The 72,089-nt window shown below is 39.1% G+C and overlaps 1 protein-coding gene across 1 annotated transcript; it reads right to left on the bottom strand.

The window, feature by feature from the left end:
* Positions 1-31,353: 31,353 nt before the first annotated feature.
* On the bottom strand, positions 31,354-39,763 carry CCN3 (cellular communication network factor 3). The gene is made up of 5 exons (XM_065895423.1): positions 39,631-39,763; positions 39,276-39,501; positions 37,933-38,187; positions 36,341-36,555; positions 31,354-32,858 (listed from the first exon to the last, which is right to left on the bottom strand). Exons 1-5 carry the CDS (start codon positions 39,715-39,717, stop codon positions 32,562-32,564), a joined length of 1,080 nt encoding a protein of 359 aa, XP_065751495.1. The 5' UTR covers positions 39,718-39,763; the 3' UTR covers positions 31,354-32,561.
* Between the last annotated feature and the right edge of the window lie 32,326 nt (positions 39,764-72,089).

Genomic DNA, 72,089 nt, shown 5'->3' with positions numbered 1-72,089 from the left:
AGCTAAGCAGTTTCGTTTTGGACCGGAGCTCCTGGCAGGTGATGTAGGTTTGGGTTTCTCGGCTCCGTTTATTAATAAAGGCAGGGGAGTGAGTGCGTGTGATCACCCCGAAGATGGAGGGTTGGACCCTAGTGAACACCTCAGCTGGGGATGGTGGGTCAAAGTGGAGACATCTAAAAGAAGCAGCCATAGAGGTAGTAGGAAAACCGGGGGAGTGATACTCTGCTAATGGACTACAGAGACTCAGGGAGGAAGTGGTGTACACAGCCAAATGCTGTTGAAAAGGCTGATACACAGAGGTTGATAAATATTTGTCTATTGAATTTAGCATTAGGACGGTCATAGTTGATCTTGGCAATGGCAGTGTTAGGGGTGGTGGGGGAAGAACCTGGCTGTAAACTGAAGAAGGCGATGGAGGTGAAACAGTGGAAACAGTGAGTATTGAATACCCTTTGTAAACTAGTTTGGTTATAAAGGGGATGAGAAGTAAAGGGTGATAGTGAAAGGACTGTATATGGTAAAGGGAGTAGTAATTTTTAAACATGAAAAAGGCTTAGAAATACTTGTGTGTCGACACAAAAGAGCTGATACAAATGGGGAGCGCAGCTGCTGAAGAGAGATGGATGATTGGTACAGAGAGCAGCGCAAGATGGGTGACCAGATTGTCGTGTGCCACGTTTCACCCTCAGTCTATTGTCCCTCTTGTGTTTTGGTCACCTTGCTTTGTGCTTTTCTCTCAGCCTCTGGTTCTTGTCCTCTTTGGTTCTCATGACATGTTTACTGGTATCTTCAGGCAATTTCTCTGGTTGTGGTGGTGTCTGGGAGTGGCTTACAAGGACCAGGAAGGCAGACACCACTCTTACATTTCTGTACACGGGACTGTGACTTATAAACCAAGAACAAACAGGATCTACAGAAAGTTAATTTTTATACCTTTTAATAAAAGAATACTAAGAACGTTCTAATTTTTGCAGAGACAAAGTCAATAAAAGCAGTTAGAGATGTGGTCCTTGGCTCCTGATAACCTGGCAAGTGTAGCAGTACATGTGCCCCTTGGCTGCCATTATTACTTTAATTAAATTGCAAATTGAACTGTAAATTTTGTGCCCCATTTTTCTAAGTGGCCAGGATTCTCTAAAGGAAGAAAGCAGAGAAGCTCATGATCTGGTGAAGGATTGAGAGCTGATTCACCAACCTCCATCTTGATTTTTTATAGCTGGCATTCACATAGCTCAGGAGCTCTGTTTTGGTTGATTTTATGCTAAAAAGTTTCAACTGCTACAAGTGCCAAAACTCTCAGGGCTTCTCAGAAAAAATGGCTGATTCCAAGTCTGGGGCAGGGAAAATGCAACAGGAGCCCAGAACATCTTCTCCAGGAAACAAGGGAATGCTCAAAGAAGGATGGAGACTTGTCAAAGGGACTGAGCAGCCAGTTTGAATTGCCTCTTGCTGGGAAAATGGGAATGATAGTAATAGGTGGAAATGTATACATTTGTATAAATAAGTGGTAATGTATACATTTGTGTAAAATAAAAAACTAGATTTCATATAGACATAAATTAATATATGAATAGATTGAAAGTTTGGTGAGGAATGGGATTATTTACATAGTTTCAAACCACCTTGCCCTCAAATATTTATTGATTTCAATGGGAAAAGAGTTACTTAGCAGTAGAGAAAACTAGAAGACACCATCTAAAATAAGTGACAAAGTGACTATGATCAGCAATGATATTACTGGGACAGTCGATGAAAGTTAAATGAAGCCTGAAGATTGATGGAAGGTATGGATCGGTGCTAACTTCCAGATTTTGATGGTTGCTTTGTGGCTTTGCAGGAGATGTCCTTGTTTGTAGGACATGACACTTGGGAGGTTGGAGAATCATGCTTCTAACTGAATCTTAGATGGTTCATCGAAGAGTTCTTTGCACTGTATTTTTCTGTAAATTTGTGATTATTCCAAAATAAAGACTATATATATATATATATATATATATAATTTTTTAGGGCAGTTTACAGTTCACAGAAAGATTGAGGAGATGGTACAGAGATTTCCCACTTACCTCCTGCGCCCACATATGCACGGTTTTCCCCGTTATCAATATCCCCCACCGTAGTGGTACATTTGTTATAATAGATGAACCTACGTTGACAGACACATCATTATCACCCGAGGTTCACGGTTTACATTATGGTTCACTCTTGGTGTTGTACATTCTATGGGTTTGGACAAATGTATAATGACGTGTATTCATCATTATGATATCATATAGAGTATTTTCACTACCTTAAAATTTCTCTGTCCTCTGCCTATTCATCCCTTTCCGCATTCCAACCCTTGACAACTACTAATCTTTTTACTGCCTCCGTAGTTTTGCCTTTTCCAGAATGTCATGTAGTTATAATCATATAGTATGTACCCTTTTCAGATTGCCTTCTTTCACTCAGTAATATATATTTAAGTTACCCCTATGTCTTTTTATGGCTTGATAGCCCATTTCTTTTTAGCGGCATAATATTTCATCATCTGGATGTACCACACTTTATCCATTCACCTACAGAAGGACATCTTGGTTGCTTCCAAGTCTTGGCAATTATAAATAAAACTGCTATAAACATCCATGTGCAGGTTTTTGCGTGGACATACGTTTTCGACTTCTTTGGGTAAATACCAAGGAGCACGATTGCTGGATTGTATGACAAGAGTATGTTTACTTTTGTAAGAAATCACCAAACTGTCTTCCAAAGTGATTGTACCATTTTGCATTCCTACCAACAATGAATGGGAATTCCTGTTGCTCCATGTGCTTGTCAGCATTTGGCGCTGTCTGTGTTCTGGATTTTGGCCACTCAAATGGCTGTGTAGTGATATCTCATTGTTGCTAAAATAATAGATTTTTAAAAAGAACATTCCTCTCTGTCACCAACAGAGATTCTTCAGGAAGTCTACAAGAGCTTCTAAGAACTGTCTACTTTAATAAGTTCCTGGAAAAGTTTAATGCAAACAAGAGTGCAGTACTTTGAAAAATGGTGGAATAAATAATGCAAACAAAAAGGAAGCCATCAGTCAGAGATAGATGTGCAGATCAAACCCATTTACACACAGAATGAATTAGGAGGCATGAAAATCCTAGCCTTTTCTTAGATTCGTCATATGAATTAAGAGGTGAAAATCCTAGCCTTTTGCTTAGATTCGTCATATTCAACGGACCTCCAGGCAAGGCTACTAACATAATGTGGGTTCACCTTATGACATGAATATGCTCATTTTTTTCTAGATGAGGAAACTTAACCCCAGATGGCTTAAATAAGCTTCCCAAGAATGCATTTTCCAGATTTCTGGCCCCTCTGACACCTAAACCCAGGCTCCTTTCTCCATGTCAGATTCATCTCTTCCCCATACCCCTACTCCTATAATGACCCGAGAAAAAGGTCTCAAAGTCAGTTTTTTTCATGTCTTTTTTCCATTTTTTTCCCCTGTCAGTGGCTCACTGGACTCAGCAGCTCCCCAGGGCACACTTGTTTGGAGCTAGAGGTGTGGGTGATGGCAACACCAGGGTGTGCTTGGATTAACTCTTTGGATGTACTGCCCAGGTCAGTTTAACAGGCTCTTTGGATAACACAGCGGTATTTGGCCTCAGGTGCTTCCAAGCAAAGGGAGGAAATGGCATGAACTTCAAAGTGAGCTCTTGCATAGTGCGTGTGCCACGTGTACTGATCGTTTATTAGTACTTTAATAGTTGTCAATTAATCTCAGACATACATGGAGGCCAAGACTAGTTGGAGATGCGGGGACAGCCTGCTTTCACCCTTGTTTCCTGGAAAGTTAGAACATTTCCCAGTCTTAGTGCTCAGAAGTTTAGGGTCAACCTGGAGTATATGCTTATTTTCAAAGCTTTAAACAGACCTGAGCTTGTTCTTGGGTCTTTTCCTTGATCAAATTAGTGTTATTTTATTTATGTCTCGTATATTTTATAAATGTTTATAAAACATTTGTGTATTTTATAAATGTTTATAAAACATTTATATATTTTATAAATGTTTTCAATTCATTTTTCTACTCTATAATCTTTTTTAAAAAGCAACTTAACTGGGGTATAATTTACATACAATAAATGCACCTTTAAAATGCAGTTTGATGAGATTTTAGAAATGTAAACATCCATGTAGCCATAACGTCAGTTAAGATACGGGATATTTCTACTAGCCCAGAAAGTTCTCTTATATTCTTTTGCAGTCATTTCCTCCCTATCCAGGGGCACTCAATGATAAAATTTCTATTACCATTACTTTTGCCTGTTTTCAAGAGTTGATGTAAATAGAATCATACGTTATATACTCTTAGGTCTAGTTTCTTTTGCTTAGCATAATTTTACTGAGATCCATCCATAGTTTTGCATCTGTCAGTAGTTCATTATTATTCTTTTCCTGTCTTTAATATAACAATTTTTAAAATTGAAGTATAGTTGATTTACAATGTTGTGTTAGCTTCTGCTCTATAGCAAAGTGTTTCAGTTAACATATATATACATTCTTTTTTAATATTCTTTTCCATTATGGTTTATCACAGGATATTGAATATAGTTCCTTGTGCTATACAGTAGGACCTTGTTGTATATCCATTCTATATATGAGTTTGCATCTGTTAACCCCAAACTCCCACTCGATCCCTCCCCCATCTCTCCTCCTCCTTAGCAACCACAAGTTTATTCTCTATGTCTGTGAGTCTAATATAACTTAAAGTTTACATAATTTATTAAAATTTTTAAAATTTTGAAATAATTCAGACTTACTGAAAATTGGCCAAAACATTACATCCAGCTTCTCCTTATGTTAACATCTAGGAAATATATGTATTTCTACTAATCCATGTATACACATATCTCTATATTTATTACTGTATCTATCAATCTGTATTTACATAAATATAGGTAGAAATACAGAGTCTAATATACACACAGATTAGAAGAAGCATGAGGTCATATTGGTGTCTCTGACTGCAATCCAGCAGTCTCACAGGGTTCATTCTAACATCTCCCCTTTGTTAATTTGCAACTTCTTTCTCTGACAGTGAGAAACCTGGTTCTCATAATCTACAGTTTATTTACTAAATTGTTCAATCCTAGTCTATGTGTAAAGTCACTTCAGAATAGTTATCCATACCCCTGTAAGAAACAACATTTCCAACTAGAGTACAGAGTTTGCATACAGTTTTTATCTTTAACCGTACTGTATATAGTCAAAACATTTTCTTTTTCTACAGGTGTGTCAAGAAGTGATTCCTCCCAGCCCCAAACACTTTTTTACAAAGATATTTAGGCCAGCTTATTTCTTCCCCATCCCCTCCAGTTGGGTTGTGTCATTAATTTGTAATAAATTTAGATTCATTCGTTATAGTCTACATTTAATCTTTCTCCCTGCTGTCCTGGTTGAGTGTTTACATTTTGCGAATGGTAAAATTCACCCTTTGTTGGTCGAGTCCTATGAGTTTTAAAAAGTGCAGAGTTGTGTGTCCACCACCACAGTAACCTCATCCTAGCAGTTACATCATCCTAGTAATTCATTATTTTTTAGCAGTATTCCATTGAAAAAATAAACCATAATTTATTTATTCATTTACTTGTTGCTAGATATTAGGATTCTTTCCAGGCTTGGCTCTTATAGATATGGCTGCAGTGGAATTCTTATGCAAGCCTTTTTGTGGACACAGGTTTTTATTAATCTTGGTTAGATACCTAGAAGTGGAGTTGCCAGATCATAAGGAAAGAGAATGTTTATTTTTTTAAAAGACCTACTAAAATCTTTTCCAATGTGGTTGTACAATTTTATGCTAACTAGGGACGATGAATGGGCATTCCAGTTCCTCCACATTATCATCATTTTGTGCTATACATTTTTAATTTTAGCCATTCTAAAATTAAAGGACTATCTCATGTGGTTTTAAGTTGCATTTCCTGCTGGCTAGTGATGTTGAACATGCTTTCATGGCTATTAGCCCATACCCTTAACCACACCTGCAAAGTCACTTGTCATATTCATATATTGTTGTGGAGTTAGGGCATGGATGTGTTTGAGAGCCCATTATCATATATGGTATGGATGTACCAGAGTGTGTTAACCATGCACTTGTTGAAGGATATCTTGGTTGTTTCCAGTTTCCATTATGTACAAAGCATCTGTAAACATTTGTGTGCAGGTTTCTATACGAGCATGTTTTCATTACTCTGGGATAAATGAATAGGAGTGCAATTACTGGGTTGTATGGTTGTTACCTATTTAATTGTTAAGAAAAATTTCCACCTTATTTTACAGAGTTACCGTACCATATCACATTTCTACCAGCAACGTACAAGTGATCATTTCTCCACATCTTTTCAGCATTTGGTGTTGTCACTACTTTTTATGAGTGATTCTGATAGGTGTGTAGCAATATCCCATTATGGTTTTAATTTAAATTTCTCTTATGGTTAATGTTGTTGAGCATCTTTTCATGTGCTTAATTTTCCAACTGTATGCTCTCTTTAGTGAAAAGTCTTTTCATATCTTTTGCCTAATTTCTAATTGAATTGTTGGCTTTTTAATGTTGAGTTTTTAGAATTCTTTATATATTCCAGATAATAGTTCTTTGTCAGATTTGTGGTTTGTTAAAATTTTACTCACTCTATAGCTTGTCTTTTTATCCTCTTGTCAGGATCTTTTGTTTTTTGCGATACGCAGGCCTCTCACTGTTGTGGCCTCTCCCGTTGCGGAGCACAGGCTCCGGACGCGCAGGCTCAGCGGCCATGGCTCACAGGCCCAGCCGCTCTGGGGCATGTGGGATCTTCCTGGACCAGGGCATGAACCCGTGTCCCCTGCACCGGCAGGCGGACTCTCAACCACTGCACCACCAGGGAAGCCCTTGTCAGGATCTTTTGCAGAGCAAACTGTAATTTTGAAAAGGTCCAATTTATTGGTTTTTCCTTTTGTGGGTCATGCTTTTACTGTCACGTTTAAGAACTCTGTCTAGCCTTAGATCTTGAAGATGTTCTCCTATAGTTTTCTAAAAATTTTATAGTTTTATATTTACATCTTAGTTTGTGGTCTAATTTTTTTGTAAGGTGTGAAATTTGGGTTGGGGTTTATTTTTTGTCCACTGATGTCCACTTGGTTCAGTGCCATTGTTAAAAAGGCTATCTTTCCCCCATTAAATTGCTTTTGTACCTTTGTGAAAAATCACTTTTATATGTCTGTTCCTCTGCCAGTACTACACAGTCTAGATAATGTTCTGGTTTTTCAAAAACTGTTCTAGCTACTCTATTTCCTTTGCCTCCCTATATAACTTTTAGAGTACTGTTGACTATATCTACAAAAAAATCTTGCTAGGATTTTGATAGCAAATACATTAAGCCTTTGTATCAGTTTGGGGAGAACTGATACCTTCACTATGCCGAGTCTTTCAATCCATGAACATGATATGTCTCTTCATTTATTTTATAACATAGATTCTATACATGTTTTGTTAGATTCACACCTTAGTATTTATTTTTTTCTCCTAGAGATTGTAAATAGCATTGCATTTTTAGTTTTGGTTTCCATGTATTCATTGCTAGCACATAGAAATGAAATTGATTTTTGTATGTTTGTGTTATATCCTAGAACTTTACTGAACTCATTAATTCTAGGAGATTTTTGGAGATTCCTTGAAATTGGTGTTAATTTTTCTTTGAATGTTTTATAGAATTTCCCAGTGAGGTCATCTGGGCCTGAGCTTTTCTTTGAATGTAGATTTTTTTTCTTTAATTAATAATTTAATGTCTTTATTTGTTGTAAGTCTGTTAATGGTTTCTATTTATTCTTGAGTCAGTTGTTTGTATTCCCTTATATCTATTCTGTATTTCATTATTTATACTCTACTCTTCATTGGTTTTTTTTCTGCTCGATTTGAATTTTGTTTGCAGTTCTTTCTCCGGTGTCTTAAGGTAAAATTTAGGGTTTTGATATGAGTTGTTGTTGTTTTCTTTTAAGGTAGGCATTTACAGCGGGACATTTTCCTCTAGGCATTGTTTTAGTGCATCCCACAATTTTTGCTATGTTGTGTCTTCATTTTCGTTCATCTTGAAGTATTTTTCTGATTTCCCTTGTGGTTTCTTTTTTGACCCACTGGATATTTAAAAATGTGTTGTTTAGGGCTTGCCTGGTGGCGCAGTGGTTAAGAATCTGCCTGCCAATGCAGGGGACACGGGTTTGAGCCCTGGTCCGGGAAGATCCCACATGTTGCAGACTAACTAAGCCTGTGAGCCACAATTACTGAAGACCACACGCCTACAGCCTGTGCTCCGCAACAAGAGAAGCCACCAAAATGAGAAGCCTGCACATTGCAACGAAGACCCAACACAGCCAAAAATAAATAAAATAAAATATTTTAAAAAGCATGTGTTATTTAATTTTCATCTATTTGTTAATATCCAAAAATTTCTGTTATTGATCTCTCATTTTCTCTCTGCTGTAGTCTGAGAATTAAAAAAAATTTCTTTATATAAGCTCTTCCTAAATTGGCTTTCTTCTCTCTTAAGCCTAGCTAACTCTAGGGACTCAAACCAGTTTCCAAGTTCCTTCTTTGCTGCTTTATTTTCATATTTATTCTTCTGTTATGTTGCCTCTTTAAAATGTAAGAAGTTAGTTATCAAAAACTTAGGTTATAAAATACTAACAGTAAGTAGTATATACCACCTCCTACTTTCCCGTGCCTGTGTACACTCCAGTACAACAAACAGTTACTCCTAGTAACTGTTGGTTGAAGATTTTCTATCTTCTATATTTTCTGTCAAAGTGGTTTACGCATAGTTGGAGATTTGGAAATAGTGTTTGTTTAATGAAGAATTTGCTGGAGGTAGAGGGAAAGTGGGGAGTTGAGTTTTCTTAGCAAATATTCCAAATATGACCATTTGTGGAAGGATTTCTGAGTGGTATGAAGAATAGAAATAAGGAGTAGGAAGTTTACATGTTAATTTTCTTTGAAAAATCATGCAGAGCTAAACAAATGTGAGGCATAAAGAGCTTTTTGTTTTCAAAACTAGCTTTGCCCTGAAGTTAATCACTTCAAATTGTATAAAGTATACGTAACTGTGATGCCCCCTAGTGGCCATTTTCTGCCAGCTCAAAGAACAGAATGGAGGTGGTATTCAACCAATAGGCTGGATATTCTAAGATGCAGATACTACAGTATTTTTTAAGTCAAAGTTATCCACTCAGAAATCCAAAAAGGTTTCCCTTTCTCCAGAAAACATTCTAATCACTCATAAAAGAACATAACATTGGCTGAAGAAATAAAAGCAATTCCCTTTAAAAAAAACATTTATACATACTAAAACGTGTCTTTTTCCCTCCAAAATATTGATATTTGCTGCTTGACAGTCAGAAAGTTGACTTACTCATGATCCTTGGCCCCAAAGAGCTCAGAATATTATGAGGATACAGACATACAGACAAAAATTATTCCTCAGTGAGATAAATTCAATAATATGGGTTTACACAAAATCCAAAAGGAGAAGAGAAGGTAAGTCAAAGATAGTGTAGAGATGAAGTGACCTTTGATTTATGCTTTGGAGGGTAGATACACATATTTTGGGTGGGTAGGAGGAGAAGGACATTCCAGGCAGACGAAGAATAGGGTACAAAATCATAGAGGGGGAAGGACATGGCCTAATTAGGTACTTTCTGATAGTGGCTTGGTCATAGGCTACATGTGGGGCTTGGCATAAAAAAATTGAAAGGAGACAAGTACAGGAGTCAAACAGTGTGAAGACATGGGCATCATATAAGGAATTTGGGTTTGTGTGTTGGAAAGGAGGGATCACAGGTAGACTTTAATCTGGAGAGTGATTAGATTTTAAGTGAGAGATCTCTGGTAATAGTGTGGAGGAGAGACTGGAGGGGGCATTCACGGTTCAAGTCTATTGTAAGAATTCAGGAGGTGCCTATCCAGGTACCAGTGGAGACGGAGATTGGGAGAAAAATTCCAGAGAGACTTTCTGATACACTTGAACACAATTGGTGACCAAGTGAATGTAGCAAGTGGGGAGAATAGGAGGGTAAAAAATATTACTTGTCTGCCTGGATAGAATACTATTAACCAAGAGAAAAAAATATAAGAGGAGGAGCAGACTGGGGCAGGGGTTGAGTTTATTTGGGGGTACGTTCAGCATGAGATATATACAACACATTGAGAGAGATTTTACTAGGCATTTGGAAGTATGAGTCTGGAGCTCAAGAGAGAGAATTCTAGAATAATGCTACATATTCAGGGAATTCCCCACCCTTTGAGTGTGGTTGATTTAGAGATTCACATCTAATGAATAGAAAAGAATGGAAGTGATAGAGATGACTTGAGGACTAGGTTATAAAAGGCACTGTGGAGACTTCCCTGGCAGTCCAGTGGTTAAGACTCAGTGCTTCCACTGCAGGGGGTGCAGGTTTGATCCCTGGTTGGGGAACTAAGATCCTGTATCCCCGTGGGGTGGCCAAAAATAAATAAATATATAATACATGTAAATCTTAAAAAAAATAAAGAAATAAAAGGCGCTGTGGATTCCTGCTTGCTTTCTCTTCTGGTTCACTTGTTCTCGGGGGAAGCCAGTTGCCATGTGACGAGGACATTCACCTAGAAAGAGATCCACATGGGAAAGAAGTAAATCCTCTGCCATCAGACAGCAAGGAACTGAAGCCTTCTGCCAACAGCCCACTAGTGAGACTGAAGAGGATCTTTCAGCCCCAATCAAACTTTGACATGATTGCAGCCCTGTTCAACATCTTGACTGCAACCTCGTGAAAGACCCTGAGACAGAACCCCCAGCTAAGCTGCCCCTGGATTCCTGATCCACAGAAACTGTGTAGTAATAAATATGTATTGTTTTAAGCTACGAGGTTTGGGGAAAATGTGTTATGCGCAATAGATAACCAACACAAAAGGCCACACACAGGTACTGATCTCGGGTGGCCTCAGCCTTGCAGTGGCTTAAAACAGGCTTTCAGTTCCTGGCCAGTGACTGAGGTCAGGTCGTGGCAGTGAGAGCACCAAATCCTAGCCACTAGACCACTGGTCAGTGACAAGGCCCTGGCTCTTCGGCTTTGCAGAAAAAGAATTCCCACAAAGATGGAAAGTAGTGAAGCAAGTAAAGGGTTTATTAGGAGGAAAGCAAATACAGTACATTTGGATAGACCCATGGGAGGCTCAGAGTGAGTGAGTCGTGCCCTCGTGGAAGTTTGCATCACTTTTATGGGGCATTTCTTCTGGGTTTCCTTTGGCCAATCATTTTGACTTGCCTGGTTCAGAGTCCGTATTTGGTATATCTCAGGATCCTCCCATGTGTACGTGTGCATCTCTTAGCCAAGATGGATTGTACCAAAGAGGCCTATGGGTAGCTATGGGATGGTACCTCCTCCTTTTTTGATCTCCAAAGAGCTTTTCTGTGCATGTGTAGTCGGGGAGGTCTCCTGACTTCGAGAATGAAAAATACGTGCTCTCTTATCTTCTATTTGAGCAGGGCCCAGCCTCCTCTCTCGATTTTCCTGCTATTTTCATCTTGGAATGTCGGTCCGCAGAGAACAAATTCCAACTGTTTGCCTCGGGGGGCCCACCTATCTCCTGCCTCAGTACAAGGAGGATGGCTTCCCTGGCTCGGCAGCTGCTTCTCTGCTATAACTCGGCTGCTATGGAGGAGAGAATGGATTTCAGTAGAAAGCAAGTTATCTTCTCCACCCTATGGTAATTAGTTTGGATTTTGTTAAAAATACCATGGGAAGCTGATGCGTGGACAGAGGAATGGATTATTCAATTGCTTTGTTACGAAAACAGAGAGAAAAGTTAGAGAGGAAATGGGAAGATCATTAGAAAGCTTTTGAAGTAGTTCAGGCAGGAGCTGTTTTTGTTGGGAACCAGGGTGAAGGCAATGGGGAGACAGATTTGGGAACACTCAAACTGGATTTTGGAAATAGTAACAATAAGAGAACAAAAGAGAGGATTAAAACTTTTCACCATTCTCAGAAAGTGTCCTAGGCAAAGAGAAGAGGCCAAAGGATGAAGCCAAATAAGACAAAGACTTTTGGAAGACAGTGTGTGAAATGGTTTAAGGCAAACGGGAAAGACCTTGGCCCAGAGTGATTCTCAAATCTCCCCACAGACCTCCGTGGTTGTTTTGATCTGAGTGGTCTGCTGGGTGTGCTTAAAGCAATCAGTTGCAGCGGATGTAATGCAAATTTGTGTCCCCAGAGCCAAACCAAAGGCTGGAACCTAAGTGAGGATGAAAGCTGCTGTTTGATCCAGGTTTCAACATGACACGTATTGTCTCATTTAATTCTCACTGCAACCCATGAGAGAGGTCCATCATGAGTCTTCTTTCAGAGAAGTAAACTGAGGCTCAGAGAGAACAAGGAACTTGACGAAGACACAAAGCTTGTAAGTGTCAGAGTAGGATTTGAACCCATGTGTGTCTAACACCAAAGTTCTCCCTCTTAACCCCTAAGCTCTGTTACCGTATACAGCAGGTGCTCAATTAATGTTGAACAAACGAATGAATGAGTCAAGGGATTACAATTTTGGCCCCTCTCTCTCTGCCTCTGCTTAGAACTCAGCACCTCTGACACTTCCCAGCTGGCCAGCTTTGGGAACTTCTGAAGACAGCTCCCTTGGATGTTATGTTGGCCATCTTAGGAGGGAGGTTGACAATGACAATGGAAAACCTACCCCAAGCAATTTTATGGACAAGTATAGACTTAGGAAAATGAAACAGACACAAAGAATATAGAGGATTTGCACATGGTGTCAGTAGCTAACGGCCTGGATGTGAGGATATATGAACCTCTACTTCATAGGATTCTCAAAATCCTTAAGGGGGGGGATTTGGGGAGACAGTGAGGGATTCAGCAGATGTAGAGGTCACTTAATTTTGACTTATAGATGTAAAAGTCACTTAATTTGTATTTGCAGACAAGAAGGATCTGGTGACTTTGAGTTCCAGCAGTGCTGGATCCAGGGAGTAATTTGTGCAGAACTGATAAGCCATTGATCTGAAGAAATCTGAGTAGATGTCAATACAGAAGCTTAGAGCTGGAAGGACTCTTAGAGGTCATATACTTTAGCCCTCGGCCGTAAATGCGAACACATCTTGGTAGAAATGTCAGTCATTTTCCTCACACTGGCCTCAGAATAATGAAAACTTATATTCTATGTTTACTTAAAAATTCAGCTTTCCTACAGAATGGAAACGTTCTATGAACATTTCTCACACATTTATCTGATACTAACTGGAACTCGAGGTCAAAGACTCAGTCTATAGATAGTGGCCTAATATTTCGGAAGCATAACAATAATATAATAATAATAGTTATGATAACAATTTCATAATTTGATTATGAAATAATCACATGTTGATGTTATTATCATAACATCAAATACTGCTTTCAGTAAGGTCTTTCAAATCTAAAAGATCACCTACTGGGAATCTAATGAAGTAACGTATGTGTAACTACATTATAAATCATGGTGGACTTCACAAGTTAATGATATTTTTCAGTGATTCTTAGATATATTGTTGGTGATTTCTTTATTAATAGCAGAATACTTTATTGTCCCCCAAAAAGATCGCCTAATTTATTATTATCATTATGAAGCAACAGAATTAGGCGATCTTTCAAATTCAAAAGACCTTACTGAAAACAGTATTTCTTGTGTTTCCACACACTGTCTCATTCAGTCCTCATGGACAGATGGTGAGGTAGGTATTATGATCTGCATTTTGTGTGTGAAGGTACAGAGACCCAAAGACATTAAGGAACTTGTTCAAAGTAGCACAGACGATAAATGGAAGAGCTGGAACCAGAACCTATGGTCTACTGAGCTTGTGCCAACATTCATTCCACGTTCACTTAATATTACTTCAATTTCAGATTTTCCTCAGGGAATCAGCGCTTTCCCACACGTCATTCATGGAGTCCACCACAGCCTCAATGCCCTCTCTAATCCAGCCAGTGTTGGTGCTGTCCACAGGTCCTGTTGTATTATCCAACTCCATCGACTATATGTCCATCTCCTCCTCTTCCTTCTTCCCCCCTCCTCACACTCATTAGGATAAGAAAGTTTAAGTAATGAGAGAAGTTCTACAAGATGCCATCATACCATCTATCCATCTACCTGAATCTGTGCTTATTTTCTCTGCCTTGCCTCCTGTTATTATGGAAAAAATACCTATATGCATATCTAAAACCAATTTTTCTGTTTGTGCCTTAGAACCCATGGCTCCAGCAATTCTCTTCTCTCCACCCCTTGACTAAGAAAAATTTTTTTTCCCTTTTTGCCTAGATCATTTCCATCACTACACAAAAATTCTATAACACCCACCATATTAAAAACTAAAGAAAAAGCCTCTTTACCCTATATCATTCTCTTTATTTCCTTTTATTGCAAATGCCTTGAAATGTTCTCTGGAGTCACTCTCACTAATTCATATCCACCCCACTCTCTGTTGAACCCAAGCCATTCAGGCAATCACCCATCACACCCATGAAACTGCTCTTGTCAATATTTCCGTGACTAGGATGATAGCACATCTCTGTTTGTACAGATAGTCCAGGCCTCTGCCTGTTCTCCAGGAGTGCTTTTTCGCTCTCAAAGTGTCTTGGTTTGGATGATAAATTATATGTTCACATTGGTTATGATCTCCACATTGATAAATCCAACGAAATCCAGCTAAATGAGCTCTCAGTGCTCATCGTACTGGAGCTACTAGTATTTAACACATCTTATCACATCTTTCTTTCTTCACTTGTCTTCTGGGATCTCACATTCTGGTTCTCCTATCATCTTTCTAGCAGCTTCTCAGTTTTTTCATGTTCCTCCTCATGTCCCCAAGTAGTGAGGGTTGCAGTGCCCGAGGGCTTAATCAACTGAATTCTCTTCTTCTCTACCCCAGCTGTATTCATTCCTTTGTTAATCTCTGGTCTCATGACTTTAAATACCATTCATTTACTAATTATACCTACATTTAAAGCTTTATCCTAAAATTTTCCCTTGAAGTACAGACTCATATATCCAAACTATCTGTCTAATAGCATCCCAATCATAACATATTCAAAAGTGAACACTTGACATCTCCCACATCAAAATTTTTCTCTTATTCCAGTCCTCTCCATCATAAGTACCAACTACAGTTTGTAGGAAGCAAACACCTTAATGTTGTCTTTGACCTTCAGTTGCTCTTACCTCCAGCATGTCATCAGATCCTGTTTGTTCTAACAACAAGTTTTATACTTCTCACCATCCCCACCCTTTCCACAGGTATCTCTCACCTGGATGATTGCAGTAGCCTCATCATAGACCTTCCTACTTCCATCTTTGCTTCCATAGGCTATATTCTCAATAGAGTAGTCAAAGCAATCCTTTTCACAAATAAGTTACATTATATGTCACTCTTCTGTTCAAAGTCCTTTAATATCATATCCCACTCAATATAAAATCCACATTCCATGCAGTGACCACAGGCCTGCCAGTCAACCTGCTCCATTTACCTTTCTGATGTTCTCACCTCCTTTTCTTCCCATTGTTCGCTGTGCCCCAGGTGCACGGGCACCCTTGTGATCTCTCCTGCCCCAGGGTCTTTCTTTTTTTTTTTTTAATCAATTTTTACTGGAGTATAGTTGCTTTATGTGCCCCAGGGTTTTAACACTTGCTGTTTCCACTACTTGGATTACTTTCACTGTCCCCCCCTCCTTCACCCTCTCTTTGAAGTTTTCCTTACCATCCTTTCTCCAAAGGCAATTCCCTTCCTTCTTGTATTGGTTTCTTAGGGCTGCTGGAACAAAGGACTACAAGCTGTGTGGCTGAAAACAATAGAAGTTTACTCTATCACAGTTCTGGAGCCTAGATGTCTGACATCAAGTTGTCTTCAGGGTCATGCTCCCTCTGAAAGTCTGGGTAGAATCCTTTCTTGCTTCTTCTTAGCTCTGGTTGTGGCCAGCAATCCTTAGCATTCTTTAGTTTGCAGCTGCCTCATTCCAACCTCTTCCTCTGTTGCATTTGGGGGCCTCCCGGTGTGTCTCTGCCTTCACGTGGCATTTCCCCTTCTTACAAGGACATCAGTCATGTTGGATTAGGACTCACCCTAATGACTTCACCTTAACTTGGTTATATCTACAAAGACCCTATTTCCAAATAAGATCACATTCACAAGGACCAGGTTAGGACTTCAACATATCTTTCTGGGGAACACAGTTCAACCTGTAACATTTCCTTGACTCAATATTTCCTGTCCTGTTCCCACTTTGAAATTTTCACATAGCGCTTATTATTGTTTGGCTCATAGGACACTTGATTTATATGCTATATTACTGACTGTAAATATAAGCTCTATATGGCAGGGAGTTTTAACTGTCTTGTACCTTGTTGTTACGCTGGTATTTAGAAGAGCGCCTGGAACATAGTACACACACAATACATAGTTGTTATATAAATTTTATTGACTGAATGTCGATTCTTCCAGGTCTCTGGAAATTCGGGAGAATGAAGGGGCATTTGCCTGTGTAGCTTGAAAGAGCGTACAGATTCTATTTTCTTTTGCAGAGGTTGGCAAGCTATTGCCTGTGGGACACATCTGGTCTGCTGCTTCCTTTTGTAAATAAAATTTTATTGCAATACAGATATGCTCATTTGTTTATCTATTGTCTAATGCTGCTTTCGTGCTATAATGGCAGAGTTGAGAAGTTGCAACAGAGACCATATGGCTCACAAATCTTAAAATGTTTGCTGTTTGCTCCTTTACAGAAAAAGTAGGCGTTCCAACCCTTGTTCTTCTCTTTTTTCATAATTTTAACTGTGGGTATTGCTGATCTTTAACAGAGGATCAGATTGAAAGGTTGATAAACATTCTCAAGTGAAAGTAAAATGAAGCAGGAGGTGGTTTTCTGCAGCTCAGTTCATTTAGACCACTGGGTGTCGCTCTTCCCTAAACTGTAAAAGTAAATGTTGACTCAGACATCGGCCAACTTGGGGCTGTGACATACCAGACAAATATTGACAGTTGCTAAGGCAACTGGGATAAAGTATTGGTCAAAGGATAATATAGGCGCCAATTGTGCCTGCCATGTTTCTCACATAGGGGAGAGACAGAACATGAATGAAAAATATTTTTCACGAACTCTCTTCAACCCTGGCTTAAGAACAACTCACAGATGATGTTTATCTTAATTCCTCTTTCAGTTTCTCTGGAAATTAACACTTTGAGGGTCCTTAAGTCAGCTAAAATATGTCACAAGAGGGAAATCTCTTTGGTTATCAATTCTTTTTTCCAGTTATCCCTGGAGTTTACTGTTCCAAATTGTGTTCTAATGGCCAGCCATAAGGCCACACGTATTTTTGCTGGCTTGCCTATCTTGTCACCGAAGTGGTTTGTGCAACATCTCTTCTCAGAGATTTCTTATTAGTCAACGTTGGAATCATTGCCCTGCCATTTTCTTTGCCTCCTGAAACATGGTGAGAGAGAGTATTTAATCTGTGGTTAACCTTGAGCTGTTTCCACTGATTAAACTTAAGCTTTTGCCATTATGCTAGTACAAGGCTTCTTCACAGTGGTGTCATTGGCAACTTGGGCTGGATAATTCCTTGTTGCGAGGGCTGTGTTGCACATTGTAGGATGTTTAGAAGTAACCCTGGTCTCTATCCATTAGATGCCAGTAGCGGCTCTCCAGCTGTCAGGATCAAAAATGTCCTCAGATATTACCAGTTGGGGAGCAAAATCATCCCAGCTAAAAACATTGTGCTGGTAACTCCAACCACATTTTCCTTAGATTATCCTTAAAGCATCCTCAAGGAGAGCTGAAGTTTCAAAACGCAGTGCAAGAAATGGTAGAAATCTTAGATCATCCAAACTGCAAAGGAGAACCTCAGTTTTTCACAAAGTTAAAAAATATAGAAATTAAAACATTGATGATAAGCCCAGAGAGATCAATCAACAAGAAAAGAACTTCTTTCATTCAGTGAGATACAAGATAAGGTCTCAAAAAACAAAGCTCTCCCAGAAGAAATTTTGAGGTCCCTTTCTTTCTGGAATATATAGAAGTCCTGCTATTGTGAACTCTTGGACAGTGAGAAGTCATTCGGGATGGGCTTTGATTATACCCCTGCTCTGCTGTCCTCAAAGCCTTTCCAGTGACTGAGTTTGGCTCTCTGAGTTTGGAGCAGCTGGGACTGATTATGGCATGGCATCTAGGAAACTTGTACATCTGACATTTGTCTTCTAGAAAACCATCAGCCTATCCACAACTCCTAGGAGCTGCCTGGTCTTTCAGTCACTCCTTGAATGCTGGGTAATCCCATTTCCCACTGGACAGGAGGGGCTGGGTGAGGTCATTATGACGATTCATAAGGAACATGTTGGGCTGTAACTCCCCAAAGAGCTTAAATATTGATTTTATGCATGTCATGCTAAAGATTGAACAGTTGTAATCCTGCTTTGTATATTACTTCTTGAAGATTTTAAACAAGATGGCTTTGCCACCAACATAGCTGACATATTTTAATTAATCTTTGTGAAAAGAGTTTGACATGTTTAGATGAGCTCATCCAAATAGAATACTATCCTTCTCTGATATAGGATACGTTGGAATGAAGCATGATTTATGAAGAATAGAAATCTCGCTCACATTTTTCTTCAGTTTTTCTTGGGTAGGTCTGTCATCTGCATAATGAGTTATGATTTATAAAGTCTATAAAAGTGTGTCTTATAGCATATTTTGCTATGCCTTGCAATACGGAGAAATAGGAAACTCCCGGTCTATGATGATGGGGTGATGTACACTTAGTGAAGATTGTCTTCTCCAAGTTCCCTAATGGATACTGCTTAAGAACTATCTAGAGAAGACTGAAAGCCACAAAACCTGTGGGATGCTTTACTATTCCCTTGGAAAAGTTAGGCAATTAAAGGCTTACATCATTTGTGGGAAACATGACTGATGGTTCAAATGAACTTATTACACGTTATTTCATTTGAATTTATAGACTGCATATTTTTCTCCCAAATGCCAGACTCATTAATGCAAATGTGAGAGTGCTAGCACTCTAAGGGAACTTCACAAGTAAAATGGGCAACAACCCAGTACCTCAGTGGGTAGTTACAAGTATTGAACGAGATAATGCGTGTAAGGTTATTTGGAAAGGAAATCAATCTAATTAGACCTGGAGCTACTCCATTAAGATGCTGGAGTATAAATTGGATCTAAGAAAGAGTCAAAGTCTCCTCCCTTCACAATTCTAGGGTCATTGTTCCCACAAAGGGTGAGGTTAAATCCATGCTGAAAGGAGACATACCAATTTTCATGATATCACAATACACCTGCTTTTTTTTTTTTTTGGTTTTGATTTGTTTTGTTTTTGAGGCAAAATCAGTCCTTGCCCACAAGGTACTCTCCTTTTTCAGGTAAATTCATGAGGACATCAGTGGAACCCCTTGATGACGGAAAATGAAACTCAGAACATTCGTTTTTTGCCTCATTCACAGGACTCTGATCCCGCCCTGTCATCATAAGTCAAAAAGGAAAAAGTAGAGAAGAGCCTTCGTTAGCCTCAGGCTAATACCTCAGGCACTTGAGTTTGTCAAAGTTAAATAGAGATGGAGGAACTTTACTGGGAAGGGGTAGAATTAGCTGAGAGATCAGATTGGACGTTGGAGTAGAGGATTTGAGAGAGAGCTGTGAAAAAATAAAAAAGAGAATGCTAAGGAAATATAGAGAATTCATCTGGAGCACACTTCTTTCAGGAATATCCTTTGCTACTGAGGCACAAAGGAATGCATAAGTTGGACAAAGTTCATCTTTCCTCCTATTACCCTGTACTGTTGTTTTGAGATCTACCCTACTTATCCCTTTATATGCTCCCATAATAGTCCAGTAGATATTTGGCATGAGGAAGAGAGGTAAGGTGGCTCTCAGGAAAGAGAAGGTATTAGTCTCCCACTCACCTTGTGGACTCTTGTGGTGATATAATTGGGAGAACAGATTTCTCCTGTCTTATCCCTTACCCCACTGTAGATGACCAAATAAAGCTATTACAATTATTGGGATGATGGCAGCAGGTCAGAGACCCAGAGTCTGGAAATAGCAGCAGAACTGTTCCTACCAGGCTGGAGAGAAAATAAAATTGGATTATGTACCCTTCATAAGCTAGCAATAAATATCTCCTGTGGTCGAAAAGAAGGATCTTGCAGTGTGAGTTTCATAAGTGCTCAGAAAATGTTAGATGAATTATTTCTCACATAATGATGTACCATGTCTTCGTGGAACTAAATTTGGAGAGTCCAGACATCAAAATTGTGGGGTGTTTTGCATATCATCTTCATGAGAATGCCCTTATGTACTCCACTTACTTAGTAAATATTGTCTTGTTAAGTTAAATCAGGATTGAGAGAGGCATTGATCATGGAACGCTTCACCTTCTTATCACCACAAAGAATACATACAACAGGGGTTACATTCAAAAGCTTTTGAAAAACGAAAAGACAACCTATGGAATAGGAGAAAATAATTGCAAATGATGTGACTGACAAGAGCTTAATTTCCAAAATGTACAAACAGCTCATACAGCTCAATATGAAGAAAAACAAACAATCCAAACAAAGAATGGGCAGAAGACCTAAATAGACATTTCTTCAAAGAAGACATACAGATAGCCAATAGGCACATGAAAAGATGCTCAATATCACTAATTATTAGAGAAATGCAAAGCAAAACTACATTGAGGTATCACCTCACACCAGTCAGAATGGCCATCATCAAGAAGTCTACAAACAATAAATGCTGGAGAGGGTGTGGAGCAAAGGGAACACTCCTACACTGTTGGTGGGGATATACATGGATTCAGCCACTATGGAGAGTGGTAAGAAGGTTCCTTAAAAAACTAAAAATAGAGTTACCATGTGATCCAGCAATCCTGCTCTTGGGCATATATCCAAAAAGGATGAAAACTCTAATTTGAAAAGATACATGCACCCCAATGTTCATAGCAGCGCAATTTACAATAGCCAAGGCACGGAAGCAAGCTAAGTGTCCATAGACAGATGAATGGATAAAGAAGATGTGGTGTATATCTATAATGGAGTTAGCCATAAAAAAGAATGAAGTAATGCCATTTGCAACAACATGGATGGACTTAGAGATTATCATACTAAGTGAAGTAATTCAAACAAAGACAAATATCACGTATCACTTATATGTGGAATCTTAAAAAATGATAAAAATGAACTTATTAACAAAACAGACTCACAGACATAGAAAATAAACTTATGGTTACCAAAGGGGAAGGTGTGGGGGAAGGATAAATTAGGAGTTGGGGTTAACAGATACACACTACTATATATAAAATAGAAAAACAACAACGTCCTACTGTGTAGCACAGAGAACTGTATTCAATATCTTGTAATAACCTATAATGAAAAAGAATCTATATCTGTGTCTATATGTCTGACTCACTCTGCTGTACACCAGAAACTAACATAACAGTGTAAATCAACTATACTTCAATGAAAAATATCCGACATCGTCTTCTGCAAAACACAGAAACGTATCCAAATCCAAGATAACAGTCTTATCTGCCAGTGGTCATTTATTCTTTTAGCTAAATGACTCATATTGCTTCATCATTTTTGCATATGGTCAAAGTTTTAAAAACTTAGCTATAATATGTCCTCCTCAGTTTGCAGCACACTGAAGCTTTATAGGAAAGTGTCTACACGGTGACAAACACTGGCTTTTCCTGCTCGTTGCTCCGTCAGTCATCCAGAGGGTTGGAACTAGAATGCCCAATGGGCTTTGTCAAATGTCAAGCATCTGGATGAGGAAAAACTTGAATTTATGTTCAAATGTCTTAAAGTGTAGACAGCTAATGACCCCTATTAGTAATTTATTTCAAATGGGGATTTGGAATTTACCTACTACTTTTACACACATTTCCCCCCCTAGAGTTGAAGAGAGTACTCCACTCCTTAAGCCATTGTGGGCTTAATCCTGCACGAAACTGGGGGTCTGGTGACAAAGAAATACCTATAATGTACAATGGTATTAGAGTGATTTGTTATTCAGGCAAGGACAAAGAAAATAAACAACGTCAATTAAAATTGGGCTGGTTTTAAGTCTAACAGTTGAATTTTAAGTCTAACTATACAATTCCTATAATTTTGATGGACAGCTTGGGAGATAGAGAGCCCATCTAGCTGGCCAGGCTCACAAAGGTGAAAGGGGAAAGTTTAGAGAGAGTATGGCTGGAGAACGTACATCATAAATTGGGCCAGGTTAAGGCTAGGAACAAGAATCAATAGAAACAATGCAGACTGAGGCAGAGAATTAATAGGAGGGTTGCTGAGAACCAGGGAAGGGAGCGTGGAGCAATTGCTGTGGACAGGGGTGAACTCTGGACAAATTCCTGAGATGATAATTAATGGACCTTTCCAGACTTTTAGCATAAATTTTGCAAAGGTAAAACTTTTACTGAAAGGGTCAGGGAATGACAGTCATAAAGTGCAAGTTCTCATTTGTTTGTTTATCTGCTCATCAATTAATACCTTTATCTAACCATCTAATATCCCTCCATCTAATGATCCTTCCATTCTTTCATCATTTTATCCTTTTATTTTTATATGGCATTTACTGAGTACCCATTTTGTGAGAAATTGTTGTTTAACACTTTGTAAAGGAGTGAAGAGAGTCGAACACAGCCCATAAGGTATTATCTATGACCTGTAATAATGGATGTGATAATTTCAGGTTGATGGATAAAGGATCTTTCTTAGTTGTGCTCATATAGAGATTTCTCCTATGTTTCCTTTCCACCTACTAAACTTGATAAGGGCAGTTCAACTGTTTAACATAGAAAAGAGGGCATCAGTGGGCACACAGAGCAAATGTTACAACTCAGTGTTATCCTTGTGGACCAATGGATTGGGGAGTGCTTGCACTTTCCAAAAATCTTTGAAGAAAAGAAAGCAAGAAATTGACAAGTTGGAGAGAGAGAGTCAAGAAGAAGGCAAACTGAAATCTTGGAAACAAAGTAACACCTTTAATACTACTTCAGGTGGTTCCTCCTAAGCTGTGATGTATCAACTACCTTTTAAAACTGAATCACGTAACTAGACGGTTAATCTGAATTAGCCAAGAACATGTAAACAGGGTTTTATTATGTAGAAGTCACAAATCCTGAATAATTTAAAATTTGACCAAATGCCTATGAAAGGTCTAGATAACCAATAAAAGGACATTTGCTCTGGGCTTAATGGCCATATAAAAAATGTTACATATACCTAGCTAACCAGGGTGGGGATGAGGGGTCTTGACTGTTACTGTTTTTTCAGAGACTGTAGAGTTCAGGGAACACCGGAGTCAAACAATGCCATTTCTCCCCTCAGAAAACAACAAGGTACCTTCTCTGGACATTTTCAAAGCTATTCATCAAAGACGAGAAAGACACAGAACTAAAAGAGTAGTAGAAAAATCAGTGGCAGAAAAAAATTTGGGGCAATTTACAAGATTTGAGGGTCTTGTAAATCCACATTTAAGTTATATAGGATTGAAGGGATGTGTACATCAATACAAAGTGTTGGGAGAAAAGTATGCCCACTAAAAGGCAGGGCTTTGTGTTTTTAAGGAAGGTCATAGAAAATAATACTTGAACTTTACTTTTGTTCCAAGGTTGAACAATCTATACTGCATTAACCATTCCACTGTGGTATGAAGTTCAACACTTTTGTTTAAGAATCTGTGTTCAACATTGTAAGAATTTATCTGTATGACCAACCTAATAAGACAAAAGGTGTGTGGTCAGGCCTTAGACAGTCTCAAGCTTTGATCAAATAAAAGTATTAATTAATTAATACATTTTTCTTGGATAAATAATATAGGTTAATTTTTTTTAATGTTAGTAGGCTCTATACATTGAATAGTCATTAACTAGTTAGTAACTTGGGTCATAAACAAATTGTTTAAACGAAACGACCCATTTCAAAAAATGTTCTGACCAGTTCAATGAATCTGTCTACAAAGCTTTGCATTTATAGATACACCTTGGTATCTTATTCCGACCCGACAAATCAAGTGGTCCCATAAAAAAGTCAAATTCTTTGATTGGTAGGATATAGTTTTAATAGCTGGTTTCCTGTTTGATTGTTTTTTAATCTCTCTACCACATTGAGGGATGTATAGATACAGTTTTAATTAATATCTTCATTGCTTATTTCATCACCACAGTGCCTAGAGAGACCAGAATAAATCTAAAGGCTATGATGGTTATTTTCCAATCCAGAAAAACATAATTGCTTCTATTGCAATGAGTTCAACCTTTAGAATGCTCATTATAATAAAAGAGAAAAGGAGGAGGAAGGGCACTGAAGCTCTTGGGAAATGATGGTAAGTGATGCTACAAGGCGTCTTGTCTCTACAGCCAGGTGCCCCTGAGTTTGAATCTTTACCAGTCTCATCTGTAAAATAGGGTAACATTGCTCATCTTTTAGGGTTGTTGTGAGGAAAAATAAGGTTATAAAGATGAAATTTATGAGTGCATGGCACATAGTACGTACTCCATAATTATCAAGATGGATGGGACCACAGGAGCTGCTGAATTCAACATCCTCATTTTGTGGGCATAGAAGTCCAGAAGCCAAGCAATCAGCACATGCTTGGTTTTCTGACTCCAAGTTCAGTGTTTTCCAATATGTTCTGCTACTATATTTTTGTCTTGGTTGAAGAGGCATGGTGGGGACTGGATAAATCTTAGTAGATAGCATCTTGTAGTGGTATCTTGAATGATAGACAAGATTTCAAAAGGTGAAGCTAATGGGAGGAGGACATTCCAGGTACATAATATAGCAACAAGAAGGGTATGGACACAATAGAACTTGAGCCATTCTGCCCAAGAGAAAAAGAGCACGCCATGATCCCTCTGAATAAACCAATGAACATAGGCTTGGGGGCTAAATCATTCTCTTAGTGAATGAGGACTCACAGGGAGACCTCTGAAACACCTACCTCTCTATGTACTTCTGAAATCTTCCAGGTATTTGTTTAGTAGGCACAAAAGACTCCTCTTTTTCGTGGTCACTGCAAAGGGACCTCTGTAAGTAGCTAATCTTCAGATGAGCTATTGACATCTAAGGTGGTTTCAGATGAGGAACTGGCTTACATAAGAACAGAGGTCTGAACTCTTTCTGACTCAGGTATAGGGAGTTTATTTTCTCTGGACCTTCTTTGGGACGTAGGGGGTCCCCAAAAGTGGGGCTGAGCTAGGGAGCCCTGTCGCATGAGAATAGTTAAAATAGTGAGCAGAAGAGGAAAGGCTAAAAAGGGTAAATAGTTTAGTCTGAGGAATCGAGGTCTAAGGAAAAACTCGAACAACCCACCAGACTATAAGCTTCATGAGGGTAAGGACTATACTTGTCTTGTTCATTGTTTTGTTCCCAGTGACTGCACATGACTTGGAATATGGTAGGTGATCAGTACATACTTGTTGAATTCCTTAATTAATGAATGCACAAAAGAAGCAACACTTGCCTTAATCTCAGTGACTGGTGAGAACCTCAAGACCATGTTCCTAACAGCTCTTGGTCTCAGAGTTGTTACCCAAAGCCAACGATTTTGCTTGGCAAAGAACTGCATGTACTCGCAACGCCTCCTGTTAGGGACATTCCTTAGGTGATCACCAGTGTCCGGAGCACAAATCCTTCAGGGTTGAGTAGCAGCTTATTCAACCATTTGACTTTCTTGAGGATCAACTACTTGCTTCTCCAACATAAGTACTCATAACCCAGGATACAGACACTAAGGCAGAGGGATTAAATGCACAAATTCTAGATGCAGAATGTGAGGATTTGGATCCAGGCTTTACTACATAATAGATTTATGATCCTGTGCAAGCTGTTTGTCTTCCTACAGCTTTGTTTTCCTCATCTGTAATTTTGAGATATAATAGTACCAACCACACAGGTTTTTTTATATGGACTGAAGTGAATGGGGCAAACTCTGTAAAACACTTTGCAGGTTGCCTGGTACCTAATAAGCTTGATAAATGTTAGTTCTTTCTCTTTTCCACCATCTTCTCCTTCTTTGTCTTCTTCCTAAATGTTAAATATTCTAAAAGAAACATTTAATAACATTTTTGTACTTCTGAAAGTTAGACTTTTGTACTTATAATTGATGGTGTGTCCAGGTCAACTGGAAGAATTTTTTATTTCTTTTTGATATATAAATTAATAGTACCTCTTATGATTGATGGCTCCTAAAATGAGATAGAATTTGGAATGGTACTTATTACTGCTAATCTGACTATGTGAAGTATGCAAGGAAATATGAGAGGCTTCAGTGTAAACACCATTCTGGAGCATCAATTTTGCTTGAAGATTTAGGTGGGAAAAGTTGAATAAGCTAGCCAATTAGAAATTTTAAATGTTATTTTTGTATTTAAACAAACATGGATGGATTAAAAAGAAGTCAAGGTTTACCTGAATTTTTAAGAGAAAAATGTGGCATGCCATAGAAACTTTGGCTTGGAACATTAGATTTCTGTTGTAGTTGTTTATTATGCTTTGCTGTTTAGAGTAAGGTGATGGAAAAGTTGAGAAGCACGGTATGAAGCAGTGGCAAGAAAACCAAACAATGTCCCTGCCCTCATGGAGCTTAGAGTCTAATGGGAGAAAAACATGAAAACAAATAACAGATGTAGGGTATTTTAGCATTTATGATAGAATTGCTACAAGGAACATTTAGGCACAAAGGAGGGAGTGGCCAGTTCTGTTAGGGGCTTAAGGGTGCAATTGACAAGACTTCTTAAAGAAAGTGACCTTGAAGTATATTTTTTGCGGTACACGGGCCTCTCACTGTTGTGGCCTCTCCCGTTGCGGAGCACAGGCTCCGGACGCGCAGGTTCAGCGGTCACGGCTCACGGGCCCAGCCGCTCCGCTGCATGTGGGATCTTCCTGGACCAGGGCGCGAACCCGTGTCCCCTGCATCGGCAGGCGGACTCTCAACCACTGCGCCACCAGGGAAGCCTTGAAGTATATTTCTGAATGAGGATATGGAGTTTGGAGAGAAGACAGGGCACACTCAACAGGACCCTTGTCATTTTTATCCTTTTCCCTGGGCACTGAGATGCTCTGTAGTATTGGGGAAGAGTCTCACTGCTGAACTTGCAGAGGAACTAGAACTTGCATGTACTGGGATCTTCTCTGGCAAGGTCTTCCAAGGATCTTGTGGGTGGCCTTGTTTTAGCAGGACAAATTTGGGTCAGTGTGGAGCATTTTGATCTTTATTTAACCCAAGCGAAGAACTTTATAACCTCTTCCAGACTTCTGAATCTATGCTACAAACAGATCTTGCTTCTCTTATTTTGCTAATAAAATATAAGTCCAAGCAACCGCCTCTTCTTGGATTATAAAACATTTATTTCCAAGCACCTTCCAGCCCAACAGTACTGGTGGGCTGTTCATTCTGTGAAACTCTGCCATTTGCGTGGAACTGCATATTCTTTTTTTTTTTTTTTTTTTTTTTTTTGCGGTACGCGGGCCTCTCACTGTTGTGGCCACTCCCGTTGAAGAGCACAGGCTCCGGACACGCAGGCTCAGCAGCCATGGCTCACAGGCCCAGCCGCTCCGCGGCATGTGGGATCTTCCCGGACCGGGGCACGAACCCATGTCGCCTGCATTGGCAGGCGGACTCTCAACCACTGCGCCACCAGGGAAGCCCTGCATATTCTTTTGTAGAGCTTCCTGGGTTGAAATTCAGACCTTCATTTTCTTGTCCTAAAGAGAAAGACACATATCCTTTACTAAGAATTGTGCAGCATTGCCATCCTTACCCTTTGAAACTTCTGATTATCCCTGGAACAGCTGGCTCAATGTAGCAGTAATTCACGGTCCTCAGCAGGTTGGCTGCAGAGAATTCTTCATTATTCAGAGTTCAGCAAGTACCAGCAGTGTTACTGAAGTGGTAATTGAATTTGGTGAACCCTCTGTAGTCAAGACAGCATAGCACCGCCTGCAAGAACCATGCGGTGTGGTTAAGATGAATATGCTTCCAACAAAAATGAATCTTCAAACTAAGCTCGATAGCACAGGGCCAAAAGGACATACTGTTTTGGTGATTTGACTTGTGATGTTGAGCATTTTGGAGTGAAACCCATTCAGAAGCATGACAACGTGTACTTACAAGGAAGACCCTGGGAGAGAAGTCTAATACTGCCCAGAAATCTCCAGCAAAAGCTTTACTGATAATCTCATCAAGCACAGATAGCTATGTGACAAATTTATTTCCTTGCTTAAAGATGTCCTTTCTGCATTGTTGAATTGAATCCTTGTGTGGTAAAAGAAAAGAAAAATCCTCCAATAATTTTCAGTGAAGCGTGCCTTATCACTAAACAGCAATTAAGTGCTTTCAGAATTTCACATTCACAGAATGATCTCAACAATCTCACTACTTTGCAATGCAGTTTCTAAAAGAGAACATTTATAGTTTGGGAAAACAGCACAAAAATGAAAACTGTTGGAATTGTTTTGGTTGCTGAAAATATACTTGGCCTCGGTGGCTGCGGCGCCGTAGAAAAGAAAGAACTTTGGCTCTGAGCTCAGGCAGACTCTGAGTTTGAATCCCAGCTCCTTCATTTACTGTGTCCTTAATAGGTCATTAACTTCTTTTAGTCACTATGTCTTTTCCTGTAAAAATGAGGTCAGTAATGTCTGCCTCTGAACATGACATGCAAAGACTAAGGGGCAGTGCTTGTCTTTACTGGATACTTATATTAACAGCTGCCATTTGCTGGCCTACTCGGTGCCTGGCATGGTCAAGTGCTTATGAACGTGTATAATGTTACAACAATATGTAGTTGATACTTAGGGTGACCAGCTCATCCCAGTTTGCCTGGGACTGTCCTGATTTTATGACTGAAAGTCCTGAGTCTCAGGGACCATCTCAGTCCAGGACAAACTAGGGTGATTGACTACTCTCTCAATATTATGGTTTCACATTACAGGTGTGGAAACTGAGGCTCAGAGGGTGTATCCAAATTTTTCAATATCCCACAGCTGGGAAAGAATAGGTCCCATATGCAACCCAGGTTTGGATAACTGCCGACCCTGTGCTGTCTGCAGCCCTAAACTCTGTTCGGTAAGTATAACTTTCCTTGCTGTATTACTAGAACGTTCTGGATTTAACAAATATTTGTAGATCAGATCACATTTTTTCAACTGTCTGAAATTATAATTTCAGGAATGCATGTGTGTGTTTTTGCGGATGTTACAGAGTGGGGAGATCTCTAAGTGAGAGGTAAAGAAAATCATAGTGATAGTGATACTGAAAAAGATAGTTTAAAAGCCTAACATCTATTTTGAAGAACATTTTATCTTTTGTCAATGCATAACTCATTGATTCATTCACTTATCTATCTGTCCATCCATTCATTCAGTAGATTTAGAGTGAGGTCCTATTGTGTTCCAGGTACTGGGGCAGATACAAAGAAGACTAAGGTACTGGCCTCAAGATGCTCAGAGTAATGGGATTTTTAAAGAATAATTGTAAAATAACTAATGATGAAAAATCTGAAAGAGAAATTAAGGAAACACTCCCATTTACCATTGCAACAAAAAGAATAAAATACCTAGGAATAAACCTACCTAAAGAGACAAAAGACCTGTATGCAGAACACTATAAGACACTGATAATAGAAATTAAATATGATACAAACAGATGGAGAGATATACCATGCTCTTGGATTGGAAGAATCAACATTGTGAAAATGACTATACTACCCAAAGCAATCTACAGGTTCAATGCACTCCCTATCAAACTTCAGACTATACTACAAAGCTAGAGTAATCAAGACAGTATGGTACTGGCACAAAAACAGAAATATAGATCAATGGAACAGGATAGAAAGCCCAGAGATAAACCCACGCACATATGGTCACCTTATCTTTGATAAAGGAGGCAAGAATATACAATGCAGAAAAGACAGCCTCTTCAATAAGTGGTGCTGGGAAAACTGGACAGCTACATGTAAAAGAATGAAATTAGAACACTCCCTAACACCATACACAAAAATAAACTCAAAATGGATTAAAGACTTAAATGAAGGCCGGACACTATAAAACTCTTAGAGGAAAACATAGGTAGAACACTCTATGACATAAATCACAGCAAGACCCTGTTTGACCCACCTCCTAGAGAAATGGAAATAAAAACAAAAATAAACAAATGGGACCTAATGAAACTTCAAAGCTTTTGCACAGCAAAGGAAACCATAAACAATATGAAAAGGCAACCCTCAGAATGGGAGAAAATATTTGCAAACAAAGTAACTGACAAAGGATTAATCTCCAAAATTTACAGGCAGCTCACGAAGCTCAATATCAGAAAAACAAACAACCCAATCCAAAAATGGGCAGAAGACCTAAATAGACATTTCTCCAAAGAAGATATACAGATTGCCAACAGACACATGAAAGGATACTCAGCATCACTAATCATTAGAGAAATGCAAATCAAAACTACAATGAGGTATCACCTCACACCAGTCAGAATGGCCATCATCAAAAAATCTACAAACAATAAATGCTGGAGAGGGTGTGGAGAAAAGGGAACCCTCTTGGCACTGTTGGTGGGAATGTAAATTGATACAGCCACTATGGAGAACAGTATGGAGGTTCCTTAAAAAACTAAAAATAGAACTACCATAGGACCCAGCAATCCCACTACTGGGCATATACCCTGAGAAAACCATAATTCAAAAAGAGTCATGTACCACAATGTTCATTGCAGCTCTGTTTACAATAGCCCAGAGTTGGAAACAACCTAAATGTCCATCGGATGAATGGATAAAGAAGACGTGGCACATATATACAATGGAATATTACTCAGCCATAAAAAGAAACGAAATAGACTTATTTGTAGTGAGGTGGATGGACTTAGAGTCTGCCATACAGTGTGAAATAAGTCAGAAAGAGTAAAACAAATACCATATGCTAACACATATATATAGAATCTAAAAAAAAAAATGGTTCTGAAGAACCTAGGGGCAGGACAGGAATAAAGACGAAATTTTTAACGTGTGGAGGTGTCTTGCAGGTTGTCCAGAAAAAAACATCAGGGATCCAGATATTGGATTGAGTAGAAAGTGTGGAGAATATCTGAGGCCTTGGCAATAGAGATCACCAAATTAAGAGCTGTCTTTTGTTTTCCTTCTGATAAGAAGTTGTAAGCTCAACTAAAGATGACCACTTTGCTTTCAATATTTAATTTGTAAATTTTAATTTATATTTTCAATAAACAACTCAGAAGCACAAAAATAACAGCAGAGTCACACACTGATAAGATCATGTTTATTTAGTAATGTCTGACAAACAGAGAAAGTAAAAGGAATATTTTAAAAATGTATAATTTATATTTATATAAATACTTCAAAGGAGAAAAGCTGAACACATAAGGTGACATTAGAAGAATGTATACATTTTAAGTTTGCAACCTATCTTATAGCCTGACAAGTTAGATACATGTATGTAGACACATATATCTTGTTCATGAGTTTGCATAACTAAGGCCCAAGGATAAGTTTGGGGATCTGTACAATAATTCTAAACTCCCATAGAGTTTGTGGTATCTTGTCACTGCAGTCTTGTCGATTTTGTTCTTCTTTTTCAAAATTCCACTACCAGCACACTTGAAAGTCATCGAAGGTTGTAATCAGGTGCTTTGGGCCTCAGTTTATCTGTCAGTAAGGTGAGAGGAGCCCTGCTGATATGTTCTGCTTCTTCTGAATTAAAAAACTAGTGATCCCCAGCAGTCTCCAGACACATACAAATGTCTGAGGGCTGGTAGAGGCTGGTCATCTATGTATAGGGGAGAGTTTTCTGTTTAGCTTCTTTCTTTTGGAAAGGAGTCAACTTGTCTGAAATGGAGCCAATTTATGACACCAGTGCACTTAATTAATAAGCATTCCGTTACTGTAGATACAGCTTGTTTTCTATGTACACAAAAAACTAATAATCTCTAGATTTTGAGTTGAAGAGCTTTATGTTTCCTCGGATCTTGGAATTTGAAGTTCAGAGTTGAGCTACTCGAAATGAACGCTCCACAGAGAACCCTTAGGTCAAATCTCAATCTGTGGTGAAATATTTGTATGATGACACCCTCAGTATGACCTTAGATTTCACCGTGTCATTCATTACTGTGACCTTTTCTTGAAATTTCACTAGCGTATAACAAAATGAGTGTAATGTGATACAGTCTACACAGTAAGACATATATCTGATTTCTGAAGTTTACAGAAATTTCCATGTGTAGTAAACAGCACAAAAGAATGTCATCCCTAAGCATTATCCTGAGCTTACCTTGATTCCAAGTTTACAGTTAATCATATCTTTCATGAAAAAAAAACAGACATAACTGACCTCATATGACCACAGAAAATACATGGGACGCAGATGTGGATAATAATTCTTTGTAATTTTTCTTATAGTCATTTGATAGTGGGTGGCTACAGGTTGCCTCTGTAGGTGGGCTTCTTAGGGGACACATTACATTTCTCCTCTGCTGGTGTTTGGCTTTAAGTCTTGGAGGAAAGACGCATTGTTATGAGGACAGTTGTTGTGACAGGTGCAGGTCCCGATGACCATCACTGGTTTCTTGAGGGTCTGGCCTGGGGAGCACTGGAACTCCACCTGGATGGTTTTGGTATTGTGTGGGGTACAGCATCGGCCATCGCTGCAGACACCGCAGAACCTGGGCTTGTAGGTGTATAGGCTCGTGCAGTTCTCAAACTGCAGGTGGATGGCTTTGAGTGACTTGGTGGTGCGGAGACACTTTTTCCCTTTCTAAGAAAGAAGAAAAGGAGTGATGCATGAAATGGCCATCATTCCTCCAAGGGATCAGTCTAGGCATATGGAATAACTTGCTAGTTGCCTACCCAAAATCTGTTGCTCTTTCTTCTTTGCTAACAGAATGTTAATTTTGTTTGAGTAATGTGGTCCACTACAAGTATATCCTTCCCCAGAATACCTGGGAGCTTGCAATGGCCTTGTGGCCAAGTTCTGGCCAGTGATACATAAACCAAGGGATCCTGGGAAATCCTTTGTCCTTCAGATGGGTACAGTTCTTAATCGCTTCCTGCGTTCATTTGCCTTCCTATCTAGAATGTGGAAATCATGCCTAATTGTATATAACCATCTTTTGACCATGTGGCATAAGCATGAAGATGAAAGCATATGTATGATAAAGAAACCTATTTTTTCAAACCACCGTAAATAGGCTTTGGCGTTGTTATTAGCCCAATACATTCTTAGGTGTTACAAAGAGAAATGGAATAAATATGGCATCACTGCAGGCCTACTAATGTTTCAAGTATTTTTCAGACATTAACTTACTTAACCTTATTAGGAACATTCACTCATACAAGGAGCAGTTATTCACATAAAGAGCGACTGTCCAAGTTTTATAGATGAGTAAATGTAGTCTCAGAGGCCAAAGTGATCAGAAAACATCTAGAACCTGAATTTGTCTGACACAAAGCCCGTTCCTTCTATTACACTGTGACCTCAGGAAAGTCTAAGACAGTGGGATTTAAGGTTAGTTTCCATGAAGGCATGGTAAATGGAGAATTTATTCAACATTCCATTGGTAAGAGTTGAAGAGGAACCCCAATATTGATAATTCAGTAAGACATTGATGATATGTTAATTTCCCACCTAGATTTCTTCACCTAATTTGTCACAATTTTCCACTGCTTTTCACCTTCCTAGTTGTCATCCACAGCTTGTGGAGTGATGAGACTTGGAATTCTCTAAAATTGGTAGCTCTCAAACTTTAATAAGAGTACATCAGAATCATCTAGAGGGTGTGTTAAAACACACATTGTTGGGCCTTACACCCAGAGTTTCTGATTCAGTAGGTTTGATGTGCACCCCCATAATTTCCACTTCTAACAAGTTCTTAGATGATGCTGCTGGTCTGGGGATCATGCTTTAAGAAGCACCATCTCACATTTAAGAACCTTTTGGTGATAAGGAAGTAATGATTATTTGGCTGGCATTTCCCTAGATTCCAAACAAATTTCTGGCCCCTTAATGAAATACACACACACACACACACACACACACACACACATATATATATATACACTATAAATAAATGTCTTAAATATAATATCTCCCAATATCAAACTTGGTGCAAGGTACAAGAAAAATATGAATTTTGGAAAAAGAAACAATAGAAAAAGCAAAATTTTAAAGTCATGACATGGAAATGGCTTATTTAATAAGCAAGTTACTGTGTACTTGACAATATTTAAAGGCTTCTTGTTTTTTCCTTTTTAATATTTAGTGTATATTTTTGCCAATATCCACAAAAAGGTACAAGGTCTGCAATATCTGTGTGTGTGTGTGAAAAAGAGAGAGAGAGAGAGGGAAGGACAGAAACAGAGAAGAAGGTGTTTCTAGGTGCTCTTTCTAAATTGGTGGAAGAAGCATAAAGTTAGAATGGACCTCAAAAAGTCATACAGCTAAGTAGCCATATAACAATGCAACCACTAGAGACTCTTATTTTATCAATAAATAGAAATGATGCTTAATATTAGGTAATGATGTTTATGTTAACAGAGTAAACTATGCCCAGCACTTAACAAATTTATTCTATTTATCCTCATGACAACTCTGAGGCAGGTACTCTTAATGTCTCTGTTATATGGGGGAAAGAACTGAGGCTTAAAGGTTAAGAAAATCACCCAAGATCCCATAGCTAGTTCACGTGGGAAGCCAAGATTTAAAGCCAGGCTGTCTGGCTCCAGAGTTGCACCCTTAAGCATGAGATGATATTGCCTCAGTGGAGAGATATGTAAATCTTTCATTGTTAGGAACTGTTTTATTTTGGCCTTAGGTTTGTACAAGGGTCCATATACTAGTTCGATTTGGGTACTGCATTTATCTGACCTAGGGCTCTGCTAACAAGGCTTGTGATGTCATCAGGAACCAATCAGAGCTTCTGATCTGCATGCCTTGTACTCAGCATTAACACACTGAGTTGATATCATTCCAGCAAAAAAGGAAAGAAATGTGCTATTTTATTTGGCACAGATAGCCTTATGCTGGCAAATGTACTAGTCACACTAGGCTTTTTGAAATACAGAAAATAATTCCCAGACATCCATTCATTTATTCATCAACAGTTGTTTATCAAGCACACAGTACATCCCAGGTAGGATGTGGGGGACTGAGGGATGAGGAAGGCAGATGTGGTCCCTACTCTGTTGCTTCCTTCAGACTGAACCTAAAGGGTGAAGAAAGCTGAGCTCAGAAATGACCTCTCTAAAATAAATCATGTTTGACCACTGAGTAGCCAGTTTTTTCCAGGATGAAATGAGATTTGCCAGACTTTTCTCAACCGGGGACATTACTGTAGAGGTCTGGCCCCTCCCTCTTCATCTGCTGTGAGTTGCTGGGGATATTTCAATACATTAAAGAGAAAACAAAAGAAGGTAAACTCCTTCATTAGAGCTGACCTTGAAGTCAGCTTCACAGTGACTTTCTAAAGCCCAGGCCCCCCTCCCGAATAAAACATAACTCTCAACTTTTAGGTTGTGAATATTTTTTAAGTCTACAGGTGTAAAGTAAACACTCTCCAAAGAGGAACAAAAGAAGACAAATCTCAACATTTGGAACAACTGGCACCAATGGTGGACATTCTCAGAAAGATCCATCTGAGAAGACACAGCAAGAAGCAGTTAGAATGGTCATTGCCCCCTTTTCCACAGGAGTGTGGAATGGACGAGACAGCGGGGAATTGTTACAGGGAAGAGCAAAATCTGACTCCATGTTGGATCTGTTTCTTTTACTTTAAGCTTTGCTTTCTGTTGCTTTTGTTTTTATAATCATACATAAAGGCCTGCCTCAGGGAACCCTGCCCTGCTGCTGCCTGAATGTTAAACTAAAGTGCCTTTGTTCAGCTCACAGGGTGACAATCTGACCCTGCCCACCTGTGAATGCCTGCAGGAAAGAAGAAATTAACACATCCCCTCCCTGATGCTGGCCAAGCCAGGAGATATTTTGCAAAATCAATGGTCTTTTTACTTTATTTCCTCACCTCCTCCCCGTCTCTGTTCTATAAAATAAACTGGCATCCAGACCCCATTAAGATGGTTTTTGGGGACACTAGTCCGCCATCTTCTCCGTCTGCTGCCTTTCTGAATAAAGTCACTATTCCTTGCCTTATAAGAAAAACAAAAACAACAACAAAAAAATAAAACACAGGCCCCATAGAGGCAAGGCCCCCTCCTCTGTGGTGGGGGCTCCTCCCAGGCTCATACCTTATCTGCCGGCTGCTTGTGCTCTTGGTCACAGGGTCGCACCACGCAGAGCCGGGTCTGCTTCACCATCTCGCAATGTGGATTCCTGTTGGTGACCCGGGTGGAAAAACCCATGCCACAACTCTTGGAACACGCACTCCACTCTGTGGTCTGCTCAATGCAGTTGATACCCGAGTCGGAGACTGCAACTCCTAGAGTGGCTTCGGTCCTGTAGGCTACAGGATGTTGAAATAAGGACAGTGTTATTGCGTAAAATGTGGGGATGGCAAAGTGGTCCTTTCAACCATCGTTAGGAAGAGTGTCTCATCCAGTTCGGTACCTGTGCAACTCAGGTGTTCTCAGGGGGCAGACCTGGATCTCTGTATTTATAAACCCCTAACAGGTAGCACAATGCCTGGCACATGGTTGGCATCTGGATCTCTGTATTTATAAACCCCTAACAGGTAGCACAATGCCTGGCACATGGTCGGCCTTCAAGAAATCTTTGTGGAATGACTGTCCGAGTTGTTCATAAGAAGTTTAGGAGGACCTGTCTTTGAGAAGCTTAGTAGTTTTAAGAATATAGCACAGTACAGCATCGAAAACCATTCCATAAACCGTAATGTTTTCAATGTGTGATTTTGTCCAGAGAAAGGATAATGAAAAAATTGTAATTGGATGAGTAAGTAGAACCAACCAACTCAGAATAGTGATGGAGGTAATGCTCTGCCTTAGGGAGGTAGAATTGGTTATTTGGGTTGTAGGATATAGTCACTGGGACTTGGATGACAGACAGTTCTGTCTCAACATTTAATACGCATGCCCTAGGGCACATCTCCTCTCTTACATGGCAGTTTTCCTATCTGTAAGCACGGCTGAGAATTTCTGACTTCAGAAAAACTGTAAAGCTCTGTGTACTGCCAGTATAAATAATCTGGCTGATTAATGGCTTCTAAAATATTCTCTACTGGATCTTGAATGTTTGCTTTTCAAAAAAAAATCATTTCCTTTATAAGCCAAAACAAAAGGAAAAGCAAAACAAAGATCCTGAAGTATCACTTGATCCTTCCTGCAGCACCCGGAAAGGTGGCATTTCTCTGTGACACCTGTCCAGGGATGGCATTCTTTAGGGAAGCTGGTCTTAAGAGTGCATAGGTAGTTGACAGAGTCCAGAAAAGAAAGAGCCATCACCAGGCCCTTTGCAAATGGCTTAAATGGTGTTCCCATGGAGTTGACACTTGCCGCAAGTACAGAAGCTCTATCGATTACGTGTTTTGCATAAAGTTGCCAAAGCACATCTTTGCAATGTTAACAAGGGTCAAGTGGGACAGACTAAAATATAAATGGCAGTCGTGTAATAAGAAAAATCATTCCTATGGCTCAACAGAACCACTGGATGTGATTCTTCTTCAGAAGAGACTGTGTGTACTTCAATAACTTGTCTGGGATTCCAACACGTGAAGTGCCTGCCCTCAGTGGGCAAGCTGGACTCCACAACTGAATGACCAGAAGCTGAAGCCAGTTTCTCACTGCAGATCCCAAAGAGCATACATGCTTCCTGCCTGCACTTAGTCCTGTGCTGTGATCATTTTCAGGTATGTTGAATTTCTCACCTGGAAGGGTTTGGAGGTCCCCTAATGTCCCCGTCTCATTGGAGTCACAGATCCACTTTTCACAGCACTCCCCAGGCATTTTAACTTTTCTCGGAGCTGGGCAGTCAGGCTGGGGCAGTAGCAGGTCCTCTTCACAGCGGGGCACACAACCAACCTGCCCATCTTGGCAGGCGCACTGGTATTTGCAACTAGGCTGGAAGGTCTCTCCACTTTGGTAGATGACTCCATCGAACACACAATTGTCTCCTTCTATCGCTAGAATGTTGGGGAAGCAGAGCAGAGAGGGAAGGGGAGAGAAAATCAAGAACACGATGCATCGAAGAGGCTATATAAGAGCCACAGCACATATTCCAAGCCCCAAATCATTCTTTTTCTAGTTGAGGCCATCTGGTTGCTGATCTACCACCAGCAGAGAGATGTCCTCGTGGAGGCCTCCCAGTGCAAGAAGAAACACACAAGACCACCCAGTCCCGCCACTCATTTTACGCATGAGGAAAGATGGGCAGAGCCGTGAAGTGACATTCCCCAGGGCCCTCAGCTGTTGTTCCCAATGATAGTGTCGTTTCGCAAGAACCTCCTTAGATTCTCCTACTCCAGAAGCTCAGAATTAAAAAGAAAAAAGTGCTCTTCATAAGCCTCCAAACAGGTTAACTGGTCAAATTGGGAAGGGCATTAGGATTCCTTGGCATTCCAGCACAATAAATCATTACTCGTTTAGAGAAGAAACTAAAAGCCTATTCCAAGCCCTCTTATCCAGGGAGGAAGGGACAGGTCTCCAACTAAATGGTGCACCGTGTGGGAAATTGATCCCCAGTTGATTAAGTTTCACCATCCTGGATTGGCTGGTTGCCTGCATTTTTATTTTACTCACGGCCCAGACAGGGGTTGCATAGTCGTCCCAGGAGAGTAGTGGCTGCTTTGGCTCAAATAGGACAATTACAGGTGTGAAAACAAACCAGCCTGGCTACAGTTGGGGGAACTGTGAGCCTGTAAGTAAGCCCAAGATTCCATCACCCCCCAAGCGTACCCTGGAAACTTCCAAAGGAAATGACTTCACTGGCCCTTAAGTCTGCTCTGCTCCCTGTCTATCTAGATTCTTCTCTAGGGAGGCAAATGCTTCTCACCTCCGCGGGCAGGTTTCCCTTCTGGCTTCTGGCGCTCCGCAAAGCCCCACGCGCCCCCAGACCATCCCCGGCACACAGCGCTCCATAAACATCACCCACGGCATCACTGTTAGTATTTGCTCATCACCCTCTCGGGAGTGGGGGGAAGGGGAGAGGAAAGAGCGGGCAGCTCCGCTTGCTGAGGGGCAGGAGGTCAAGCGGAGGAGGGGGCAGGGTTACCCATGCAGATGCCAGTCTGGGCGCTGGGGTCCGCTCTGCGGTCGCAGAAGAGACCGCGGCTCTCCTCGCAGGGCAGCATCACGGAGCAGCTCTCGCCGCGCTGGCGGGCGCACACCAGGCAGCAGGAGCAGTCGTCCAGCACGGCTCTCACCCCGGGGGCGCAGGTCGGCGGCTTCTTGGGGCACGGAGCCGGGCACGAGGAGGGGCAGCGCGGAGTCGCAAGGACCTGGGGGCGGGCGAGATCAGGAGAAACTTCTTAGCAGGGACCCTGGAAGGCAGAGCAACCCCGGGACCGAGCAGGGGCCGCCCAAGAAAGGCAAAGTAACCAGAGGCACCTGATGAGTGCGCCACTCACCTGTCCCAGGAGATGGAGGAGCAGGAGGAAAGCCAGGCAGCGGCACTGATTGGGTGGACCGAGACGCAGGCTCTGCGCACTCTGCATGTTCAGGCTTTTTCCTGCCGCTTTCACAGGGCTTTCCAGGTCGGAGGTTGGCTCTGCGCGCGCTGCTCCTGGTCGGGCTCGCCCCTGCCCGGCGCCACCGCGCAGGTTTTATAGCGCGCTCCTGGGACGCGCACAAGCCTGTTGGCTGCAGCTCAGGCAGGAGGCGGGGGGATCGGCGGGGTGGGGAATGGAACGAGCCCCGGAGTTGCCATAGCAATTGGCCGTGGGTGCTGCTCTCCTTAGGGCGCGGCCCCGGGGCCTGCATGTGCCTGTGTGTAGCGACTGGCTTTTCCCAGGGCGCCGGGAGGGGCTGGGTGGAGGCCCAGGGCCAGGACCCAGGGTTTCGCCGAGCGCGTGGGAAGGAAACGCCCGTTTCCTCCTGGAAGCTGCTTCGCTTTCCCCCAGGACTAAGACACCGCCACTCCCCGTCACGCTTCTTCTCCACCCTGGCCGTTCCCAGCTGGGTTGCAAACGTGGGGTGCCCCTAAAGGGGTGTCCGATGTTTGGGACCATCTGTGAGGGGTTGGCTAGAGGCCCAGGGGTTTAGTCATAAAGGAAGCACATGCAAGTTTGTCACCGTTTAGGGCACGCTTTGAGAGTGTTGAGAGAGGGGGAGGGGAGAGAGGGAGGAAAGGAGAAAGAGAAGGGAGAAAGTAGTGGCTGGGGACGGGGCGGGGGGAGCAGAAAGTAGAAGAAATCTTAAAGTGAGGATGGGGGACGATGCTGTTTACCGAAAGGCAAAAAGTCCTTTTGACTTTAACCATTCCAAGCCCCGCCGATTCTGCAGGTTTGGTAGAAATACAAGTAAAACATAATGAAATAAAAATACAAGAGCCCGAGGTACATAAAAACTTTCTTCCTGGTAGAGAAAAACCTTGAAAAAACACCAGTGGTGTCACGCCTGCTGTGAAACAGCGCATGTCAGAATACAAGAGCCTGTGAGAATGTATAAGGCCCCTGCAGCTCAGCCCCTGTCAAAACCTCAGCGAATTAAGGAAGGACTGGGGGAGGTACTTGCTTTACTGAGCTGACGCTCCAGCAAATCAAATCCCTCTCCCACCTGGCACCTACTTTCAAAAATGACTGCCGTGAAACACATGTCCTCCTCTCATGAGGAGGAGAGCAGTTTGACTGCTCCAGAGTTGACACTGCTTGATGGTTTAAAACAAAACGTCTCCCCTGTACTTCAACTTCGCTTCTGCCTCAGGGATAACTATGTCCAGCTCCTTTGGGGGTAGTCGTGTTGGAAAGACACTTTTCAGAAAAATTATACAGGCTTGGGATGGAACTCTAGGCTTTAAAAGGAAACAAATTTCCTCTTGGTCATCCAGCTCCAGTGTGAAGAAATCAAAGGCAGCTTATGTAAGGGCCCAGGTCTGCCCCTGCCACACCTGCTTCCCCGCATGCAGTCATCCAAAGCCCTTCAGTATAGTTCTCTGAGCAGCTGAAAACTGCTGTTACATAATTCCGAGCCTACATGAATTCTGCTTTCTTTGAGGAAAAGCAGACGGAGCAGTAAATCTTGGTGAGAGATTGAACGTTAATTTGTGCCATGTCGAGGACACTCAATACACTCTTCAAATTGATGGGCTCCATGGGCCATCTGGTCTAGTGATGCTTCCACCTGGCTGCATGTCAGAATCAACCAGGGTGTATTTTTGAAAAATATAGATTCTTTTTTTAATGAGTTAAAGAAAATTGAAGTATAGTTAATTTACAATGTTGTGTTAGTTTCAAGCGTACAGCAAAGTGATTCAGTTATATATATGGGTTATTATTTTCCATTATAGGTTATGGCAAGATACTGAGTATAGTTCCCTGTGCTACACAGTAGGTCCCTATCATTTACCTATTATATATATATTAGTGTGTATATGCTCATCCCAAACTCCTAATTTATCTCCATCTCCCCACCCCCTGCTATCCTCTTTGGTAACCATAAGTTTGTTTTCTATGTCTGTGAATCTATTTCTGTTTTGTAAATAAGTTCATTTATATCATTTTTTAAGTTCCATATGTAAGTGATATCATATGACATTTGTCATTCTCTGACTTACTTAATATGATAATCTCTAGGTCCATCCATGTTGCTGCAAATGGCAGTATTTCATTCTTTTTTAAGGTTGAGTAATATTCCATTGTATATGAAAAATATAGATTCTTGGACCCAACCCTCAATCCACTCAGCTGGATTTTCTGGTGAAAGCTCTTGGTAGACAGCACTTCATTGTACTTGGAAATGGGAGCTGGCCTTTGGAAACCTCGATATGGAACAGCTAGGAGCACAGCTGTTGGAGAGGCAAGACTATGGGCCAAGTTTTCAATGTATGAATTGACAGAACAAGGAGAAATTGCAGCATGGAGGCTGGGCTGACTCTTGTTGGAGAAGGGGAGGATGAGAGGAGAAACGTAACCTTAGGACAAGGAAGATGTCAGGTCACTGCTAACGTGTCCTGCCATTCAGGTCTCTTGATTACTGAAAGTGATAAAAACCAAACTGGAGCTAGTTCCAGAAAGACGACTTTATCGGACAGAGGCTGTGGTATTTCACATGATAATGGTGTGGGAATGGTGCCACTAGGACTCAGAGGCAACTGAGATCAGGGCCTCGGAGGCATGAAGACTCCATCCCTCTATCTATCTTTATTGCTTCTCTGTGTGTCAGCTTCTCAGTCTGTCCCACCACGGACCAGCTTCTAATGTTTAAGGGAAGTGTCATCCTTAAGTTCTCCAAACCTCTTACATTATGACCTTGTCACCCCAGAAGGAATGTCCACTCTGTCATCTGCTATAAAGGATAAGGACCTCCACATTAAAACAATTGGAAATTGAAAATGAAGACATCTGATGACAATCATGTCAGGTCCTGCTTTGCCACCTCCAGGACACGGTCTCTTGAATCCTCTCCGCTGGGATAGATTTCACTCTCTCTGAAGGCCCAGCGTTCCTTGCTTTTCTCTTTTATCTCTTAACTCACTGACGAGTAATGATGAGCTTATCTCTGTGTCTGCCTCCCTCTCCTGCCTGGGAGCCCTTGAGGGCAGGGAGCAGGTCATATTCTCCATAATACCCCCAACACCTATTTCAAGGATGGATCAGTTGTTTTTAGACCTTTTGAGATACTGCCAACCTCACTTGAAGTTTTGTCATTTGTCACCGCTTTGCATACAATGAGGTAAGAAAGAACTGGAGGCTGTTTGTTCCTCTGTGGCAGTAGAGGCTAAATTGGTCCTACCAGCCATCACCCATCTGCCCCTGACATGCACCTTCTCTTAGTCTTTCCGCACACTCAGAGTCTAAAGGATAGCACACAGGCTGGTGATCTCCTGTGTGAAATAAACCATGTGTCAGTTGAGGTCTCTGGGGAAGTTAGGGGCCCCCGTAATAGAGACTTTTCATGAGTTACGGGTCTTGGCGACCAACGAAGATGGTGACTCCACTGGGTTAGAAGGTGCAAGTACTGTGGTGGATTCACTTTTCCCCCCCTTTCCCTTCTTTCTCTCTACCCTTTCCTTTACCCTAGATGTGGTACCAGAGACTCATTTCTCCCTCTCTATCTCAGATGGACTGTTAATGGATTTATGTTCTTATGACTTATCAGTCAATGCTCCTACCTTTAGAGAATACATTTAGAGAACTTCCTACATTTTATAAAGGTAAACTTTTACAAGGGTTTCCATTGTTGTTGTTTTATCTTTTTCATTATTATAAAAGATTTAAAATATATCGGCAGTGGCTTCTGTAGCAGGAAAGAGAAATAGAAAGCACAGAATCCCATATTAAAAATGAAACCAATAGAAAGCAGTGACTATGGTGTTATCAACACCAGGACAACTCCATCTCTCTCCTTTCCTCGGTGATCACATTCTCTGTAAGCTCACGGACATTCACCGTGTCCCCTTTCAGTCATTGTTCAGCCAAGCCACATGACACTTAGGTCTCATAATGTGCCTCATAAATCAGCCTCTCAACTCCTTAATTTTGTTGCTCTTTTCTGAATTTCCTTCATAGGTCCCTTTTCTGGGACCCCAGAGAGTTGGTAGAACACAAGGTAATTCCGATTATACGTTAGGCAGGTCAGCCCTACGTGGTGTCCAGTTATATGGCTAATTTCAACCAAACCCTCTTGCTTTTCTGACAAAGCTCTTGACTTCTTGCTTTTCTAGAAACAATGAGGGGCAGAGAAGGAACACTGATGGGAACATTATATACTTAGTATTTAATGTTATCCTCTTTGGAAACATCTTCCTATTGCCCACATTTTTAAATTTTAATTTTAGTGCATTTCTTATTTTAAAAAGCCCCAAAATGTAGGAGCTTAAGTAATAAATTCAAACTATAACTTACCTAGAAATTTGAGAAATAAGTTAATTTCTCCCACTGCTAAATGAACTCCTTCTAGGGAAGTGAGCTTCTTGGAGAATTAAATAATTATTTAAAAAGTTTTTTGAACTGGAATGGAGTCTATCAAGTCTACCAATTTACATACCACCTTCTCAACCCCCTGGCACTAGCCCTGTCCTTCCCTGTGCCCAGCTGAATAAAGTGGCCACCAGGCGTTCTCTCTGTGTGACTTCTCTATGGCTTGTAATAGCTGGGTAGAATGAAACAAGTTCTGCTTCATGGACTAGAATCCTTTAGACCAGGAATTGGTGTCAGAAACAAAGGCACATACATATGGGCAGGACATCGTGTTAGCTAAGCCTCAGGAGTGCTGTATATTGGGTGATGGTGGACCCAACTCATAAAACCTGGTGTCCAAGTGAAGAAGGAGAAGGGAAGTAGTATCTCTTGAATACAGGCAAAGCTCTGAATAACTTCAAATGATTGCTCCTGGAGAAAGGAAAAAAATTTAGATTCTTTTTTGGGTGAGTCCCTATTCCCAAATGCTATCTCAGAGTATTAAAAAACTTAGGCAGACTCCTACCGAATCTCTGAAATCTAAGCAAGAAAACATAGACTTTTAGGAGAGGCAGGACCACAGAACAGTGTTGCATTTGACAATGTTAATATTCATAATATCCAATTCATGAATTGATAATTTATTTTATACTTCACGGCATGAATCAAAGATGAATGTTTTGCCTTTTCAAGAACTTTATAATCTAGTAGAAAAATGAAGTAGAAAAAAATAGCTAAGGCATAAGGCAGAATGTGGTAATTCCTGTAAATAAACATAGGCAAAGTAACATAGAAGCATAAAGGATGATGAAATTCATTTCTTTGCTGTGAGAACATGGGTGTAATGGAGGCCAAAGAAAAAGTGTTTGGAAAACCTATAATTCCATGTTCATTGTTTGTCTTTTTACTAAACTATGTTGCCTTGAAGACTGTATGACTTTAAGTTGGATAAAGCATGGATAAGATTTTGAAACCTGGATATGTAGGCTGAACAGAAACAGTGGAGCAAAGGCATAAGGATGGGAAAATTCAGGACTTGTTCAGGAAATGAAGAGTGGTTTAATTTATCTGAAACAGAGGGAGGTCATGGAAAATAAGTTTGGAAAAGTGGACCACAGTTGCCAACTCTTAGAAGAATATAAATGACAAATTCTAGAGTTTAGTTTCTTAAAATATCTATCTATCTATCTATCGATCATTTCTCTACTTATCAGCAGGAAATTGTATGAACAGGGATATATGGGTTGGCCAAAAATTTTGTTTGGTTTTTTTTGTAAGATGTTATGGAGAAACCCGAATGAACTTTTTGCCAGCCCAATATTTAGGAACATTGTTCTTTGAGAGTTTATGTTTGATTATAGGAGGAGGTGACCAGAGGTAAGTACTGCAGTTAAGAAATTTTTGCAGTAGTTCAAGGATGATATTGAGGACTTGAACTAGTGGAGTGGCAATGGGAAGGGAAAGAGGAGTTTGGAGGTAAGAGATGATTGGCCTTCGGTGGAGCTCTGGCTGGCTGTGGAAGGTCAGGCTAGTGACCATATAAGTATGATACCAGGTTTTGACCCTAGATAACTAAGTAACTTGTAATAGCATTTTGGTGGAAGCCAGATAACTTCTGTGATGAAACATCTCTACCTGGATTCAGATCCTTAGATCTTAGTCTACCTGGCCAGTCTGTGCCTCAGTTTCTTTCTCTGTCTGTAAGACAGGAATGATAATAATTGTTCTTCTTTTCTAGGATTGTTGTTAGGCTAAATAAGATGATACATGGAAAGCCCTGCAGCCCTTTTCAACAAGGTTCTGTGAGAGAATTAAGCCTTAACACCCCAAGGCATCCATTTCAATGAATTAACTTCTCTTTTCTGCATCTTGAATGGTACTAGCATGTAACACACTGTATAGGGAACCATGGGGCATCTCAGAAAGAAATTAGGGGAGGCTTATTATAAGAATTGGGCTTGCATTAGATGATTTTGAGGACAATTCAAAGAAATTAGGTTCTTAAAACATTGGGTTTTTAAAAAATCTATCTATGTATCTATGTATGTACCTATCTGTCACCTATCTATCTATCATCATTTCTCTAGCTATCAGCAAGAAATTGCATGAACAGGGATATATTTGGATTGGGTGCCAAAAGGAAGAGAAGGTAATTCCATCATTGGTATCTTAATAACCTTTATGGCAGAGGAGGGATGAACAAGGCACAAATAGAATTGTTTTTGAGGAATAAATGATGGCTACTCATGTTACCTGCGTCAGGGGGAAGCTCGGTTATTTTGGGGGTTGCACAGTGTCTTTATTTTTATTTCCATCACATGATTATAAAGTGGTCTTGTCATGGAGAGTCCTCATCAGATGCTGATCTTCTGTGAAATTCACAGCAGAGGAAACTCACAACCTAGTTGGTATCAACAGTTATCTGTAATCAGGGCTGGTTTTCTTTTTTTCTTATTGTATCCTGTGAATAGCTTTGATTGTTTTTCTTTGAGGTTGGTAGAAGTAGAATTATCAAAGCAATGGTTTGCATAATTTATGATTTTGCATACAAGTTTCCAATTTTCTTTCCGGGAGTGTATCCATTTGCTTTTCTGCTAGCAGTGTATGATAGTGAGATAAATGTTGGGCAATTTCCAGAAAGCCAGTACCTTGAGTGGTTGGGGTGATTTGTTAGAGAGTGACCCAAACCTTCAGTGCTTTTAGTGGTTCTACCTGCCTGGTTCTCTCACTAGCTTTTACCGCTGAATTTGCTGGTCACGTGTGGAAGGGTCATTCATATTCTTCCCTTCCCATGTACTCTGCCTTTCTTCCCTCGCTAGCAGACCTCTTTCCTTTTTGTTGATTGGGATCACTCATTCCAGCCAACACTGGGACTCACTTTTTTTGTTGTTACCCAGTCCTGGCCACTTTGTCCTTCTCATGTCACTAATTATGAATTGCTAAAGTTCCTTCCTTCAAGTAATCTTTCCCCCAGGCTAAAGGGACAACAAGATGTCTCTACTGAAACTTCTTTCCTTCTCCATTGTCTTTTAGGACTCTCCAGTGTGAAGCTGAGCTTTCAGAAGAATCCCTTATTGCTGCTGCTAGCCTGTGTGTACCAGGTCATCTCTAACCAGCTAGAACATTGGTCTCGAATATTTTTGACCATGACACTCAGTAAGAAATATTGAAATTTTAAACATAAACAAATCATAACAAATATGCATAAATGCATGTTCATATATATACACATATACATATAAATGCATGTATATATACATATGTATATAAATATACACATATTTGCATGTTCATATAATAAATGCACGTGTATATAAATATATATACACACTGTATAGTTGGAATGAAATTTCATAAAATAAGTGTCTTTACTACATGCCTTATGTTCAGATATTTGCTATTTAGTCTCTTTCATTAAAAAAAAAAAAAGCCCGGGCTTCCCTGGTGGCACAGTGTTTGAGAGTCCACCTGCCGATGCAGGGGACACGGGTTTGTGCCCCAGTCCGGGAAGATCCCACATGCCGCGGAGCGGCTGGGCCCATGAGCCATGGCCGCTGAGCCTGCGCGTCCAGAGCCTGTGCTCCCCAACGGGAGAGGCCACAACAGTGAGAGGCCCACGTACCGCAAAAAAAAAAAAAAAGCCCATCATGACTCCCTGAATTAATGATTTAGCTTCTTAGTGACAGAGGTGTGACTCCTTGGTTAGAGGTTGGTGAGTGGTAACATATAATAAGTGCATTCCTGCGTTCCTGTTTTCTCTGTCTTAGAATTCCTTCCTTTTTCTCGTACCAAGAAATTTCACCTTGTCTAGTACAGCCCAGCCTTGAGTCTAGGTGTTCATTACTCACCCCCAGATACCTAAGTGAGAGCATTAAATTCAGAATCTCTGATAAGTTCAACCATAACCATAAATTCAGCCTGATCTAAAATGATATTTTCTTCCTCCTTAATTGAATACCATCAATATTTATTCTCATAAATATGGTCCCATATTTTTCCCAAAGCTTGGCAATTATTTTACTAATTGTAAATCTATAACTCCTTCTTCTGCATTTGACTTCTTCTGAGGAATGGAGGGTTAGGGCAGGAGGAGAACTGGACACCCTGGGCAAGGTCAGAATCTCAGGTAAAAGATGAGGCCTGCCTTTAAGTAAAAGAGAAAGCATCTTTATTAGAAAAGGAAGGAGGATTTCCTTCAGTTGCTAAGGTGTTTTGAGAGGGTCTGTAGCTCCTAAGCTTCTGGGTCTTCCCATTTCCGATCCTACTTATCAGCATCCAGCACTTTCCTTATCTCCTGGATACTGCTAAGGCTCTGATGGAAAAATTGGACTTTGTTTTGATTATCTCAGTTTTGCCGCTAGAAAAGGTGGGATTCTTTTAGTTCTGTTAAGAAATTGCCCCCTTTATCCCCTGTTATCCCTTCAATACTACACAGATCAAGAACTTTGCCCAAAATGCACAGGAAATTTCAATATTGAAGTTGACAAATACCTATTGTCTATCTACTATGAAAAATGTTCTAGTTTGCCATTTACCTTTAAATTTAATTTTGGTAATTTTTGATATACAGAATTTTAAAAACTTATATCAATGCATGCATAGGTATTCCCTTTGTGGTTTTTCACTCAGGTAGTTATTGTAATTATTTTTTAAAAATTCAAATCTTTCAACTGAAAATCTTATGGCTTTTTAAAGTTAATTTTTATGAAGTAAAATTGCACTTAGTCTGAAAACGTCAACAAGTGCTTTCAATACTATACCCCAATATGCGGCTTATACTGCTGTTTGTTCAAATTTTCATATTATCCACTGACTTTCTTCTCTGGAAGATGAGAGTTTAACTTTCTTACATCACAACCACACAGATTCCTATGCTTCACGTTTATTCTTGGTAATTAAACTGGGCATATGATGCTATATCTGCACTTTGAAGCCATTTCTCTATTGTCATCCATCTTTTAGTGTTGCTCGTAAGAAATTCAGTGACATTTTGATTCCCAGCCTTTTGTATGTGGTATGTTATCTTTACCCTCTGAAAGTTTTTAGAAACTTGTTTTTAACCTCAAGTTGCTAAAATTTCACCATGGTGTGCTTGCTTGCTCTATCTATCTATCATCTAATTTCTCTATCACTCTAACTACCTTGTTCCTTTTGGTGTCATTTGGGCATTTTGTATACATTCAATTTAGGGATTGGGGGTGGGTATTATCTGATAATTTCATTTCCTTCATCTTCTCTGTTTTCTTTGGAAACTTTTAAGCTGAACATAAAATCTCCTAGACCAGTGATCCAATTTTAAAAATACTTTACAGCCTATTTTTCATCTTAGTATTTTTGTTCTACTTTCCAGAAAGTCTATACCTTGATTTCATATACTAAATCTTTTATTAAATTTTTAAAAAGTCAGGTTTATTGGGGTGTCGTTGATACAAAGTAAAAGTTACCCTTTTTAGTGAATAATTTCACACGCTTTGACCAAAGTTACATAATCATTGCTGCAATCAAGATGTAGAATGGTTCTTTCACACTCAAAAATTCTTTCGTGCTCCCTTATAGTCAGCCCCTTCTTCCACTTCCAGCCTCTGAAAACCAAACTCCGATCTCTCAAACTCTCATATTTTTGTGTCCCTATAGCTTTGATTTATCCAAAATATCATGTAAATGGTTTACTTTTCAGAATCTTCAGGTAGCTCCTTTTTGTATTCTGTGTAAAACTTTTAGTTGCAGTCAGTGGGAGAGATAGGTTGATGGGCTTTCTCTATGTTGGCTGTTTTGCTTTTTTTTTTCTTTCGGTATTTATTGAGATGATAATAAATTTTTCTTCTTTAATCTATTGATATGGTGAGTTATACTGATTGATTTTCAAATGTTGAATCAGCCTTGCATTTGGAGATAAGCCTTGTCTGGTCATGAAGTGTTCTACTTTTCTGGATTCAATTTGCCAGTTTTTGTTGAGGATTTTCACAATTATATTCACGAGAAATATTGATATGTATTTTTCTTATTTCTAGTTTAAGTATTTTTATGATTTTTGTATCAGGATAATCTGACCTCAGAAAATGAGTTGGGAAGTATTTCCTGCTCCTCTATTTTCTGGAAGAATTTGTGTAAAATTATTATTATTTCTTCCATAAGTGTTCAGTAAGAACTCAGCAGTGAAGCCATCTGGGTTTGGAGTTTTCTTTTGGGAAGATTTTAAACTACAAATTCAATTTTTAAAGTTAGAGATAGGAATATTTAGCTTATTTATTTCTTCTTCAAAGACTTTTGGTAGTTTGTTTCTTTCAAGAAACTGACCCATTTCATCTAAATTGTTGAATTTGTGGGAACAAAGTTGCTCATAATATTCCCTTACTGTCTTTTTAACTTCTCTAGGATCTGTAGTAATGTCTCCTCTTTCATTTCTGTTGTAGATAGTTTGTTTCTTCCCTCTTTATTTATTGATCATTCTGGCTTGAAGTGTGTCAATTTTATTGGTGCTTTCGTAAAACTACCTTTTGGATTTACTGATTTTCTCTTTTCTTTTTTCTGTTTTCAATTTTACTGATTTCTGTTCTTTATTATTCTTTCTGTCTGCTTGCTTTGGGTTTAACTTGCTCTACAATTTCTAGTTTCTTAAGGTGGAAACTTAAATTTTTTATTTGAGAACTTTCTTATTTTTTAACATAAGCATGCTATGTTTAATGCTATGTACTTTCCTCTAAGCACTGGTTTAGCACATTTTGATAGTGTTTTCATTTTCATTCAATTCAAAATATCTTCTAATTTATTTTCTTAGGTTTGTTTTTGATGTGGATCATTTTTAAAGTCTTTATTGAATTTGTTACAATATCACTTCTGTTTTATGTTTTGGTTTTTTGCCCCAACGCATGTGGGATCTTAGCTGCCTGGCCAGGTATTGAACCCACACCCACTGCATTGGAAGGAAAAGTCTTAACCACTGGACCACCAGGGAAGTCCCAAAATATCTTCTAATGTTTTCTTGTGACTCCTGCTTTGATCTATGAGTTATTTAGAAGTATGCTGTTTCATTTTGAAATGTCTGGGGATCTTCCAGATAGCTTTCTGTTATTTATTTGTAGTTCAATTCTGTTTTGGTCTCAGAATATACTTGGTTTTATAATTTGAATTCTTTCAAAGTTAGTAAGTTTTGAGTTTTATGCTTCAAAATATCTATTCTGGTGAATGTTTTCTTTTTTGCACTTGAAAAAAAGTGTTTACTCATTTTTAAAATGGAAATAATTATTGAACTGCCTCAAGGGATTTTTATGAGGATTAAATGAGGTAATACTTATAAGTGTTTAGGAGCGTCTGGCTTGTAGGAAGTACTCAAAAAAAAAAAGTTAATTACTTTTATTGTTGTTGTAGTTGTTTTCTTCACCCAAGAACACAATATTTTTTTAAAGTCCCTTTTGTAAGGTTAACATTTTCTTCATATAAATACTGCTTTGGGCTTGTTAAATTTGTTCAAAATATTTTGTTGTGGCCATTGTTTTGACAATATTGTCTAAAACATTATTTGTTATATATTTAACATATGATTATTTTACTGAAATTTATCGTTAGTTCTAATTGCTTTCATACATTTAATTATCTTGCAGTTTTAGACAATTATACTAGTTACAAATATTAATAATTTGTATCTGATTTTTTTGGACATTTTATTTCTCATTTCTCTTTATTTATTTATTTATTTTTCTGCATTGCCCCAAACTTCCAAAATAATGTTAATTGTTGGGATAGTAGCAGATGTCCTTGTTTCCTTCCTGACTTTCATGGCAATTCCTCTAGCATTTTACCTTAAGGGTCCTGTTAACTATTGTTTTGAAGAAAACGTTTAAAGCCAATAATGTTTATTGAGTTTTACTGAATAAATTGTTGACATTTTATTGTGTAGGGTTTTTACTGAATTATTTATATTATATATTATATGAATTGATTTTTTTAATATGAAATCGTCCTTGTGTTTTCAGAAAAGGCTGAGTTGGTTGTTATGGTGTAAACTGCTAAGTTGACTTGTTAGTTTTTTTTATGATTTGTGTGTTCGTATTCATAAGTAAAATGAATTTATAGTTTTTTCTTTTTAATCTTTGTTAGGATTTGATGTTAGTTTATAATAATGAATTAGAAAGCTCTCCTGTTTTCACTTGTATTGGAAGAGTTTATTTTGCTTGTGGATCATTTATTTCTCCAAAGTTTAAAAGAAGTCACTGTAATTTTTGTAAATGTTTCATAGAATTTGAGAAAGCTCATTTTCCATGGTTATAATGTTGTACATATGTACATGTATTTAATTAACATTATTAACATGATAATTAATTTTATACTGATATTATTAAACTCAGATCAATAATTTTTCACATACTTTATGACAAAGAATTATGTTGATATTTTTTATGAAATTCATTTATTTGTATTCTTTGTGTATTTATGACATTTTCAGCATATTAAAAGTGTAGAGTACATGACATTTTTCACAATAAATTATACATTTTTATATATTCTATATAAAATATTTCCTACTGTACCCTTAAATAATATTCTCTTGGATTCTGCTTTGTCTAATCCAAATATTTCAACTCCCACTTTATTTTTCTTCTTGTTTTTCTGATGTATCCGTGATAATTCATTGATTTTTAAACTTCCTGTGTTGTTTTTCTTCAGGTGTGTATACTTCTGTATTTCAAACAGCACACCATAGTGGTATTATTGTTAATTATTCTCATTGACACATACATAGACTCTGTATTTTAATAGGTGAGACTCATGCATTTATGTTTATTATCATAACTGACAAGATTTTTCCTATCTCGCTTATCTTGTTTTATGTTTTATAATATTTGTGATATCTTGCTTTATTCTTCTCTTTCTTGTTTTTCTTTTTTCTGTTTGTTTTTAACCTCAGCTTTTTCCTCAAGTGACTTAGAGGGTAAATAACTCATTTTTATTATCTTTAAATGAAAATGTCATTATCTTTAAATGAAAATGCCTATTTTATGTTAATTATTTAGCTGAAGAGTGAATATTATTTATTTTTATTATTTTATTCTTATTTTATCCTAATAAGATTGGAAATACACTTTTTTCTCATCCTAAGTTTTGTTTATTGAAATTTTTATATTATATTTTTTTATTATAAGAGTAAATTATAACATTTTCATTAAGCTATAATCATAAAATAACTACTTACACATTGTCTTTGATGATAGTTTCAATGATGACTTACTTTTTTTTAAGCCTTGACTTTCCTTTTTTTGCATTCTTCACTTTGATTAATGTTTTAGTTTTCCAGGAGGGATAAGTAAGTTGTATACTTGCTGAGGAGCTTTGCACATGAAGATGTCCTTTACAGCTGAAGAGCAACTTGGCTGGACCCAGAATTCTTGGGTGACAAAATTTTCGGTTTAGATAATATCTATATCTAGGTAGAGCTGTTGCAAGCACTAGCCATATAATGACTCATTTAATTCCTCTGTGAGAAAGCTCTTATCATTATCTCCATTCTGAAGATGGTATAACTGAAGGACAGAAAGCTTAAATAACTTGCTGAAGGAGTCAAAATTTGAACCTGGGCAAGTTTGTTTCATAGCCTACAATCATAACCACTACAGCACATTGTTCATTAGATAGTCATTTGGAGATTATTGTATCTTAGGTATTTAGAGGTGTTAATTCATTGTCTCTTGGCTTTTAGAGACAATACTACTGAGACAAGTCATATTTTTCTTCACTGGAAGGTAAGTTGTTTTTTTCTTCTCTCTGCCTGGATGAAATATCAAACTATTAGTCTCTATGTTTTATATTTTTAGGCAAGTTTTCTGTCTGTTAAGTTACTTCGTCTCTGTAAAGTTTTCTTCTAGTTTTTCATTCATTTTATTGTTTCTTCAGTATTGCCTCCTTTTGGGATTCCTAGATATGTAGGTAGTATATCCACCTATACTTGACTCACACCTTCACTTAACAAACATTTATTGATTATTTACCATGTGCCAGATACCGTGAATACAATGATGATGAAAACATGGCCAGTAGCCTATTAGTCTTGCAGTCTAATTAGAGGGAGGCAGCTCTTAAAAAAATAAACACTTAATTTTAAACGTCATTTAATGCAAAATCTGAAGGATGAGTAGACCTAACCAGTTGAAAGTGTGAAAAGATATGTCAGGAAGAGGGAGAAGAATGATAAAGTCTTCAAGCAGAGTGCACTTGGTGAGTTCTAGGGTCTGCTGAAGGGCAATGAACAATGGGAAGACTATTACAGCATGAGGCTGTCCATACAGTTAGGAACTAAGTAATGTGGGTCTCTGCAGTCTATGTTAAGCTTCGGCTTTTTTAACAAAGGGAAGCCATTAAAAGATTTAAAGTAGTAGAGTCAAATGATCTAATCCAACTAGAGGATTGTTTGGATGGAGCAAGAGGGCATGTAGGGAGACCAGTTAGAAGGCCTTTGCTATTGTCCAGTTGAAAGATGATGATGGCTTGGACCAGAATCTGGCAGTGGAGATGGGGAGGAAAAACAAAGTTTCAGAAACAATTGCAAAGTAAATGCTTTATATTTATGATTTTTAGTAGAAGTGACAGAAACCATCCAAAACTAGCATAACTAACCTAGTTATACGATTACAGGGATGTCTCCAAGGAAATGAAGGCATATAGCTGAAACTTAGAAAGGGCCTGAAACCAAGAAGGGACTTATTTTTACTTATTTTTATTTCTCATCTCTGTTTCTAAATTTTCTCTGCCTTCCTCTCTATCTTGCATACTGGCTTCTATACTTAGGGTGGAAGATGGTCACAGCACATTACTCACATTTCTACATCTCCTCCATTCAAAAGGAAGCATGTAACTGAATTTTTAATTCTTTAGTTTCAATTCTAATTTCTCAGGAGCATGATCCAGTTGTCCAATTTGAGTTTTTTCAATTGGATTCAGGGGGAAGTTTTATGAGAAAAATAAGATTCTGAGAACCCACCACATCAGATGGGGCTAGGGTTAGGGTTAGGAATATACATGAGGAAGTTCCTGTCTAATAGTTTTATTTTTTCATGAAGAAGGAGATGAGGTAGGTTGCTGAGAGACGGTAAGAGAAGGTGGTAGTGTCAAAGACTTGAGGAGACTGCTAAGGTTTGAAATTACAATTGAAGAAAGCAAGAAACTGAGTACTAGAGAGATTTAGTACAACCCTAGGTAGCATTGAGAGCCCATCTGAGATTATCAACCTTCCATTTATGGGGGAACTAATCTACAAATTGACAGAGGCACAATGAGTTTAGGTATTAGATGATACAGTGATGGACCATGCATGTTAAGGATGAGGAGTTACGTGAAGAGAGGACACTTATGGATGGAGAGAAAGTAGAAAGAACAGCATGTACAAAAGCCCTGAGGCAAGGGAAGTTTGGTGGGTTTGAGGCACTAAGAGAAGTCTAGATTGGGCACACTGATTGCAGCTGGAGTCACAAGTTGGGTTTTCTTCCATTCATCACTCACCTCAGTGCCTCTAGTGCTCAACCCAGTATCTACTTGTAGCAAACGCTCAATGAATACTTCTTGAATGAATCTAGCCTTATCAGTGTTATATCTAGCAATATTCCTTCAAATTTTCTGTCCTCTAGTTGGCTCCCTCCCATAGTTGACAGAGATGATGGAGGCTTTCAACCTTTTATTATTTTTTTTTATTTTTAAAAAATAAATTTATTTATGTATGTATGTATGTATTTATTTATTTTTGGCTGTGTTGGGTCTTCGTTGCTGCACGTGGGCTTTTTCTAGTTGGGATGAGCGGGGGCCACTCCTCCTTGTGGTACACGGGCTTCTCATTGCAGTGGCTTCTCTTGTTGCCGAGCATGGGCCCTAGGTGTGTGGGTTTCAGTACTTGTGGCACTTGGGCTCAGTAGTTGTGGCACATGGGCTCCAGAGTGCAGGCTCAGTAGTTGTGGTTCATGGGCTTAGCTGCTCCGCAGCATGTGAGATCTTCCCGGACCAGGGCTCTAACCCGTGTCCCCTGCATTGACAGGCAGATTCTTAACAACTGCGCCACCAGGGAAGTCCCTATCCTTTTTTTTATATTGGAAAAATTACTTAAATATCTGGACCTCAATGTCCTCATCTGTAAAATATAGGTATACTAATAACACCTACCTCGTAGGTAGTTGTGAGGTTTCAATCAAGCAAATATGTAAAGCACTCAGCTTTTGACTTAGTAGTCAATCAATACCTATTACCCAGTATAATTATTAATTTTATTGTTGTTATTGGGTATTATTTCAGTCTATGAGATTACCTGTGTTCTGTGTTCATGTTATTGTCTTGCCCAGAAATCTTTCAGTTTGCACTGGACATTTGTAATTTGGAGGACACCAAACACCGTTTTCCCATTTTAATTGTATCCTGAGCTCTCATTTGAGATATTAGCCCTCCCCCATTCTGAGTCCAAGTGTTCTGAGTGGGATGTCTACTCCCAGTTATAGAGTAGCAACCCTGGAGGCTTATGTCAATACTTATATTTCATTACCCTGCTCATAGGGAGTGCGGAAGTCCAACCAGAGCTAATGAAATGTACAACAATTTGGGGCTTTTGTCTTTTCTCTGTGGAAACTACTAGAGACCATCACTTTTCACCATAATAATATGAGATGAGGTCGTGAAGTCTGTATCTGTGAGAACCATTGTTTCTATAAGGAGAGCTGAGAGAGCCTTCAAGGGGAGTCTGAAGATCAAGAAGAGCAGAACAGAACAGAGAGAGGCTTAAAAATGAAGTTCTGCGTGATATTTTTTGAGCCCCTGGATCCATTCTGCCTGAAACTGTTTCTGATCTTTTGCATTATGTGAGCTGACACGTTTCATTTTTAGTCTAAACTAGCTTAAGTTGGGATTTTGCCGCTTGATTTATACAATCTTAATTTATACACAATTTTCACTGAGCATGTAATTTTGTCCACCTTACATTAAATATATATTGACAGAAATAGAATTATTCTTTCAATAATTTTACCCAGAAATTCCACTAGCGTAATAATCAATGGAATCTGTGCCATTAGGTATGGCATATATTTCATTTTTTTTCTAGTATAAATCAAACTCTGAAGTTAATATGGTCTTGGAATCACTAATAAGGAAATTAGTAGCTCTTAATAATTATGCTGTGGTTCTCATGGGCTATCATTGGGTAAATGATATTTCTGCATACAAATTAGTTTTTATTCTGTGGCTTGTTTCACTTTTTAATGTAAAATAAGAACATTACGGGCTTCCCTGGTGGCGCAGTGGTTGAGAGTCCGCCTGCCGATGCAGGGGACACTGGTTCGTGTCCCGTTCTGGGAAGATCCCACATGCCGCGGAGCGGCTGGGTCTGTGAGCCATGGCCGCTGAGCCTGCGCGTCCAAAGCCTGTGCTCCGCAACGGGAGAGGCCACAACAGTGAGAGGCCCGCGTACCACCAAAAAAAAGAACATTACTGAAATCTATTACTATCCACTTATTTTAAATCCGAGTTCAACTTTTTGTTATTTAATATCTATTATTTAATTTCTACCTTTCCATTTTATCCAGATTTTGAGAGACCATGGTTCTTATTATTCACAGAGGGAGTATTTGAAGTGGAAGAAATTTTGGAATCAGACAGAAGTGGGTTCCAGTCTCAGCTCTGCTACTTGATAACTCAGTGAACTTGGACTAGTTATTTAACTCTTTTCAAATTGGGAGCAATTAGAAACTTCCAGAGAGAGAGATGTAGTGAGGAATACTGAGGCAGAGTATGTAAAACTTTTAGTGCACATTAAGGTACCTAAAGGCTTATAAAAAGTGTTATTTTCCTTTTCCCAATTAGTAAATTTAGCTTTGTCTCCAAAGGTTTTAGTGAAAAGGCATGCCTAGCAGATATATTGTTCTTTGAATTAAAATATTAAATGTTTTTCTTCATTTACTAATTTCTACGTGCTCAGTATGAAAGAGCTAATGTGTTTTTAGATGAGATCGGGCGCCTTCAGGGTGGTATGGCCATAGACTAATGTGTATTTAGATTAGAACTTGTTCAAGGCTAATTTGATGTCATGTTTATGAATTACTTGAAGTAGCATATATGTGGATGATGATAGGAATACCTGTATTTCTTACATGTTATACATTTAGAATTATGAAGAGCTTAGAAAATCATTGAACCCCTCTCCTATCATGATGTCCATACATCAGTTTTTCTATATATTCTTTCAGTTCCATTGGAGAATTTTGGCTTCATATTTTTTCACTTATTTTTAAAAGTTATATTATTTTGTGTTGCTAACTGTGTAGCTCATAATAAGGAAATTTAAAAAAATATGTGTGCAATCATGCTGCAAACTGTGACCCATCCATTTAATATGAGCTGAGAGAGAAGTCGCTTCCCCTGTGTTTTATTCTTATTATTGAAACATTCTTAACATTTGGATCCCAAGTGTGAATAGTTTTTTTCTTTACAGTATTTTTTGTATTTTGTATAAATGTCTTGAATGGTTTTCATGGGAAATAAATTTTGCTTTTCCCCTGGACCTCAGTTCTAATTTTGACAATCAGAACCCATTTTAAAATCTCCCAGTTACATACCCTACCCAAAGGTCTGATGGCCATGACCTCTTCATGCCAGGATCCCTCTTCAGTTCCCAGCTGGAGAGTGAGCTGGAGTAGCTAAGGAAACTTCTTAAACAGAGGGATAAACATATCCAAGTTTGAATTTGTCTGAATTTTGGTATAGTTACACAAATGACTTAGCTACCCTTTTTTTATTGTTCAGGCTGAATTCAAGAGGGAGAAATAAGCTCCTGAAAGTTGGTGAAGACAGAAGTCTCTAGAGAACAAAACTCTATCACCTGACATGTCTCTTTAGGTGTAATGATAGTACAATTTATGATCAAGAGGCAAGATGGTGTGATGGTTAGAAGCATGGGCACAGAGCTGGAACCCAGAACTGCTACTTCCTAAGTTGGGAAGGGAGCCTCCCTGTGTACTTCTGTGAAATGGAGACAAAAAACAAGCCCTACCTCGCGGATTCTTGGGAGGAGAGGTAAAGATAAATAAAATACATGCACTTAGAAAAGTGCCTGACATATTGTAAATGCTCAGAAAATTATAGTTGTGTTTATTGTTATTGTTTCTTGATATTTAATTAAACAATACTCTGAAAAGAAACTTCATATTAATAAATAAATTCAAAATATGCTAACTACAGGTAAATGTAATTTTAGGATTCCAGTAAATTTAGTTATATGGAAATCAGTGAGAAGATATTTTATATTAATTCACATTCATTGAAATGATGATTGTTGAGTCTCACGTAAATTTTTACAGAAATCTTTACTTCAGAAATTTATTCATAAGCACAGAAAAAAGCACTTTACAAACAAGAGACTAAAGGAAAAAAAGAGACAAAGGCATTTTTACTTCCAATTTATTCTCCTGTAAACTGAATCCTATGCCCGGCTAGAACTATTCCTGTTCTCTCCTTAACTCCTCTCCTAACTAAAATTCTTGAAAGAATCGTGTCTACTTGAAGTTACAATTTATTACCTGCACCTTTCTTCTGGACCTAAGGTAACATCATTTCACTGCTCCTCTGCAGCTTCTCTTGCAGAAGCCACTGACAAACCTGGAACTACTAAAACCCAACAAATCCTTTTTATTCGTTACTGATGGAGGCTTCAAAGCATCCAGCAGTGTTTGCATTTCCTTCTTTCTTGAAACTCCTCTCCTCCCCTGGCTTTCTCTTTTCTATTTTTTCCCTACATCTTTATGCACTTCTTAATCTTCTCAGACACCTCTTTTTGTAGCAATGCTGTCAATTTTTCATATTCCTCAGGATTTGTATCTCGACCGTCTCATTGTTAGACTCTCCTTGGTTGATTGGATCCAAGCCAATAATTTCAGGTTTCACCTAAAGCGTCCCAATTTATATGTCTCAATTTATGTCTTTATATTTCTGTCTCTTAGATACCACGGTGCTCCATAAATATCTCAAGGTCACTGTGACCTCAACTAAAACTCAGTATTTTTCTTCCCACTCCAAAGTTGCTTCCACATTAAATCCGTGGACCTCTCACTGTTGTGGCCTCTCCCGTTGCGGAGCACAGGCTTCGGACGCGCAGGCTCAGCGGCCATGGCTCACGGGCCCAGCCGCTCCGCGGCATGTGGGATCTTCCCGGACCGGGGCACGAACCCGTGTCCCCTGCATCGGCAGGCGGACTCTCAACCACTGCACCACCAGGGAAGCCCACACATTAACTCTTATTTAGAATGGATGATTCTACCATGCTTATCTAAGTTAGAAACCTTGAAAGAACACTGGACTGTTTCCTGCCCACTTTCCAATATTTCCCATTGGTGTCCAAGACCAGTTGAATCTGCCTTTTAAATTATTTAACACCATCCTTTCCTTTACATCTACAGCCTACTTTTGCTTTGTTTGGGTTTGTTTTTTCATCTTTTACTTACACCATTACAGCAACCACTACACTGTAGGGCAAGAGAAGGCCATAAAGGTAACTGAAGAACATTGGATTCTCAGAGAAAAAGAAACTTAGATAGGTAGAACCTTTAATGTAAAGTGGGAATAGGTTGTTAAGTTGGCATTTGACTGAGAAATTTTACAATAAGATGAAACCTAGAGCTTCCCAGGTTCATCCTCGGCCCCTGTAGCTGTACCTTTTGGTCTTTCTGGCATGGGGCCGTTTCTTCCTGCAGTGCCTGAAGCCACAATACAGTGTAGATGGTGAATGCTTAATAAATACGAGTTAGGCTGAAGGAAAATAAAAGATGAAATCTTGAGCTGCTGTCACTGAAATGTGTTATCCCAAAGGTCAGGTAATAATTTAGAGGTGATAGTCGTGTTTGAATACTACTGAGGGGTTGTCTGTTCTAACGAACAGTCATGCCACTCAATTAAATTAATTTCAAAGGTATCTGTCAATTGTGTACTAAAAATTCCACAGTGGTCCAACCCACATTTTCATCCATATCTTCAACTTTTTACAACCAATCAGCATGATTAATTCATTACTAAGAATACATCTTGGGTTTCTACTCTATTTTTTACTCAACTGTTTGCTTTATCAGAAGGCCTTTAACCCTCTATTCATTCTCACCTACCAAGATCCTACCTGGCACACAAGAGACTTTAAGATGTCACCTCCTCCAGGAAGACTTTCCTGATCCTTCTGCTGAATGAAAATTTCTTTCCTCTTAGCTTCTCTGACACTCTGTACCGCTTTCATGGCACTTATCACAACCTGCTCCGTACTATAATTATTTGTGTACTGGCTCATCTTACCTATCAGAGTTTAAGCTTCCTAAAGTCAAGAAATTTCTCTTATTTTTATCCTTCCACCCTTCCCCAAGCAATGCTTGGTATAGTGTTGCTATTCAATAGGTATAAAATTGAAATGAGCTATGAATTTTGCCATTAATAAGTTTCTTGAGACCTGAACTATCAGATACACACACGTCTATGCCTTAATCTGTGCTAAATTGTATGGAACGTCCCTATCTCCTTTCAGCTATGTACTGAAAATCTCTATTTTCAAAGCTACTAAACAACAGCTTATTAAAACAACAACAAGAATAACCATAAAGATTTTTAAAGTAGCAATCTCTAGACTCCTTAGCCCTGAAATATCACCATGTTGAAAGAGGCAATAAGGTGTATTGTCAGTAGCACAGACTCTGATCTAGAACTGCCTGGATCTGAATCTTGGCTCTGCCACTAAGAAGCTATGTGACCTGAGTAAGCTGCTAAACCTGTCTGTGCCTCGCTTTCAGCATGTGTAACACAGGTATTATAACAGTATCTACCCCATAGGGTTGGTGTGAGAATGAAATGAGTTAATCTAAGTAAAGTGCTTAGAAAAGTATCTGGCACATGGTTAATGCTCAAGTGGCTTTAGCTATTACAGTATTATTATTATTATGAATGCTCAGTTGTATACGTCTGCCCCTGCTTTGAAAGCACGAACTTCTAAATGATTGATTCTGTGTTTTCTTGGTCTTTGTATTTCAAGTGACCAGCACAGTGCCTGGTGACTAGTAAACACTGAAAGGGAAGAGACTGAAAGAAAATTTCTCCTTGTCCTGGAGGTGAACATGAACTTGTTCGCTGTCATGGGTATCCAAAGAACTTTCTTTTCCTGCTCTCATCAACCTCATATTTAACCCTGCTGGTTTTCATTTATTTTATAATTCAATCATAATGAATTTTAAAATCCATTCGAACTTCCAAGGATCTCTGGAGACTTGCCTCACAGTCTGACATCACATTCATTTACATTTCTTGTTTTTTCATTTTCTTGTATGAGGTCTAAGAATTGTTCCAATAAAACACTTTTAAGATTGCATTACACATACTGTGTGCTATTTATTCCTGGCTACACGTTCAAATTCACAAGCAAGGAATTGTGTATGCCCTGATCAACTATTACAAACTGTAATGCTATATCCATTATAATTGAAAAAAAATTGGACCGGGGTTATTCTTTGGTAACCATCTAAGCTAATAGTTTAAATGGAAAATATTTATGCAAAAAACTTAGCCAGTTCAAGTTCAGGGAGCTATTAGAGGCCATCCAGCTTGATCATTCTCCCATGATGGTGAGTTCTTCCGTAGCTTCCGTGATAAATAATGATCTGTCTTTTGCCTGGATTTTTCCAGGAAGAGAGAACACATTACCCCAAAGTCATCTTCTTCTTTTGGTGGGCAATTTTAATTGGTGGCAAATTATTTCTCATATTGAATATAGCCCATTGCTCTCAAAAATAACATAGTTTAAAGCAGATCCCCATCTTCCATGATGGTCTTCAAATATTTGAGAACAGGTATTTTATTTCCTGACATATTATAAATCAACAGGTTGTACTGATGGAGCTCAAGAATTTTTAGACCTAGAAGACACACAAATATAATTTAATCCTATTATTTTACAGATGAAGAAATTGAAAAGAAGAAAGGTTGTATACTCAGCAACCAGCCTAATTTATAATTTATTATAACATACAATTTTATAACTGAGTATAATATACACAATTTTATAATATATAATATAATTTGCTGTAACAAATACATTGTGCACACATTTTAATTTTATTCCATAAATAACAGCGAAGACCTTGTTCAACTATAGCCAATTCATTCTCCCCCCTCCCTCCTCAGAGGCTACCACTAACCCATATTTGTTATGTAACATTCAAATATATTGTATCAGTTAGTGTTCCAGCAGAGAAACAGAAGCACTTTGGGTGACATGGCATAAAGGATTTATGATGGGGATTTGATTTTACACGGTTGTAGGCGCTGTCGAAGAAGTGAAAGCCTATTGCCTCTGCATCTGGGCCCAAGTCATTGTAGGTGAGTAAGACTGGCAGTCAGGAACATGAGCTAGACATGAAGTGGAGCAGAATGACAAATCAGAATATAAATCAGTCCCTCACTCCCTCCAACCTTGGCAGTGCTGGTGAAATAGAAGGAGCTGGTGCCCTTTGCCGTGAAACTGCACATACCTGGCACTGGCCTCGGAGTAGCTGGAAAAGAAGCTGCTGGCCTGGAGGAGCTGCAAGCCCGGTTGAGCAACAGTAAGACACAACTTGTGGGATCTGTAGTGGCTCCTGGTCGCTACAGAATCCACAATGCTGTGTAGTTGTCTAGGGGATAGAGTTAACTTCTGCGGGTCATCGAAAGCCAGGGCTCAACTGTAGAGACGACCTACAGATTTCTTCCCTCGCCTTGTTTTTGTCAACAAATTTCTCTGTTTTATATTTTCTCAGGACTGACTACTGGCTTGGACTAAAAATGGCATCATGTCCGTCAATCTCAACATCTGAAGCATTTGCTCCTTTAATCACATGTAAAGGGAGAGTGGGTGGTGAAAATGAGAATCAATGTAGTCCCTACATTGTCCTGAGGGTGAAATGAGATGATTGTGAAGTACTTAGCTTAGAGAGAGGCATACAGTAAGCGTTCAATAAATAGCTGTAAATTTTAATATTACTGTTGTACCTTAAAACTCTTGCTGCTTCTATTTGTGTGTCTCACCATTAAACTATAGACTTCTTGAAGATAAGGTCTGTGGCTGTTAAGTCCTGTATCCTCAGAAGCCTAGCTCAGAGCCTGACCTATCAGAGGGTGTTCAATACTTCGAGATGGTATTGAAAATGAGTTTATGAGACTCTTTCCTGAGAGCAATTTCTAGTAGGAGAAGAGAGAAGTTACAAGGATACTGAGCACATGAGAATGAAGGGGGCACCACCACTGGGGGAAATACTCAAATATTAACTGCATGAATTCTATGATGTTATATCACAAGAAGTTTTTGATTTATTCTGTAAATGGTGTTGGTACAACTGGCTAACAATTTAGAAAAAATTGAGTTATATCTCTAGCTGACATCATCATATGGTAAAATGAATTCCAGGTGGATAAGACATTTAAATGAAAAAGTAAAGCCAATAAATTTTGGAGGAAAATAGGTAGGGATGTATACATGACCTTGGAACAACATTTTCTAAATACATCACCAAAGAAAGACTTAACAAAATTTTAATCTTACACAAATAAGAAAAAAAAATTTCCAATTAAAAATCTTAATGAACTAAGGAGGGAAAGAACAAATTGTACTGATATTTGCAAGATATATGACTAAGTGTTAATATTGTTAACCTGTGAGAGATTCCAATAAACTAGTATGAAAAATGTAAACAAATCAATAGAAAAATGTACACAGATCATGAACAGCCATTTCAAAAAAGAAGAAAGAGAAATGGTTAATAAGAATATGAAAAAAATACTCCCTCTTAATAGTTTAAAAATTGTCAGTTGGGCTTCCCTGGTGGCGCAGTGGTTGAGAGTCCGCCTGCCGATGCAGGGGACACGGGTTCGCGCCCCGGTCCGGGAAGATTCCACATGCCACGGAGCGGCTGGGCCCGTGAGCCATGGCCGCTGAGCCTGCGCGTCTGGAGCCTGTGCTCCGCAGCGGGAGAGGCCACAACAGTGAGAGGCCCGTGTACCGCAAAAAAAAAAAAAAAAAAAAAAAAAAAAAAATTGTCAGTTAAAACAAAGAAATATAAACAACAAGGACCTACTGTATAGCACAGGGAACTATATACAATATTTTGTAATAATCTATAATGGAAAAGAATATGGAAAGAATATATATATATATTCATATATATATGAATCACTTTGTTATACATCTGAAAGGAACACAACATTGTAAATCAACTATATTTCAATTAAAAAGAAAACTTGCAAAGTCCCTTTTGTTATACAAAGTAACATGTTCACAGGTTCTAGGGATTGTGACATAGACACATTTGGGGGTCATTATTGTGTCTACCACAGTAGGTTAAAAATTACTGACTTTTATATAGATTTCTCATACCCCTGTGCTCTGGGTGAGAACACGAATACCCATAGCAGTCAAAAACCATACTAGTCAGCAACTTGCAGTGTCAGTTTGCCTAGCATTTGAGTAGCTTGGGCCTGGCAACAGCACCCCAGCCTTTTCCATTTATTTTCTGTAACTTAGAAGTCAGTCTTTCAAAATGTTGATTCTGAACTTTTAAAAACCTCTATTAAGTAACAATAAATATTAATTTTTTGTCTCCTTTCTCATCTCTCAACTTTAATACTGTGTGGAATATTATTTTATACCCCAAACCGTTTTCTTTCTTTTTTTTTTTTTTGTAAGTGTTAAATTTGAAGCTTGAAACAAAGGAAAGCACCTCATCAAGGAATAATGAGTTTCCCTTGCAAGTCAGGGTGAAAAAATTCTCTCTGATCCAGACTTGCAGTAGTCTCCATCCTTCTTAATTGATTTTACACTTCTGCTTCACTTGCAGACACAAAAATACTTGATCCAAAAGAGAAATGAGAAATCACAATGACTTGAGGACGAGTTTTTGAGTGAATCAGCACAAAGTTGTTCCACTAATGTTTCCGTCATTTTTTTTTTTTCCGTCATTTTTAACAGGCAATGAAATTAAGTGGAAAAAAGCTCAGTCAAATCATTGCATTCTGCTTCGTGTTTCTCATCTACAAGTTGGGAAGAACCCAATCTCCTCTTATCTTACTATGTAATTTTAAAATTTGAAATGTACAAGCTAATGGGCCTTTATAGCATTAGGTTACATTCATGTATTTGCTTTGCATGTGCTGAATTTTATCAACACACGTCAAAATTTTGTAGTTGTGTTCTCTTCATTCTAAGCATTCGGTCAATCTCTCACTCAACTCACTGAACATTTGGCCAGTATCTATTCCTTCAGTAAATATTCAATAAAATGTCTGCCTTGTGCTCTGAAAGGGCAAGTTAGAAATTCCCATGCAACATAATTACAAAATTTAAACAAGTGCAGGAAACCTTGAATGTGGAATAAACTGTAAGTGTAAATGCTGAAGAATGGGCTTGGAAAAAGTAGCATAAATGTACAGGCAGAAAGGAGATGGGTGAATGGAAAAGCTACAGGCAGTCTAAGCCCTTCAGTGAACCATTTTGTATTGACTCTGCTGTCTTTGATACAATAAGCAAAAACCAAACACAGGTAGCCATTTCAAATCATTTACATTATATTTATATTCAAGTGGATAACCATATTCAATATAAAATTAATTCAGTTTAATTAAGCCAAAATTTTCTAACAATACACATATCACACACACACACACACAAATACACACACACACATCCTTCTGTAGGAGTAAAATGTCTCAGTGCCTAAAGCTCTAGATGGATGGCTGTGATGATTCTTTAATAGTCTTGTAGATGTAAACGTACTCTGTTTCTCTCTCCAGTGGCTGGATAGATTGATAGTCTGGATAGAGCCAAGAACAAGATATATAGTTGCTTTGAGGTCCAGAGTTTCCATCCAGAGGTTAAACCTTCAAATGTTAGGAGGGTGTGAAGAGACCATGGACCACTACAGCGGGAACGAGTGCCATAGATCATGAGAGCTTAAGGTTCTTATCTTTTATCGTGGGGAACTCAGTTTCTGTGATTGGTTGCCCTAAGGTTATCATTATTCATTCCCTTCCTAAAAGATGTTGCATGCAAGCTAGTTAAACTCTTGTGTCAATCTAGACAGGATTAGTGTACATGTTGACTCTGATACCGCCACCCATCTAACTGCCCAATTCTATTAATCTTCAAATTAAGTAACCCTCACGTGTTGGTTCAGAGGTGTTGCTGCCAGAAATGGAACTTACTAGTCATGATTCACATAGCCGTGGAGGGCATTCTAAGCAGTTGGAAAAGTGGGATGGAAGTCCTGGAACTAACTTCAGTAGACCTGCCTCCCCAAATAACCAGTTCATTGGAACAGAGCAAGAAATGATGTCTGAGATGGAAAAACTGGATGAGGCACTTAGATTTGATTCATTTACTCTGTCTCATCGAAAGTTTTTTTTTTTTTCTAAGAGCAAGGAAAAGTGTATTCATACCCATAGGAGTGGGCTGCAGAGGGCTGGGATAGGAAAAACTCAGTAGCTAAAACTAAAATACAGCATATTTGAGATCTATTTCATCATTAGATTTCATCTGAAATTTCTGTTTTGTTCATTTTTTTAAATTCCATTTTTTAACATAACCATTATGTATCAAATTTGTTAGCATCTACAGTAATTGATATCTCAGGAATATACATTTAAAAAAATCTGATGCAATTTAGCTTAGTAGGCAAACATGCAAGCTATGACTAGATGGACTTTCAGTTAAAATCTCAGCATTACCACTTTATAGCTGTGCACATAAAGCAAATTATTTAACTTCTTTTTATGCCTCAGTTTTTTTATCTGAAAAGTGAGGATGATTATGTTAGTACCTACCTCATAGGGGTGTTGGGAGGGTTAAAGGAGAAGAGGCACTTGAAGAACTAAAAACCATGTTTTGCACATAGTAAATGCTCAACAAATGTTAATTGTGTTACTATTATTGTTATCCCAAAGTTTAGCATACCTTTTGGCTCTGTACTATAGTGAAAGAATGAGAGACTTCCCTGGTGGCACAATTGTGAAGAATCTGCCTGCCAATGTAGGGGACATGGTCCGATACCTGGTCTGGGAAGATCCCACATGCTGCAGAGTAACTAAGCCCGTGCGCCACAACTACTGACCCTGTGCTCTAGAGCCCACATGTCACAACTACTGAAGCTGGTGCGCCTAGAGCCCATGCTCCGCAACAAGAGAAGCCACCGCAATGAGAAGCCCGCGCACCGCAACGAAGAGCAGCCCCCACTCGCCGCAACTAGAGAAAGCCGCGCGCAGCATCGAAGACCCAACACAGCCAAAAATAAATAAATAAAATAAATAAATTTATTAAAAAAAAAAAAAGAACGAAGGCAACTGGAAAGCATTGTAGACTGAAATATAAACTCTACCCTAACAGGGCAAAAACAACCTCCTTTCCCAAATTACCTACGGAGATGATAATTTCACACAAACTCTCAGTGGTGCCATGCAACATTGTGTCAGTTGGTGGGGAGACCTGGTGTGGTACCCCATCTCCCTGGCTCCTTTTGGGATCTGGACTAACAAGTAGTGGAACTCCTCTGGATTTGTTGAGAATCTCCACTATGGTAAAGCATGAATCTACTCCAGCAGGACTTCAAGAGTTAAGATGAGAAGAGCAGGCAGTAGCTTTTCAGTAAAGCTCTGCTGGATAGAATTTGTGCCATTGGTCTGACACTTTAAAATAAGACTGTGGGGTCTTGGACTCTGTCCAAATATGGTTAGCATCTTCAAAGACTCCCCAGTACCATAAGGAAGAAATCACCACTACCTCACCTTCCTATCTTACACCCTTCTTGTATTGATAATTTGCACAAAACACACAGCTGGATTAAGTCTTTTATAGCTTTTGGGTACTGAAAATACCATGATGCCATCCAGACCCACTGACCCCCCAGTACATCATTCAAAATAGCCATGGAGTCTGTAAAAGGACATTGTAGTAGTTATTACCTTGAACTTGCATATTTACCTATCCAGCATTGCCAGGAGACCAAGTTTTCTGAGGGCACTGATTAGTGTTTTATCCATGTCTATGTCCCCAGTACTTAACACAATGCTTGGCACATAGTAATTACGGAAAAAAATTGTTAAATATGTAAATGACTGAGAGAACGAACGGCAGCCTGTCTATAGAGTGGTCCTGGCCTAGATAAGGAGGATGATTATGTAATTTTAGTATCAATTTAAGCAGGGAGTGGAATAGTTTAGAGAAAAGTGTTCATCCTTCTTGGACGTTTGAGTATATGTCTGCCCTCGGCAGTGGAAGAATAGATTACAGGGGTTTGGAAATTTTCTCAGGCATTTTCCAGAAATACGCAGAAATTGCAATTCCTGAGGAGAAAGTCTGACCTCAGTGGTGCCAGGAGCATGTTCCGAGGCTGCCTATTGGGTGATGAATTCCCATGATGCATCAAGCATTTTCTTGCTCAGGGCATCAACTTAAGGAAGCTGAAGCAAACTGTGAAAAGCAATTGAACATTCTTAGGAGTGATCTGGAGTTTGAGAAGATTCCTTAAGATTAGAATCTTAGAACCCTGAGGTTCTAAGGATTCCTGAGATTTTTAGGAATCCTAAGATTCCTTAAGAAGGTCACATTATAAAGGAAGAAAGTAAATGAGATATAAATAGGAGAGAGGGAAGCAGATGAGATGAATTAATCGTATGGTGCAAAGTTTTATTTTATGTGTGGAAATACAGATAGAAAATTACACATAGGTTAGAGCTGGCTGGAAACTTAGGGAAGATTTGATTCTGAATCCTCCATTCTACAAATCAGGGGGCCTTGGCCAGGCTGTTTAAGCAAATTGTCCAGAGTGACACAGGGGAATTAGTGGCAGAGCCAGGATTGTAAAGTGGGGCGCCCGGTTTCTAAGCCCTGCTCTTTCCACTCCCCGAGCTGGCTGCCTGACCCTGGTGCAGAAGGAGAAAGCGCTCCTGAGGTTATTTGGAAGAGCACTTGTCATCTGGCTGCCACACTCATGGGAGAGCCAGACCACTTGACGGTGGAAAAAGACGATGGAAATGCAGAATGCGAAGACAGAACTGCAGATTTTATATGGAAAACATGAACCAACTATGGTTTGAAATATTAAAAATAGGTTAAATTCAATTTAAATTCTATTGGATACCAACTTAAGGGCTATAAACAAAATGTCTGGAAAAGTTTATGCAGCTATCTCCCTTTTTGCTGCGTCAGGCAAATTAAAAGGACTGTCCCCATCCTCTGGGAACTTATTGAAAGGTTAAAAACATTAACTTTAATAAAGAAAAAGGAATAAAATATAGAACAAGGATTACTCCCATGATCTTGGCCTTGCCCTCTGTGACGTAGAAACAACAGCCCTGGGCTGGAAATGAAAGAACTGGATTCTAGTCCTGTGTAGTCCTATTTAAGTAATGACTTTATTCACTTCATTAACAACACTCTGGGGTTCAGTTTATTTATCTGCAAAATGAAGGAATTGGATGATATGTAGTATCTCTAATAGTCTTTGTCAAATTTAACATTCTAAGACTTACCTTTTTTAAAAAAAGAAATGAGCAGACATTCATTTATTAACCATCCACTGTGCATCAGGTATTGTACAAGACGTTGTGCATACAATGCTGAACAAGACAGGTATGATCCTGACCTCATGGAATGTAGAGAGACAAGAAATAAACAGTAAGTAGATAACTTATGAAGCTTTATCTATAATAGGTAGATAATATGACTAGTAATAGGAGCTAAGCTGGGTTAGAAAGTAAATGTCGTGGGTAGAAGGCTCTTTTGGGTCTGGTCCATGGAAGGCCTCAAGTTCAAGGCAAACACTGAATTGCCATAGAAAGAATGTCCCTAGTAGAGAAGACTGCATATGTAAGGGCCTTGATGTCAGAAAGAGCTTGCTATAATTGAGGACCTGAAAGAAAGTGGCTGTGGCTGGGAGACGGTGATCAAGGGGAAAAGAACGCATGAAATGAGAACAGAGCAGGTCTTGCAAGATGTTGCAGACTGTGGGAGGCCGTTTGCATTTTAACCCAAGGGCAATGGGATGCCATAGGAGGCTTTAAAGTGGATGAGCAACGTGATGTAATTCACATATCAGAAAGATGACTTTCAAGTCTGTATAGAGAGAAGGTAGAGGGGCAGGGGTGCAGAAGGGAGGTGCGGAGAGGTAATTGCAATAATTTAGTTAAGTGAGGTGGTGACTTGGATGAGAGCTACACAGTGGAAATGAAAAGGACGGGGTAGATGCAAGATATAATTTAGAGGTTGTGTTGACAGGATTTATTGATTATTAACATGTGTCTGGTAGGTGAAAGGAAAAGAGAAATCAAGGTCAAAGATGATCTGAGTATCTAAGCAGACGGTAGAGCCATTTACCTGGGAAGGCTGGAGAAAAAAGAGGATTTGGGTAGGGACAAAAATCAATAGTTCTGTTTGGCCTTGTCAACTTTGAGTTGCCTCTTAGACATCTACAGGGACATACCAAGCCGATAGCTGGTTACATGAGTCTGGATATGAGAGGAATGGTCTGGGCAGAAGACGTACACATTTTCGGAATGTTAAAATATAGCTTATAGCCAAGGTTATGAGGATACCTAGAGAGTGAATGAAAATTGGAAAGAATGCCTGGGATTGTGACATTAGTGGAGGAGTCTGCTGCAGAGGCTGGGAAGGAATGACCAGTGAGGTAGATGGACTAAAAGTCTCATAAGCAAGAAGACAATGTTTCAAGGAGGGAAGAGTCAGCTGTGTTGAAAACTACTGAGAAGTTGAATAAACTGTAGATTGAAAAGTGTCATTAGGTTTGGAAACAGAGATAGTTGATGACTTTTACAAGAGAAGATTTTTTAAATAGTGGTGAAATGAAAACTACATTAGAATGATATGAAAAATAATTGAGAGATGAATATGTGGGATAAACGCATAGAAATTTCTAAAGAAGTTTTGCTGTGAAGATCAACAGAGCATT

Source organism: Phocoena phocoena, chromosome 17 (assembly GCF_963924675.1).
Source record: "Phocoena phocoena chromosome 17, mPhoPho1.1, whole genome shotgun sequence".
Taxonomy (NCBI): Eukaryota; Metazoa; Chordata; class Mammalia; order Artiodactyla; family Phocoenidae; genus Phocoena; species Phocoena phocoena.
This window is presented reverse-complemented; position numbering and strand designations above follow the sequence as displayed.

Bases quoted from the DNA above. Each gene is read 5' to 3' on its own strand.
- CCN3 (XM_065895423.1), bottom strand. From the start codon at position 39,717: ATGCAGAGTGCGCAGAGCCTGCGTCTCGGTCCACCCAATCAGTGCCGC. The intron at 39,502-39,630 runs GTGAGTGGCGCA...GCCCGCCCCCAG, and splicing joins TCCTCCATCTCCTGGGACAG to GTCCTTGCGACTCCGCGCTG. The intron at 36,556-37,932 runs GTGAGAAATTCA...AACATCCTGTAG, and splicing joins GGACCTCCAAACCCTTCCAG to CCTACAGGACCGAAGCCACT.